Raw genomic sequence first — 72,089 nt, forward strand, 5'->3', positions numbered from 1 at the left:
TTGCCATTTAACTATTTGTTTTGTCATTGTTTCTAGTATTTTCTCTGAACTTTTTTTGGTTTGCCACTTTTGGTCACTCCTTTGTACTCAGAGTCCCTTTTACTATTTTTTTGCAGAGCTGGTTTAATGGTCATGAGTTTGTTTAGTTTTTGTTTGTCTGGGAAACTCTTCATCTCTTTTTCTATTCTGAATGATAGCCTTGCTGGATATTGTATTTTTGACTTCAGATTTTTCCCATTCAACACATTGAATATATCATGCCACTCCCTTCTGGCTTGCCAACTTTCTGTTGAAAAATCTCTTGCTAGACTTATGGGTCTCCCCTTGTAAATTGCTGGCTTTCATGTTTCTGCTTAAGACTTTTTCCTTTATCACTATATTTTACAAATATAATTATGATCATTAATTACAAGTTTTTAGCTATTGTTTCTTCAGATAAATTTTCTGTCTACTTCTCTCTCTCTTCTTTTGAAACTCCTATAATACTAACGTTACTATGTTTGATGGAGTCACTGAGGTCCCTTTTGTATAATCCTTCTTTCTCTCTTTTGTTCAGTTTCACTATTTTCCATTATTTTGTCTTCTGGGTCATGAATTTATTCCCCTGCTTCCTCCAGTGTGCTGTTCATTGCATCAAGCCTGTTTCCAATCTTATTTATTGCATTCTTCATCTCTGATTGATTCTAATTCTTTTATCCATGTAGTAAGTGCCTCACTGATATCTTCTTTTCTCAAGCCCAGTAACTATCCGTATGATTGCTGCTTTAAATTCTCCTTCAGGTATGTTATTTAAATCTGTCTCACTTAGATTTCTGTCAGTGATCTTATTTTATTCTTTCATTTAGGGTAGATTCCTCTGTCTTGGCATTTTGTCTAAGTGTCTGCCTTCCTTTCTCTGGTGTGTGCTGCATTTGCTCTGCTGTTGTGGCTTCTCTGTCATTCAGGCCAGTCATCTGCAGAGGCTCTACTTGCCTGCCCTGGGCAGTGTTTTGTCCATGGCCTGAATGTGGTGAGTTTTCACTAGGTGTGCTCCAGTCTGCTTGTAAAATGAGACCTGACACCAACTTCAGCAGAGCAGAGGCCCTGCAGAACGCTAGTCAGGAAACATTGTGTGGGCAGGGGTTTGTGCTGGTCTTCTGGGGGAGGGGCCCACCATGCTGGGACAGAGGCAGGCTTGACTAAGAAGGGCAGTCCTGCCAGAGTGCAGGGGGTGTGGGGTTTGTCGTAAGCAAGTTAAGCAGCCAGTGTCCAAGCTGCAGTGTTTTCCACAGGTGGCTCTGTTTATCCTAAAGTGTGGGAGCATATTAAATATAGTCTAATTGTGTCCTTTGATACATATGTAGTATAGAGAAGAAGAGAATAGACTGTGAAGACTAGTTAACAATCTCTGATATATAGACTGTTACTTGCCTAAGATACACAACTAGAGTGTATCCAGTTGTAGATAAGAATTCAAATCTACCTGATTCTTTATGCTGTGCTATTAACTATACAAATGTATGAAAAATGAACCAAGAATTTGTGTTTAAGTTATAACTTGTGACAATGTATCTTGTAGATGCTTTTCTAATAAGTGCTTTTCCTGTGAAAAGTTTTCAACTTAGTGTGTATTTCTAGGACTTAGAAGTTAACTATATTCCCATCAAGGTAGAGAATATTTAACAAGATACTTAACCTTATTTTAAGGATTTTTAATATAAAAAATAATTTATTAGCTGGAAATTTATAGACAGTAAAGATGATTATATTGTAACACTTCAGATACATTATTCATAAAATAATTACTTAATACTCATGAAATATATTTAATTCAAAATAAGTGTGATGGTTGATTGCTAAACATATGAGAAAAAATGGATGATAATCAGTGAAACCTTATAGGTGGTATAAATTTTCTTCTATATTAAGGTCACAAACACTTGATTTTTCCAAAATTATACTGAATGTGCTAACATTTGTACACTTGTCTTTGAATCAGGTTGGCTGTATCTTTACCAGAATATCTAAGCTTCATCTATAATTTCTAGCTCTCATTCACTCATTTTTTTGGGTATGGGCAAGAGAATATTACCAATATTTTCATTTTATTTCAGCTCAATGTCTAGCATCTTCTCAGTTGTCTTCCACAGATCTATCTTCCTAAAGTTCATATTCATTGCTGGTCTGGGTACCCCTGAGCTCAAATAGTGAGGGTTTGAATGGAGTTCACTCATGTGGGCTTTGTCTACATACATGGATATGAGATTTCTGTGGGGGCAGGGTAAAATTCAGTATGGGTCATGTTAGTAACTGGCTCTTCCTTCCCTGCTTCCATGAAAAAAGAGGGGTCCATGGGGCGCCTGGGTGGCTCAGTGGATTAAGCCGCTGCCTTCGTCTCAGGTCATGATCTCAGGGTCCTGGGATTGAGCCCCGCATCGGGCTCTCTGCTCTGCAGGGAGCCCGCTTCCTCCTCTCTCTCTGCCTGCCTCTCTGCCTACTTGTGATCTCTCTCTCTGTCAAATAAATAAATAAAAAATCTTTAAAAAAAAAAAAAAAGAGGGGTCCAGTAAGTAAATCTATCTAACACATTGTTACATAAAGTATCAGGTAAATTTATTAAGGGATAAGAATAGAGAATATTTAACAGTATATACATTTGTCTACCTAAAACTTTTATACATTTTGTATCTGGATATATGATATGCAAATCTTTTTGTAATCTCATGCAAAACCCTGAAAAGGTCAGGGTTAGGCCTGCTTAATTAGGCTCATATTTTTCCAAGATTGAGGAAACTAATTTCTTTTGTTAATAGAGCACTTCTTATATCTCTGTCTCTGTGAAATTATTTCTCCTAAAATATCACTTTTGTTTACCATCACCATATTCTTCGCTGTCATTTCCTCACATATCTGCAATTCCTTGAGCTACCTGTCACTGTTGGTATAGAAAACATATCTCTGAGGTAAGCCTCCAACCCACCCTTGCCTTATCATCTTCCTTGAACACACAGAGGTCCACCACTAAGTTCTTCCTAAAGAAAATTCTAGAGCTGCTAAGGATGTAAGGGAGACTATCTTTCTCTACAGTTTTTTTTTCTTTTTTTTTGTATTATGCCATAGTTCTTTTATTTCAGATGTTGCTCTTTAACTTGTATAATGGTTATCTGCATAATTATTTTAAACCACCATCTTTAATGTAAGCTGCTTTAATGAAGCTCCTAATGTAATAGGTGAGACTCTGTTTCACTTATGTAAGATCTCCCACATACACCCAATTCTTTCTAATATCCCTCTTTCCATAGTATATACACACTGGGTTTATCATAATCTCGTGTTTACAGATTTCATCAGTGTTAAACCATTAGATGGATGTATAAATTATTTCAGTGGTTACTACCCAAAATATATTATATTTCATGTGAATTTTGTCTTTTAGATTTATCCTTTAGAAAATAAAGACTTACTGTAAACTACTAAAATTGATTTAGTAGATATGATACTCTAAGATTAGGTCTTGCTTCAAATAAGTTTAATGGAAGTAAATGAAATCTAAAAGCTCTGCTTTGAATTTTTAGAGATGTTATATCCTTTTTTCCTTATTTTTAGCACAGAACCCTAAATTAGATTTAACTATGGGTTTTTAAATGTAGTTTATCCCTTGGATAAGTAAATTAGTATAATTCATTGGCTTGAGCCAAAAGTATCTGCATTGCACACTTCCAGAATTGCTAGTTGTGAAATTATTACATGGTTAATTAAAAGATCATTGGTATGAGGCAGTCATGAATATCTGGAAGAGGTTTTTGTTTTTGTTTTTAAGAGCATTTTCTTACTGGGAGTCAGAACTTTATAATATTTTTCAGAGTATTTGTGTTTGTGCCTGAGCTAAGTGTAGGACAGATTTTCTGTAAGCTTGAATGGTAATCGTTAGAATCCTTTTCTTCCACTAAATTCATTAGAAGGAAGATTTAGTCATCATGGTTTTGTATTTGTAAATCAAACCTATAATTATGGTTTTGTTTTACTTTTAATATGACACAGACTATTTATATTTAGCATCAATTCCTCATGCAATCTACAGAAATTGCCAAAATATTTTAATAATTCAAAATATTTATAATTAGAATGTGAACTAGTTATTTAAAAGTAACACTATGCTAGGATTCTGAAAACCCAGTTTCTAATTCTTCCACTATATTAATGTATAGTTCTTTTTTTAATAAAGTAATTACTTCAAGGATTATTCTATATATAAAATAATATAAGCTAAGTGTGTAATTGTGTTATGTGCTTAACAAACACTAGTTTTCAGTAGTATTTTTTGTTAATATTATTAGAATTTTACCTTTCTATTTTTCATATTCCTTACCAGTAACTTGAGTGTTTGTACTGGTTAATGTTATTTTTTTGTCTTGAAATTCTATTGTACTGTGATCTATATAAATATTGGCTTATTAGCTGTGTAAGGGAGAATGAGAGATAAATCTCTAGGTCTTTTATTTTCTGGCTGACAGCACAGGTCACTTTTACCTATTTCTAAATATTCTCATGTATCACGGGATAACATTTTATAACCAATGGCTTTATGAATATTTTACCAGAATGAAATTTAAATTTATGAAATCCCATTGACTTAGTATTTAATCAGGAAATAACATTTAGTTTAAGAGACAGTTTTATTCTGCTGTTCTAGAAAACTGTATTACAATTTAAAATTCCTAGTCTCAAAAAATAAAATAAAAATGTCTGGTCTTATTTGCCTAATATGAAAATGATGGTGAATATGTGGGAGATTTGAGATTACTACTTGCTTCATTTCTACCTATTTAGATAAAAATCCTCTAAAACGGGAATGTATTAAACAGCCACTCCAGAAGCTACTATATTCAAGATATTATGAATGATATTTGTTGAGACAAATGTAAGAATATTATAGTGAACCTAAAGAAAAGTGATAGAGATTAGGCATGTCACTGGAGAGGTTTTCTAACCCAGATTGGAAATGTTTTTGTTTTGTTTTTTTTTCCCTCTCAAAAAATTGATAAAGGGGAAAGAACTAAATAAAACAACCTAAGAAAGATGACAAAAATGGGGTACCCCATCGCACTGAAAAATCAATAAGGGTTTATTTCTATAAAACTATAAGCAGTGAAGTCCTGAATGCAGTCTAGGAAGACATCAAGTATAACAAATACATTAAGAAGGACAATCAAAACTAAATTAGACTTTATCTTTTAAGCTAAAAATGTAAGGCCATTATAGTGAACCTAAAGAAAGATCAGGAATTATGACCCATATGAAAAAAACACACAACTATTTAATGATATAAGTAGTATGGTAGAAAGTCTGGGAGTCAAGACAATGAGGTTATTACTCTAGAATAAGTAACTTATCCTCTTTGATCTTTATTATAAAACTTATAAAATTGAACAAAAAGACTTAAAATGTCCCTGAACCATAAAACATTGATTCTGTGGAGACAGAGATCAAATTGAAATTAGCATCTCTGCATCATCTTCAGTACTTTTCATTACACCCCTCTAAAATTAGAGTATAATCAAATTTTATTATCAATGTCAAGTAATTTTAAATAATGTACTTATGCTCTCACTGTATGACCTATGGGCAAAAGTAACTGTTTTTTTTGTGTGTTCATATATTCATTAATGTGGCTTGATTTTTAACCGTTCAAGTATATTTAGAGCATATACTAAAAATAAGCTAAATGACAAAGGACAAGTTTAAACTAACACATTCTGAAGAGATATAGTTATGATTTCTCTCTCATACAAAATATGTATGGAAGGAGTCACAGAGCAAATGGGAGAAACAGGGACTATTTCTATCCTAGGGAATTGTAGAATGTGGAGTAGAGTGTCTATTTGTCAAGGTTCTGAAGTGAAAATGTACCTAGCAGTTACTCTGCCACCTCTAGAAGCTTTGGACTGTCTCCATGGCTACTACCTTCTCATCAGGGATTCCTTATGAATGGATAATGTAACTTGTATCAAATAATTTTACTACAACTTAATGTATTAGATTAGCAAACATTGTTGGACTGCAAAACGGCTGTCTCTTACTCTGACCAGCAACCTACATAATCACCCTGTAGTTGCCTTCCCTTGTAGGATAGTTACTAACTAAATTAATTAAATATTTTGGGAGGAGAATTTAGCATATACTTGCACTATGATGTTTTCACATCATAAGGTTGGCTGTTTACACTCAGAACACTAACAACAAAAACAAAAATTCCATCTTTGTGAATATTCGAAGAATCAAGGGACTTCCCAAGGTAGGGTTCACCTAGCCTTTCATATAAACTAGATAAACACACAGAGAAAGAGTAAACTTAAAGCAGAAAGCAACATGATGAATCAGAAAATATATGGAATGATATGATGCAATAGGGAAATTTATCAGGAAACATTGATGTTAAGACAAATAACATGGGTGAGAAAGAAGAAATAGTAAGGAAAATAGAACTAAAAAGTCAGGATGGAATATTCTCAAAAGTAATCTTAACATATGGTCTTTCTCACCCACGTAGACATTCTTTCCCTAGTAGGACTCCTGCAATGCCTGTGCCTGCCAGTCTTATCTAACAGTTTTGGACTGAATTATTTGGGGAATGAGACTAAAGGAAAACTTAGATACTATTTGAAAACCTTTGGTTTTTATTCCTTTGAACCTTTGTTTAACTAATTTGCTTGCTGAAGACTTTCTTCTTTCTTTCAGTCTTCTAAATCCCATGTATCCTCCAATGGCAAGAATCAATGCCAGGGTCAAAAGAAGTATCATTACAAACTTAAGTAGAAACTTAAAATTTCTTATGTTTGTCTGATTTAGTTGTATAAAGTTTGATTAACATATTAGAAGGTAGAATACTTTTATAATTGTGGGATCTAAATATTTTCACCTATTGCAGTTGGTTAAATTCTATGCATATATGTGATAACATATATTAATAAAAAATGTTATGTGATAACAATAATTAATAAAAAAAGTTACAGTCTTATTTCTCCATAGACAGAGTATGTTCATCTCCATATGCATCTTCCCATCCTTGAATTTGCTCTAAATCACGTGAGCTTAATTTGGACAATGGGATGTTAGTAGGTATAATACAAATAGATGCTCAAAATGTGTGTCTGCATTTAGTGTGCATGCCTGTTAGAAATATGGCCTCTTAGGTCACTTGACATTGCAAAGAAAAATTGCTCCAGTTAGCTTCCAGGTTATTTCTCCAACAAGGGCCACAGAATTAAAACTCACAGTAGACCAGAACATAAGTGGCAACCAAAAAGCAAGAAAACCAACTTAGGGCTGACCACAGACACATGAAAAATAAAACTTGATTGTTAAGATGCCACTGAGATTTGGTGATTATTTAGTAAGAAGTCATTAATAAGTAACATTCCTTTTGCTAAGTAAATAAAAGGCCTTGAGATAATCTATCCTACAGAGAAAAATAAAATAGTGATAAAGGTTAGGAATGAAGATGGTAAGGTAAAATTAAAACTTTAAGTAACGGAATCAAGAATGGTTTCATATTGATGCTGATATTAGAGGCTGTTAAGGAAATGAGTCATGTACATATTCGTGGAGATAAAATTCCAAGCCAAAGTTGAGTTAGTGCAAACATCCTGAAGCTAGAATGTGCCAACCATTTAAGGAATAACAAAGCGCTAAGTAGGGTAGGAAGACAGACTCTAATGGCTTTAGATTCACTCTGAATTACACGGGAAATCCCTAGAGGATTTTGAAAATACATTAATGAATTAAAATATGAGATTCACGTTTTAAAAGAATTACTCTATCTGCTTTGCAGAGAATTGGCTGATGGACGGAAATCTAGAGTTTCAGCAACCGTGCTGGTTAGGAGGCTATTCCAGTAATTCAGAACAGAGTTAAAGATAGCTTAAACCAGTGTACGACAGATATTCCATGTTGGAAATCTTCAGTTTCTGGACACTGTCAAGGTACAGCTGAGAATATCTGCTTATTACTTTTGACATGCAGTATAAGAAAATTGGAAGTGTTGATAATTCTACACTGGCCAGAAAAACTGTAAAGTGATGTTACCACTCACCAAGGCAGGGAAGACAGCATAGGGATCAATAACAACAGAAGTTACACATTTAAAAAACGTTTAACCTAGCATAAATTGAAGGGATATGTGTGTGACAGGACATTGAGTGGAGAATTTTCCTGATGCCGTGTAAAATAGCACTAAAGTCCATAGTCATAAGCGATGAATAATCAATGCCACATAATTTTTAAAAATCCACTCAAAAAAGGAGCTAGACACTGTCTCCCAGAGCTTACAAAACTAGACTAAACCCTGTCTTTCACAGTGAACTCCTTTTCTCCTCATTCTCCTAATCCATCCCACTCTTACTGAGGTATGTAATCAAAAGAGTAGGGAGGGGGAGAAAAGAGAGAAAGTCCTAAATAACCACTGATGAGAAATAAAATGGTTTTATTTACACTGCCTACTTGGGAAAGAAGTGAGATTCTTTCCTCGCCAAGCAGAGTAAGAACGTATAGGTAGGGATTTACCTTAGAGACACAGAAATTGGAGGTTTCTATAAGGTAGGAGACTGGTATCTCATTTTCTTACTGGAAGATAAGTGAGCATTGGATTTCAGAATCTTACTTATGCTACTATAAGGGAGATTTTTGGGTAACCTGACACTACATGTTCCTGGACTCCATCTTTTGTGCCTTTTTTTTTTTTTTTTTTTTAAAGGCAGTGTAGCTTTAGATAGAAACCTAAAGCAGAGGAACAAGAAGAATCTATGGCATCTCTGGGAAGAAGGCTGTGAGAACTACTTAGTGGTCCTCTGGCTCCATTTTTGGGTCTGGGGTTAGAGATGGCTCATGGGAATGTTGTACCAGTAAAAGTAGCACACAACCCAGAGATGGTTTATAATGGACTACTCCTGAAGCCATATTTAGACAGAACTTCTCCATTACAAAAAGCTTCCCACAGAGAGAAGAAACAGAGTAAAGCTAAAATGGTTCCTCGAAATTCACGAATATTGTGGGCTGAAGCCACTAGAAGGAGACATAAGCAAAACAAGCAGGAGTGAAAACAGATACCTTGTTAGCAAAGCAAAATGAACAGATTTTAAATGAAGTTACCTGCCTCTTACATTACTCTTCTCAACCTCAATCCCAGAGTGGTAAGAATCTTCAAAACAGAGAGGAAGATATATCTCAGAATTAGACCATAAAACCCACCCTCTTCCTATGCTATGTGCTGGGGTAGCAAGAAGAGAAGTGAAAGAGTAACCAATGCTATTTTTGTACTCCAGCTACTGTAAGAAACCACCTGGGTATGCCTGAGGGGAGTGATTGCATAGGATTAAATCAACAGTGAGACTGGTGTTTTAAACAATTGTTTTTTAATATTTAATATGAGAGAGTAACTAATCTATGAGATCATCCAGATATATATTTTGTAGATCAGGAAATAGAGATCTAATGATCATAGATGAAAGTAATGATGAGAGAAAAAATTTCTAGACTTTACTTGGGTCAGAACTTTGTAAATCATTATATGTATGTATGTATGTATGTGTGTATATATACATATTTATATATAATATATATATAAATATATATATATATTTCTGCCATCTTGAATAACATTTTTTGGTAATAGTCTCCTCTTACATTCTTACTTGCCATAATGTAGTTGTAAGAATGAACATAAAAATTTTGTATCTTAGCCTTTCCAAGATATCTGTGGTAATAACAAATTGAGTACTTTCCTAAAATGTGAATGTAAATTGTACATTGTATGTTTAATGAAGAATCTCCTCCTGTGAATTTATACAATTTTTGATTGACTCACTGACAAAAAATCCATTCCCTGTGAAAGAAAATATTTATTTCAATCCCACCTTAACGGGAATGAGGAACTATACACAACAAAAGCCAGTTCACTACAATGTTTTAGAGTATGTCACTGATTCTCCATATGTCTAAGACATGTAACTTAAAAACAAAAAACATGCAAAGATTTTAGATTTTTTTAAATTGTAGAAGCATCCTGCATGATGTCAGCTCTTAATTAGAAATGCAGTTCTTTTCTTTTCTTTTATAGCTCCACTTTTCTTTTCCTCTCTTCTTTGATCTCTTCCTCCCCCAAACATTCTCAAGACCTTCATGTTTTTCCCTTTAGATTCTTTTTAGAAAACTTTAACCAGTAGATGTCATATTTCATATTGAACTACTAGTAATGTCCCAAGACAATGGAAAACAGTAATCTCTACAAAGCTCTTCCCTACTTTTTGAAAGTTCATGTTATGCCACTTCATGTTCGCAAAAGGCTTACATTAGTACCTTTTTTTTATTTTTATTTTTGCCAACCAAAGAAATCCAAAGAGGAATTTGCTTTTATGAAAAAAGAGGAAATGCAAAAATAGTGGTCAGTGTTTGTTTTTCAGTGAGCTATTATAGAGGCAGTGTGTGCCCTGAGCAGTGAGTGTGGCCCTCCCGAGCTCTTTCTCTAGGAACTGCGCTCAGTATCTCGGCATCAAGCTACCATAGCTTTGAACTGTGTCTATGAGCACCTGTGCCTTATCTCAATGTATTTTGTGTATCCATTAGTAAGATGTGTCCTAACGTATCAGAAAAGCCTAGGAGAGATTATTTTTGGAGATCTGAAGATGTTCAGGTTTTTCCCGTATAAATTAGTGGTAACTGCTTCTTTGCTTTATGCCATTTTTGCTTATGGAAATTTTCATAGGAGTTCCCGCCCTTTGATAGGGAAGGAAACCTGTTAACAGCAAGCTAACATAAAACTGAAAAGGTAGGGGCACTTGGATGGCTCAGCTTGTTTCGCATCCAACTCAGGTCATGATCTTAAGCTTCCGAGATCAAGGCCTATGTGGAGCCCTGTGTCCAGCTCTGTGCTGTCTGGAGCCTGCTTAAGATTTCGTCTTCTCCTCTACCCTTTCCCCTGCTCTCTCTCTCAAAAAAAGAAAACAAAACAAAACAAGACAAAACAAAAAAACCTGAAAAGGTAAAGGGAAAGATACCCCAAAGATACAGATGTAGTGAAAAGAAGGACCATCTGTACCCCAATGTTTATAACAGCAATGGCCATGGTGGCCAAACTGTGGAAAGAATCAAGATGCCCTTCAACAGACGAATGGATAAGGAAGATGTGGTACATATACACGATGGAGTATTATGCCTCCATCAGAAAGGATGAATACCCAACTTTTGTAACAACATGGACGGGACTGGAAGAGATTATGCTGAGTGAAATAAGTCAAGCAGAGAGAGTCAGTTATCATATGGTTTCACTTACTTGTGGAGCATAACAAATAACATGGCGGATATAGGGAGATGGAGAGGAGAAGGGAGTTGAGGGAAATTGGAAGGGGGGTTGAACCATGAGAGATTATGGACTCTGAAAAACAATCTGAGGGTTTTGAAGCGGCGGGGATGCGAGGTTGGGGGAGCCAGGTGGTGGGTATTATGGAGGACACGTATTACATGGAGCACTGGGTGTGGTGCATAAACAATGAATTCTGTTAAGCCGAAAAGAAATAAAAAAAAAAGAAAGATGAAATAAAAGCAATCAACAATTTCAAAGTTTAGGCTTCAGCAACTTCAGTCATTTATTGCAATTTGTTCTATGATAATCATAGGAATTTAACTATTTACACTACCTGTCAGTCTTTAATATACTGGAGAATTCATCTCCTTTTATTTTATACACAGCACATTTGTCTCATCGTTTTCTCTTGTGTTTCTCTTGTATCTTATCATTTTATTTGGAAAATGTTACCTTTAAATATTTATAAATAAACTGAAAGGATATACTTTGATCAATCACTGTTCAATACAGTTAGAGACAGAACTTCCAAAATGTACTATTCTGCAAAATGACATTGAAGAGCAAAGCATTTAACTCCGAGAGGCTAGAGATTCCTCTCTTTCCATGAGCCTGTGGCAAACAAGTATGCAAACATATTCCATTCATTTGGAAATATCAGGAGGCATCTAGATGCCCAGACAACTTTGTGGTTAAAGCCAACTAGCTGGATACTTCAGAAATTCTGAACAGAAGTTGAGTTTTTGCTTCAAATTGCACAGGAAAAAAATCAACAAAAACTTATTCAAACATAATTTGTTGGGTGTAGTTAAATAAGCATCTTCTCCCCCAGATCAGTTTCAGTGATTGCACTAGAATAGTGGTTTTAATCTAGAACTTAAGATGATCCTCCCCAAGGTATAACTTTTCATGCCAGCTTTTTAGCTGGTAGCATTTCTACTCACAAATCAACTGAGATTATTGCCAAGTCTGGCTAAAAAGAAGCATTATGTAGTAATGATGTTATCAGTCTCTGATTTCCTTGGTTCTATTGCAAAAATAGCTATGAGATTTGTGCAAAATGCTACATTGCCCAAACTGTCAATGAACCATTCCTAATCATGCCTGAAAGATTTGTTGCTGTTGCTGTTGCTGTTGTTGTTGCTGTTGCTGTTGCTGTTGTTGTTGTTGCTTTTCCCCATCCCCTCTGCTGGTGGTTTGAAAAGTAGTGAGCATTCCTCATTCATCTATTTATTTGTTTGATTCATGTTAGTAGAGCCTCTAGGGTATGCTAACTACTGGGATGATTTTTTTAGTTCTGGTCCGATTGAAACAGAAACTCTATACACACACACACACACACACACACACACACACACACAAAGAGAGAATTGTGTGTGTGTGTATAGATATACATACATAAATAGAATATATACAATATATATGTATATAGAACTGTTAGTATTAACAGGGAACTAGAGTAATAATGAATTGACTAGGAAAAAGTTAAGAATAGCTAAAGGATACAGAAACAGCATTCTGTACATTTAAAGAGCATTCACTACATTAGGGCTTGGAGAATGCCCAAGGAAGAGCTCCCTATCCCATGCTGAGATCTAGACAGCAATGCTGAAGGTACAACCATGACTCACCGAAAGAGAAGTCACTGTGGTGCCATACCAGTGCAAACTGATGCGAGTTCACATTTATGTTGTGACAGAAAGTGGTTTAAGGGTATATAACTTATTAGAGGTTCTCCAAAAGAGTTGTTGATGAAAGCTGACAGTGGTGGGTGCTACTGGCTACCAGGTACTACAAGAGCTAGAGAGAAGTTGTCCAAACTGTAGGAGCCTAGCAATGGGAAATTCTCCCATGCAGTAGGAAGATTGCACTGGTTTCCTATCAATCTTATTCTTCTAAACTGCTTGATGACTTTCTAAAGCATGTTATGCCATCCATTATTTTTCAGTGATTCTACATTTTGGTATGAACCCATGAAGTATTATTATGCAAGACATTATGCAATGATAAAGTTTCATTTTTTCCCCCACCAGCTGCAATGTCCTATAGTGATTAAATAAAGGTATAAGTGAAGTTCTTGGGTATGAGCCTTAAACATGGCATACACAGTCATCCATTTTTATCTGGAATCGTTCCAAAAGCTCCTTATGAGGTTCTCAGTATATTATATACATACCATATGCATAAGCATCTGCAAAAAGCCCACAATGACCTATTTTGGTAGTAGGAAGGCTCAGTGGATTTTGGCTAGAGGATTTGCCAAAATGGAATTATGTACTCCATCCTCTGATACATTGATTTTTAGAACAAGGAATCTTACTATTGTTTTTATTTTCTAAAACATAGGAAATTTGGAAATTAAAGCTCTTAAAAAGAACATACGATTTTCCTAACAAAACTCTTAAATAAAATATCCTATCCTATATGGGACCTAATAAATCATGGGAATTTTTATATAGCGACGATTCTGAGTGCAGTGAGGTACTATGTCAGGTTTACTAGAGAAATTTTCTGTAACATGGGAATGTGGGAATGAATGGATAGTAACTCTGTACAACTTTACTTTTATTGCTGTAACAAATTGTCACAGATTTGGTGGCTTAAAACAAATGTTCATCTCACAGTTCTACAAGTGAAAAACTGGCATGGGTCTTGAGGGCCTAAAATCAAGGTTCTGGCAGAACTATACTAGCATAATTGTTACTGAAAAGTGTACTGCTTAATTTCTATATACTGGTGACTTTGCCAGTTTTCCTTCTGTTATTAATGTCTCATTTCTTTCTTTTCTTTTCTTCTCTTTTCTTTTGCTTATTTGATCTGATTTGATTTATTTCTTTGTCAGAGAGAGAGAAAGAGAAAGCACAAGTAGGCGGAGTGACAGGCAGAGGGAGAGGCAAACTCCCTGCTGAGCAAGGAGCCCCATGCTGGGCTAGATCCCAGAACCCTGGGATCATGACCCAAGCCAAAGGCAGACGCTTAGCTGACTGAGCCACCCAGGCATCCCTGATATATAGTTTCGTTCTATTGTGGTCAGAACAGATGCTTGATGTTTCAATCATCATAAATTTTTTTCAACTTATTTTGTAGTGTAACGTCTGATCTGTCAGAGAACGTTCCATAGGCATTTGAGAAGAATGTGTATCCTGGGCTGCCTGGGTGGCTCAGTGGGTTAAGTCTCTGCCTTCGGCTCAGGTCATGATCTCAGGGTCCTGGGATCGAGCCCCGCATCGGGCTCTCTGCTCAGTGGGGAGCCTGTTTCTCCCTCTCTCTGCCTGCCTCTTTGCCTACTTGTGACCTCTCTCTCTGTCAAATAAATAAATAAAATATTAAAAAAAAAAAAAGAATGTGTATCCTGCTGCTGTTGGGTAGAATAATCTGTATATATCTATCAGGTCTATTTGGCTGTGAGGTTGTTCAGGTTCGCTATTTTATATTTATTTTCTTTCTTTTTTTTTATATTTTTAAAGATTTTATTTATTCATTTATTTATTTGACACAGAGAGAGAGAGAGAGATCACAAGTAGGCAGAGAGGCAGGGAGAGAGAGAGGAAAGCAGGCTCCCCACTGAGCAGAGAGCCCAATGCAGGGCTCAATCCAAGGACCCTGAAATCATGACCCAAGCCGAAGGCAGAGGCTTAACCCACTGAGCCACCCAGGCGGCCCTCTATATTTATTTTCTATCTGAAAGTGCTATCTACTATTGAAAATAAGGTAATAGTCTCTTACTATTACTGTATTGCTATCTATTTCTCCCTCCAGATATGTGAATGTTTGCTTATAAACTTGTTGCTTGGATGCTGGTGTGTACATATATATATGTATATCATATATATATGTATATCATATGTATATATATATATGATATATTCTGGGTGAATTGGCTCTTTCATAGTTATATAACAGTCTTCTTTGTTGTTTGTGAGAAATTTTAACTTAAAGTCTGTTTTGTCTGATAAATACAGTCACCCTTGTTCTCTTTTGGTTATCATTTCATAAAAGATAAAAAAGAATTTCTGCTTGGTTCTTTTTAATTGTTTCTTTTTATCAATAATCTCATTTTGTTTATATATCGTTTTCTTCATTTTATTTGGTATTTTAATCACTGTTCCCCTGTAAATCACTGAGCTTGATACATATTTTGAATTCTTTGTCAATAACTCCTAGATATCTAATTTTTTAGGCTTGGTAAATAGAGACTTATTTAATCCATTTTATTGTGTTTTCCAAATTTTCATGTTCATTGTCAATGTGTGTTTGTGTCTGTACATTTGAAAAAATAGTCACCTCTCCTTGGCTTTGATTGGGAAAGACCTTCACCAGTCAGGCATGAGATTCTGAGCTTTTGTTTCTAGTTGCTTCAGCTGTCCTGTCTTTTATTTCTTTTTCTTTCAGGAGCTCACAATCTTTTTTTTTTGTTTTTCTTTATGATTTTATTTATTTATTTGAGAGAAAGAATGAGGGAGAAACAGAATACAAGGAGGGTGGAGGGGCATGGGGAGAGAGAGAAGCAGACTGCCTCCTGAGCAGGGAGCCTGATGGAGGGCTCCATCCAAGGACCCTGCGATTATGACCTGAGCCAAAGGCAGAGGCTTAACCCACTGAGTCACCCAGGCTCCTCAAGGAGCTCACCATCTTTTATGTCATTCTTCCCTTTTGATTTTTAAGTCTTTGTAAGATCACCTCATTAAGTAGCCTTTAAAACACAAAAAGTGCTAAAAAGCTAGCATGTTAGTTGCAATGAATGTAACACTATGAGTGAAAGTAAATTTCTACTTGCTTAGAACAAGGCTCTCTTATTGCTCGTTGTGATGAACATTTCAAATAGCCATATAGATGGACCAGTGAAAGAAATTAAGTTTATTTGGAAATTCATAAATTTGCTTGTTCATCATTCCAGTAAACCAAAATAAAGAACCTCCTTGAGAGCATGAACAATACCCCTCTGTGTGGATAAAAAAGATGGACTGTTGTTTTAGACTTTAAAATTAAAACTTTTCCTTTGGGGTATTTCAGGTAGGAGATAATAGTTGTTATAGCATCCTTTAATGGAGGCAGAAGTAAATGACTTTGCACAATCTGTTTGTCTCCTAGGAGAACTGTTGTGTTATTATTAGCACTACCAAGGGAAATAGATTTTATGTTGGTGAATAAGTTGACAATCTGAATGACTGACTCCATTTTACAAAGTCACATTATAACGAAAAAGTTATATAATAATGCATGGAGCCTGTCTCTGTGAATAATTGGCTTCTGTACAAAGCTCCAGATGATAAATAAATAAATGTAAGCACCATCAGCGATAAATTATTATGTTTACAAACTTAAATTCTAATATAAATAATAAATTACATGGTTCCAAAACACTCAATTTTTGTCTTGTCTTACTGGCTCTATTATCACATTTAAACAGATTTGGCACTTCAGTCAAATGCCTTATTTTAGGTTTTTTTTTCCCCCCCAAAATGACTGGCATAGAATGGGATCTAGTTTATTTATTTTCCTCATCTTTCCTTATTACCTGTTTTCTGAGATAACTGCTTAGCAACTTCTTTTCTCTCTCCAAATTTCCGGTGTTTCGCGTGCCTGGATGGCTTAGTCATTTAAGCATCTGCCTTCAGCTCAGGCCATGATCCTGTGGTCCTGTGGTCGAGTCCCACATTGAATTCCCTGCTCAGTGGGGAGTCTGCTTTACCCCTCTACCTCTCCCCCTGGCTTGTGCTCTCTCTCTGTCTCTCTCTCTCTCAGTCACTCTCTCTCAAATAAATAAATAAAATCTTAAAAAAAAAAACTTACAATGTATCACGTTCTCCAAGTTTTTCTTCTATATGGTCCTCTGCTTTTCATGGTTTTGTTTTTGTTTTTGTTTTCCTAACTCCTCAACCTGTAGAAACTCTGTATGGAATAATGCACAAGAGTTCTGACTACATCATTATTCTTATTCCTTAGATGATTTTCTCTAGATGTTTAGGTTGAAATCACATTTATGCACAAATGCTTCAAATTAATACTTTATCCCAACCTCACTCAATAGATCTCTACTGTATCTCTACTTTACAGTCTTATGAGCATGTCAAACTCCTATGTCAAAATCCAAGTATTGATTGATTCCTTTTTCAAATCTGTGCATGGTTCAATATTTCATAAATTTGCAAAAACACTAACATTAACCCTATTTCTCAGGGGCAGAAACCTATAGTTACCTTTCTCTAAACTCTTTCTCCACATCTTACTGGCCAACCTTGAAACTCTGCCCTTAAAGTAGGTCATGAATGTCATTGTATGCAACACTGCCACCTTCATTAGGCTGTCCAAATGAGTGTTTTCTCTCCCATATATGGTAATCATCAAACTTGTTATCCTGCCTCTAGTCTTTCACATTTTGTAATATTTGATAAAACAGTATATGGGTATACAAGTGTGGGTGTTTATGTATATTGTATAGGAGTTTTGAAAATAAAAATACATCCATGAACCCATCATCAAATAACTATTATTAGATCGGTTACATAAAACTCCTCTCTTCACCTTACTTTTCCTTCAGAGGAAATAATCATTGTAAAAATTTAGTTTTCTCTACTACCGGAAACAGTTGGAAAACTGTAGGAAGAATGTGAAACAAATGTTTTTTGGGCATTGGTCTGTGAAGTACTGTGATCTGAAAAGGAAAGATGTCAGTTGAGGTAGGTCCAGTGACTGCCCTGGTTTTCTTCATAGGAGCAACTCCAGACTACAGTGGAGGGAAATTCCAGGTGGTGGTGCTGTTGAGGTGAGAAAACCTGAGATCACAGCCAAAGTTGGCTCAGGGGGCTGGATGTTGTCAGACAGTATTCCCCGAAAGAGGATGCTATGCAGGAAAAGAGCTTCAGAAATGTGCGTAGAGTCTCCTTGAGTATCTTTGGGGATAATAAACTCTGGGTGCAAAGGTGATGCATGGCAAAAATTTCTCCTAGAGTAAAGCTACTCCAGATCTGTCCCTGCCCTAGCTTTACTTCTGTGGTAGTATATCTCTGCTTACTAATGTTTGATATATGTGTGCCCTTGCTCTATGGAATGTGATCAATAAGAATCTTCACTCCCATCTTTGCCTGGCTGGAGCTTAAATATCTCTGTGACCTATCTGAGCTCTGGAAATTGTTTAGATTACATTGCCTGGGTTGATATTTTGTATTATAATTTTGTCATTAAAATGTTATATTTTCTTATAAACACTAAAAAATTATCTTCCATATTTACTTCTCTATCCATCTAAAGTTGTATGACAAAATATACAGAGATTGAAATTACTTCTTTTCCTTATGGATAACCAATTCACCCAGAAAAGTTTATTGAATAATTCATCCTTTCCTTCTGATCTACAATGGATTCTCTATTAAATCAAATTTACATATATGAAATAGTTTGGTTTTAGGCCATTTATTATTGTATTGCTTTGTGCCAATACCACGTTTTCCTGCTGGATCTTTATCATATCATTATATCCTATAAGGAGACGCTCTACCAGCACCTTGCTCATCTTGAGTGACTTATGTAGTTCTTAGGTCTCTTCTCTTCTTATTCTTGATCCTTATAAAAACATCAGAATCATCTTGATAGTTTCATGAATATCATATTGTGCTTTGATTGAAATTATATTGTGTACACAGATCACTATGAAATACGATCAAAAAGTATTTTTAGGAATAAAATCTAAAATTGAGTTACACATGGATTATAATTCTTGGCAGTAATACCATTTAATAAAACTATGATTACACACTTGAATGTGTACATATTTTTAAATAAGATTCAAAAAACATGAAAATATTAGTTCATGTATATTGATCTCATGTTGAGTATAGAGTTATTTAGAGGAGTTTAATGCCTACTCAGACAAGAAAAAAATAGGAAAATAGCCATTTATTAGGGAGGCAATCCACTAGATGAATGCATGTCCATGAGTATTAATAACACTGAAGTCATGCTACTCCTCAATTATTTTCACTAAGTTTCTTCCATAGGATGTGCATTTCTGATGTTTGAAATGTAGTAGTATAAAATTATAGTTTGCATACACATTATTTTATATATTTTTGAAATGTACACTTTCTGGACTACAATGTTTTTTAATTTTTATTCCTAAAAACATTTTCAGAATAAATGGTTGAAAAATTTCCATGTGATTTTGACTATATATGTTCCCCTTACTCACCACCCTGGGATTCTAACCATATGTGTAAGTTATCTTTTGGTCATAGCAATGCTGCATAACAAGCAACCTAGAAAATAAGTGATTTAAAGGCACAGCCACTTCTTTTGGGTTTATAGATCAGCTGCATCTTGGCTTGACTCTGCTAAGCTGTAGTGGTTCAGTTAGGTTTGCCTCCAAGACGTGAGTTAGCTCTAAACTGATATTTAGATCCAAACTGAAAGATCATACCTTATTGAGGAAGTGAAATTCTCATGTCTGTGGGTGGGAGCATAAGAGAGAAGAAACCTATCCTTCAAGGACAGATGTATCCATATGCTTGGATGTATCCATATGTCATAGCCCCTAGCATTCTTTTGGCCAAAGTGAATCAGTAGCCAAATGCAACATCCATGGGGTGGAGAAATAAAATATTCCCATAGAAGGGGCCACGGAGGGTGAATATTTTCTGAATCATAATGTAATTTACCACACAATGTTAGTATAACTCTGTAGTAGCTAAATTTTCCTTGTGGAAAATACCACAATTTTCAGGCATGACTACTGTTAAGATCATGTTATTCATTAAAAAGAAAAGAAAGGAAAATATTATATTTCAGAAACATTTGTTTGTATTTCTCTCAAACCTAGACTCTTTTGATTTCAGGATTTTAATGAGATTTTATACAGCTTTTTATAACTTTTTGCATTGCTTTAGTTTGTGACAAAGAATATTAAACAAGTTGTTTGTTAGCTATTTCAAAACATACCATGAGTTAGTCTACTAATTAGCATTACAGAAACAGAAGTGCTGAAGTTCCAAAGAAGTGTTATTTATAGAGAATCTAAATTCCATCAGAGTAAACTTGTTTACTATTAACTGTTCTTTCAAAAAAAATATTGTTATAGCTATATTTAATGAGAAGCATAAATCACATCTAATGGACCATGCCTCAGATTACCATCAATTTATGATGCTAAAGTATGGACTTAGGAATCTATCTTTCTATGACTAGTTCAGTTTGGGTTGGAATATTTATAGATGGGAAGAAAAACTTTATTCTTTTTTAAGCAGCAGTAGAACACTGTATTTTTTGTTCTTTTTAGTTTGTAAATATTGAAGTAATAAATACTGCTGATTAAAACTTGAAAATGCAAATATACAGACAGGCAAGCTTGTTAACCTAAAAATCCCAGCTAGCCAAAAAATAATAATAATAATAATAATTTTGGGGTAAGGAAGATGGAAGTTGAGAGAAAAAGAAGTATATTTATCAGTGTTTAATTAGTGGTATTAGTTTGTTCAGTAGCTTGTGACACTGTGTCTTTGTTCAGTATACTATGGACCAGACCATATTGACTCCCAGATTCTTCCGAGATATTTTTGATGTTTGCCATCTTGAGAGCTAAAATTTAATGGAAAATAGCACACTTTAAAAATGCAATGAGTATGAGAATATCATTAATGTTTTTTAATATCTTAGTGTAGTCTCCTAATTTTAGTGTTTTTCTATCATCATAACAAAAAGGTAAGATCAGCTGCTGCAGATGCCTGGGTGGCTCAATCAGGTAAGCATCTGCCTTGGGCTCAGGTCATGATGACAGGGTCCTGGGATAGAGCCCAGGCTCCCTCTCAGTGGGCTCCTTGCTCAGTAGGGAATCTGCTTCTTCCTCTCTCTTTGCCCCTCCTCCTTCCCCTGCTCCTGCTCACTCACTCTCTCAAATAACTAAAGTCTTAAAAAAAGGGGGGGAGGGTGCACCTGGGGCACTGCCTTCAGCTCAGGTCATGATCCCAGTGTCCTAGGATCAAGCCCTGCATTGGGCTCTTTGCTCAGCAGGGGGCCTGCTTCCTCCTCTCTCTCTGCCTGCCTCTCTGCCTACTCTCTCTCTGTCAAATAAATAAAATCTTTAAAAAAAGAAAAAATAAAATATATTTTTTTAAAGATTTTTATTTATTTATTTGACAGAGAGAGATCACAAGTAGACAGAGAGGCAGGCAGAGAGAGAGAGGGGGAAGCAGGCTCGCTGCTGAGCAGAGAGCCTGATGTGGGACTCGATCCCAGGACCCTGAGATCATGACCTGAGCCGAAGGCAGCGGCTTAACCCACTGAGCCACCCAGGCGCCCCAATAAAATATTTTTTTTAAAAAAAGGTCAGCTATTGAGCTATTGCAAAGCTTCACCCAATATCTAAAGTATGTGATTAAGCAGCTTCTCCTACTTTTCCTTCTCCTTTCTTCTCTGTATATGGCCATATGATCATTGATCTCCTGTCATTAATGACGGAGATGTTTTTCTAGCTTTTTCTTATCCTATAGATAGCACAGGGCTAGCTATTTTACATATGTATTCTGGCATTGATTGTGAGAGCCTGGTAGACAGTATCAGCTGGGAGCTGAAAGCCAGGTCAAGTGCTGCATTTAGAGTAACTCGTGTCTAAACACAGACCATGTAAATCTATGAGAGGCTACTTTGAAATATAGCTTACTCTCTGAAAGAAGTGACAGGTGTGAAAAGACAGTGTAATGCTGCTGTCCTTTTCCCTTCCTCCTCTCTGGAAACCAGACTTGGTACTTGCAGCTGAGTTTGGCATATTGAAATCATAAAGAAACAAGTAGAGAGAGAAAGACACAAGATGCTAATGGTATCAGAAAAGAATGATAGAGCCTCAGAACTAGGTAGATTGTGAAACTGCTTCACCAACAGCAAACATTGCCCATGTCTGATTATATGTGGAAAACACAAACCTCTGTTTTTAAGGCGCAGTTTATCAAGTTTTCAGTTCTTTGCTGCCAAAGGCATTCTTACATAGTGTAGAATATTTATGTAGAATAAAATTATAAACAGAGAATTTCCTGGTTAAAGAGCACACACATTTCCAATTATAAACATTAATGTAAAACTTTCCTTTACAAAGTTATGCAAATGTACACCCAACCAACAACAAATGAGAATGCTTTTTTCCTACATTGCTGCAATATTAAATACCAGTTTATATATCACTAACATTTATTAAGTGCTTAATAAATGTTCCCAGCACTGTGCTAATTATAAGGATAGGAAGTTAGACAAAAGTAATATGGTGTCTGCCCTCCATGTTTCCAGTTATGTTCTTACGACCACTTTATTTTTTCTTGATGAATCCTGAAAAGTTCTTAAGTTTGGCTTTGGTATTGCATATTTTGTGTTGCCTCTGTGGTTGAGATGAAGGGACAGTATAGGAAGTTTAGGAAATAGATTCTAGAGTCAGTCAGCTTGGGTTCAGGGTCTTGTTGCCACCTGAATAGCTATGTGAAGATGGCCCATTTAATTCTCTGAGCCTCAGTCTCTTCACCTGCAAATTGAGGATAATAAGAATATTTATTATAAGACCTATGAGTTATACAAAGCATTTAAAACAGAGCGTATCTAATGTCACCTAATATTACCTTGAGATTTTTAATATATTTTATAATTAGTTTGTATTTATATATATAAATGTTAGAAAATTTGGTACAGTAATTTGTATGCAGCTGCCTTACTGAATTTTGTGCTAATTACAATAGTTGATTTGTTGGTTCTCTAATGTTTCTAAATATTTTATCATATTATCTGAAAATCACAATTTCTATTCCTTTCTAATGTTTATGTTCTTATTTTTTTATCTGATATGGAGTCCATTAGAATTTCCAGAAGAATATTACCATGGTTATGTTAGAAGGCTTTATAACTGAAAATCTACAACTATTTTAATATCCCTTCTGTTATTAGTCCCAATGTTAAAGGCACTCATAAAATAATGCCATATCTTTTTAAAATTCTTTTTGAGTATAGTTGGCACACAATATTAGATTAGATTTAAGTGTACAACATAGTGATTCAACCAGTCTATATTTTATGCTCTGCTCACCACAAGTGTAGCTACCCTTTGCCACGTGGAACACTATTACAGTATCATTGACCATATTCCCTATGCTGTGCCTTTTATTCCCATGACTTAATCATTCCATAACTGAAGGCCTGTATCTCCCACTACCTTTCACCCATTTTGCCCATCCTCCTCTTCCCTCCCCTCTGGCAAAATGTAACTGATATAGAGGGGATTTTTCCACTGACCTGGTAATAAGAAAAAGTCCTTGTTAACTAGGGGTTGAAAGGAAAAAGGCATCTCCCACACTATTCCTGTGCATTTAGAAGGACTGGATATACAATGAACAACTTAATTTGAGCTGATAATTCTAGTAATAAATTGAATTACAGATTAAATAATGAATTAACTTTATATAACAGATTGTTGAAAGGTGTGGGAAGCATGCAAAAAAACTACAACACAATGGAGGCATTGAGAAAGAAAAATAGATGCAGAAGCTAAGATGGATAAAATGGATGAAGAATGTATTCTGCAAGAAAAATTCCTACTTACAGTAGTTAGGAAACATATTTTAAAGTCTATATAGTCATATAAAGGAAAATTGGCAACTTACAGAAAATGTGATCAAAGATGAGCTTATTTGATGATAAAAAAAAATTTATAAAACAGGTTGCCATAATATTGTCAGTTTGTTCTCTGTATTTATTGGTCTGGTTCTAAATTTTGTTTATCAATTTGTTTTTTAGACTCCATTTACAAGAGAAATCATATGGTATTTATCTTTCTCAGTCTACTTTTCTTAGTATAATACCCTAAGTTCCATCCATGTTGTCACAAATGATATAATCTCATTCTTTTTTATGGCTGCATAATATTACCAGGTCAGTGGAAAAATCCCCTTTATATCAGATACCTATTGCCATTGATAATAAGTATATAATAAACTGAGCAAAAATTGAATGGAATAAAGTAAAGAAATTTTATCATACTATTCCATAGATTGGCAATTTGTGTTTGGCTCAGCCAGGCCATTGTGATCTCAGCTGTGCTCCCTCATGCTTCTTTGGTCAGCTATTAGGTTAGTTGGGGTTGGCTGAGATAAGAAGACCTCAGGATTGACAACTAATTTCTCCTCCAAGAATTTCTCTTTACTCAGTAGGCTAGCCAGAACTTGTTCAGTTGGTAGTCAGTGTTTTGAGAGAGAAAACTGAAGCCCAACTTCAAGGGGTCAGGAAACAGACAATACTTTTTCGTGGGAAGAACTGCAAATGGAGGTACATGGATACAAAAATAATTACAGCTAATTTTCACAAACGATTTATATTACACCATCTCTCACTCTTAAGGAGCTACCTATAATAGATCACATTTTGCAATGAGTTTTTTTTTAATTCATTTCCTCATTTGTGAACTAAAGTATTTGAATCCTATGAAGTTTAATTATAAAATAACGAACTAGATGAAACCAATAACAATTTGGCAGTTCTTATTTAAACACTACTATTTGTTTGATATGTAAATGCTGATTTGAATTTTGTCATATGCTTGAAACTCATTACTACAGCGCTAGTTCTTGGATAGTTCAAGGCCTGAATACCTATGTAACTTTAATTTGGTTAATCAGTATGGCGGATTATTACCTTACCACCCACCCTGTAGAAATTTGTAAGACTGCAACCAAGTGGTTCCAAAAAGGGTGCCAATTGTTTGGTTTTTTTCATATACTGTAACTAGCTGAAGGAGCACTTTTACTTCTCTAAACAACCAGGAAACAGCCATGCATTCGTCAGAGTTCTTTAGAAAACAAAGACAAAAAAACAAAACAGAACCAACAAGAGATATGTATACCACATTTTTGTGATGATACATAGATGGTAAGAATGACTGTTCCTACCTTTACATCACTAAATCCTTCTAGGGATGGTGAGAAGCCATATTACTTAGCAGTCCCTTTTCCTATTCACTTTTCTTGCCTCCCTCTACACCCAAACAAATTCCCTATTCCTCTTCACCATTATTTGGAAGATGATTGGCAGCATAATGTTGAAGTTTGAATTTGAAGTTTACTTACATTCAAGAAATTTAATTTGTCTCTTTAAGTCATAAGCATCTAGAGAAAAAAAATAACCAATTTTAACTCCATCTTTAAATAAAATAAGATCATTCTTAAATGCAAGAGTACTTTTATTTTTAACACTCCCAATTATGATTTTTTTTAAAGATTTTATTTGTTTATTTGTCAGAGAGAGAGAGAGAGAGAGAGAGAGAACACAGGCAGACAGAGTGGCAGGCAGACTCAGGGAGAAAAGCAGGCTCCCTGCCAAGCAAGGAGCCTGATGTGGGACTCGATCCCAGGACACTGGGATCATGTCCTGAGCCGAAGGCAGCCGCTTAACCAACTGAGCCACCCAGGTGTCCCCCAACTGCAATTTTAAAATGAAAACTTTACCAAAAGGCATTTTCGGGAATTAAGGAAAGCAGATATGAGTGGCAAATTCTTGGGAGCAAACTATATCCTTCACCAGGGCCAACCTGAAACAGAAATGCTGATTATAAAAATAAAAAACAAGGGGATAAGCTTCTAAATGTCAAGTAACAAGTTTCCTGGATTATGAAATGTAGTTCTGAACCGGATGTGATGGAGGTGTGTCTGCACACGTGCATGCATGCACATGTATGCTTGTGTGAGCGCACAGGAGGGGGAGTTCAGACACAAAATCTCCGAAGAAACATTAGAAATATGAAAGACATGTATTGTCATCAGAAAACAAAACAAACAAAAACCTTTCTCAATAGTAAATATAATCACTTAATTAGCATCATTAAAAGAGGGAATCCCCATGAATCAGATTTTCTTTTCAAGACTTCTTTTATTATTACTTTTCTCTTACCTTAAACACTAATGGAATGCAAAAGGAGAAAAAAAAGGCTACAAATAAAAATGCTGGTGTCTAATTTTACTTTAAGCCCTATGTAACAAATCAGTGTGCAGATCAGGTGGTTTCCAGTGCATTTTTTTTTCAATAAAATTGAAGAAGACTTAATCTAGTTGTCAGTGGAGAGATCGTTAAAATGATTTTTAATGATAAATAACCTTGTTGGGTTTCTTTTTTTCTTTCTTTTCTTTTTTTTTCTTGGCATATAAATCAGAAGTTTAAAGTATTAAGTGACTTTGCTGTGGAAAAATTATTTTATTTGCATTTAATTATTTATGTTCAAAAGTTTCTTACTTTTACTCATTTCAGCATTTAGAAATTATCATCTAAATATAAATTGATGAGAAAAATACCCAACATCCATTTTCATTAAGTGAGTCACTTCAAATTAATCTGAACTTTAGACATTTACAAATTATCTCAATGTATTAAATGTAAATTGTTTTGATCAATTCTTTCTACTTATAATTATTAAAATGATTACTGAAGTCAGAAAATTTTTAAAAATTAGACTTATGAGCACAACAATATAAACACATAAAATGTTCATTTGTATTCATGGGTTTGTTGTTTTTTTTTTTTATTTTTTTTTTTTTTTAAGATTTTATTTATTTATTTGACAGAGAGAGATCACAAGTAGACAGAGAGGCAGGCAGAGAGAGAGAGAGGGAAGCAGGCTTGCCGCCGAGCAGAGAGCCCGATGCGGGACTGGATCCCAGGACCCTGAGATCATGACCTGAGCCAAAGGCAGCAGCTTAACCCACTGAGCCACCCAGGCGCCCTCATGGGTTTGTTGTGGAGAAATATGGGGACATAGTCCTACCTTCAGAAATATATATCACATGGAAACAGATCTTGTGTTCCAAGTAAATAGAATTGTAAGACCAAGGAGAAAAACTGGATCTTCTAACACTGGTCCAGCTAAATGATTTTCAAGCTCCAGTTTAGCCATAATCTTGTTCTTTACATAGTACATGATAGAAGGCCTGGGGGCAGGAGGAGTTTAAATAGAGTTATACTAATTGAAAGGGAATAGGACAAATATCTATAGATCTGATCTTTCCCAGTCTCCACCAGAATTCTTAAAACTACGAATCATTTTTCTGAAAACATTGTATATCATGAGCTCTATATTCGTGAATTAAAATATTGTCTTTAAGTTGGGAGATTCACACGTTTCCTCTTCAGTGTGCTTATAGTCTGATTTTATAAAACTGTATGCCTGCATTGATTATATTTAAAATTTGTTAAAATTTCAATAAGTATTCCTGTTTATAAACAGTTTAAATAATGTAGAAGTGGAACATCTCAGATACAGTCACCATCTCATGTTTATCTTCAAATTTTCTCCTGGATAATCCATGCTCAAACAGGTTTATGTGTATCTTTCTCTGTTTTAGTGAACATATAAATGCATAATTTGTATAAATACATATAAAATTTTATATATATATACTTTATAAAAAGATTAAACATCTCTGTTTCAAAAAGCTGGAAATACATGTTTAAAATGATGTTCTGGACTTACAAGGAAAATAAGAGAAGACTCTGTGCTAGTAACAAAGAAATTGCTGAGAACTCAAGTGCTGAGCTTGTAAGCCAATGCCGCAGCAGTCCCAAGGAAGGAAGGAGTTAACCAAAAGATTAACCAAAAGTTAACCAAACGATTCTAAAACATATGCAGAGATAGGAGAAAAGACTGTCCACTTGAGGCAAGAAGTTGAAACTGAGACCCTCACACAAGTACAACCCCTGCATAGAAGGCTCCATGCTTTCTAGTTCAACTGTCTCCATTTAGTCTTGTCTAAAGGCCCATGATTATTCATTTTTTAGCAAAATTGTGAAGTCCCAAGACCTCGAAAACATGACTAACCAATCATGATAAAAATGTTAATAGTTAAATGAGAATAAATAAATGTATATAAATATATGTATATATTTATATATATGGCAATATAATATATGTAGATATATTTTTATATATGGCAAACTTATCAAAATATAGGCAAAAAGATAAATTTTAATGCTCATATAAAGACAGTAAATCACTAAAGGCCCTGTAATGATTATCTAGGCAGCTTTTAAAAAAAATTTTTTACTGTCATATAAGGGAGCATTTATTTGAAGTTTAATATGAGATCACACAAATAAAATTTGTATAAACACAAATCCAAATCGAGTCATAACACAGATAACAAAAGACAAAAAAAAGGAAACTAATTGGCAGCATATAGAGTTAGACAGAGTTGTGTCTTGTACACTAGGAAGTCTTTTACAAAATGATCATCTTAAATCAACAGAAGACCAATCTTCAATGTTGTCTTGCAAGCTGGGTCAACTTTAGCAGTCTCCTCCTATTTTTCTCCAGTGTCCTCCTTTAATATGGCTGGTAAATGTTTTGGTGATTGTGACCCCTTCCAAGTGCCTTGCCATAAGTGCTCTTTGGCCACAGTAGTCTGCATATCCTTGTCCATATCCATAGTTCCCATAGTTATACCTAGTATAGTCATAACCTCTATAGCCACTATAGTTTTGATCACCACCTTAGGCACTATTGTAATTTCCATATCTTTGATCATAATTGTTGTTAAATCCCTGTTCCAGTTTTGGCCCTGACCTCACCCATGACCACTAGTACCACCTGGTCCACCAGCTGCAGCACCTCTTCCACCTTTTTGTTTTTGCTGTTGCTGCCTATATACCTCTTTGTGTTGTGCAATTATGATTTCACACTTCTTAGAACCAACCTGATGATATCTGCTTTCTAACAATTTCTTTACTGGCTCTTCATTTGTGTATGGGATAAAACAACATCCTCTCAATATTTTCAATCTCTCCAAAGTATTCCTTAATTTGTTCTTCAGAAGTATGTGGGCTCAGTCCAGCCATCAAAACCTTTTTCGAGAGTTCTTTCCCTTTGAAATCTTGGTCCTTTTGAGGTTTATCAATTTGCCATCGAGTTTGTGTTCTTTCAGTTCCAAAACCTCATTAGCATTAGCAGCATCTTTGGAAACCACAAATCCAAATCCTCTTGATCTTCCAGTCACTACATCTGTTCCAGTTGTATAATCTATAAATTCCCTAAATCGAGACAAATATTCAGTCAGATGTTTCTTGCTTTATTGGAGGCTCAAGCCTCCAATAAACATTTTGCTGTCATTCTGCTTATTCTTGCTGGGTTGATCTTGGATTCCTCTGTGAATTCCTCTATTTCCATGTTGCTGTGTTCCTTCATGTCTTCTATGATGGCGGAGTTGTCATGGGGGTGGGGGAATTGAAGGAAGGCCTTGGAACTCAGTCCTGGTCATGCAGCAGCAGCCCCAGAGTGTTGTAAGGAGTTTTCTAGGTCTCTAGGCATCATTTAAATAAAGAATTTAGAATAATCTTGCGATTAACTTCTACGGAACTGAAAAACAAGCAACTCTTTCTCAAATTGTACTATGTAATAAAAAATGTAGTGGTAGTAAAAATGATAAATTATTTATAAAATGGGAAAACTATAGCCCAATCTCCCTCATTTATGGAAAAGTTGGCTAAAATTTTGTCCTTTGAAGAGCTCCATACCCCGATTATGGGAGGGATTTTTAATCTGAAGGCATACATAATTATTAAAAAAAAAAAAAAGGAACTCAATGTACTGTAAACCTTGTATTGTGGTAGACAGCTGTGAGATTGCAACCTTGAACTTCATGTGAACAGAAACGTGGTTATTGGAGAAATTCAGTACCTTCAGCCCCAGAGAAATTTCCACTAGTTACCTAGCTCAAGCAGTAAGTAACTGGATAGCTCAAGCAGTAACTGGATATAAACATGTTGCTTAAAAAGGAGACAACTGAAAAAGTCTATACTGAAAATTTCTAGTTTAATCATCTTAAAAGAATTTTCTTTTGTGGGGCGCCTGGGTGGCTCAGTGGATTAGGCCGCTGCCTTCGGCTCAGGTCATAATCTTAGGGTCCTGGGATCGAGCCCTGCATCAGGCTCTCTGCTCCACAGGGAGCCGGCTTCCTCCTCTCTCTCTGCCTGCCTCTCTGCCTACTTGTGATCTCTCTCTCTGTCAAATAAATAAATGAAATCTTTAAAAAAAAAAAATTTCTTTTGTGAGGTATTTTAAGAACATAGAGAAAACAACCCTTATTTTCTTAACAGAATTAGTTTATTTAAAACATGATTTCTAAGGATCAAGATTTCAATACATTTTTTTAGAATCTTAGAGTGCTAGAAGTGGGGGGAGTTTTTGGGATATTCTAGTCTAGGTGTTATATGTTGCAAATTTGGGATGAGAAGGGTTAAGTGATCTTCCCTAAGGTTACATTAATTGACAGACAGGTTGTAACTGAAACCAAGTTTCCATAGTTTTAGTCTCTCCCCTTTTAAGTGCCAATTCTAAAAACTACTTGGTCTAAGAGGATATTGTACCCCTAAAAATTTCCTGTAGTGTTCAGTCAAATGAAAGAAACCAGGGCTGTGAAAGAGAGACTGCCATTAAGAAGGAAAGAAGTCAGGCAGTATACTCTATCTGCCCCGGTAAGAATTCACACAGCAGTATATTCCCATAAAGTTCGTAAAGTGAAAATACTAGAAACAATCAGAATTCAGAGAGGACAGAGATCATGGCTTGTCTCTGAAAGTGGTATCCTGGGATATTTTAAAGACCTATTTGGATCATTTTTTGGCTGAGAAAGTTCTTTTTCAACCAGCTATCACTTACAAGAACATAGGTTTGTTTTGTATGACATAACAACAAAATATGTTTTATTTTTTTAGTCAATGTTTGTCAAATTTAATATGCTTAGGAATCAGCAAGAAGGTAAAAAAAAAAAAGTTCAGGGGTCCCATACACAAAAACTGCTTTAGTAGGCTTGTTGAGGAGCCTAAGTATTTGCACTGAGAACAGGTAACTGAGGTGATCCCAGTGTATTGGTCTTAAGTTCACCTTTTGAGAAAAATTGTTTCAGGGGATCTAAACATCTATAGGGTCATTTTCTTACCTTTGTTTTTGACTGTTAATTACATTTATTTGCCATTGAGAAACTTCGCTATAATCACACACCGTATGATACCAAGTTCTGACATTGATAAGTATATTTTATTCATTTTTTTCTATCAGCCAAATCATAGTACAGTATAAATGCATATATACTTAAAATGGCCATATTTATTATTATAGTTGAAATATGCATCATAAACTGAGTTTAATCGTGTATACATATGTACCGTGTGAAGTCCCTATAAGAGAAATTGGATTATTAGGACATCACCTAAATAAATTGAAGTTATGTAGATTTGACTTTCAGTCAGAGATAGATATTCATTCCAAAATGACTCCAAAAATACCTTGCTAATTAGTTGTGCTATGATAGAGGTTCAGTTAAACTGTGTATCAAATTATGTATCCTAAAATGCATTTTTTTTCCAGAACAGTGTCTCTCTCCAGATTTAACATAAGAACCTCTTGCAAATCTGCATTCATAAACTTTATTTTATGAGTGCACATTCTGGTCCTATAGGTTTGGAGCATGGCATAAGTATCTGCGTTTCTACCATGCTCCCAAGTGATACCACATTTTGAACAACAATGCTTTGGAAGATTTCTTTCACAAAGATGTGACATCCCTGTATTGTGAATTTATTTGAAATGTTATTCTGAGAGTAGTGCTCTAGCAGAGTCTTGTTCAGGCTATCTGTGGGAGATCATTAAAGGTATATGTTAGAGATTTCTTTTGTTGCTGAAAAGTAAAAAAAAAAAAAAAAAAGATAGTAAAATTTTTCACTTTTTTTTTCTGTATTTACATACATAGAATGCCCTTGTCTATTTGTGTTTTCTGCAAGCTAATTGATCTAAAATGAGAATCACTCAACTTTTCAGCTTGCACTGGGCAAAAAGTGAACTTGTCAGGCTTCACTATCTGAACCCAGTAAGTCCTTGTTGAGAAATAAGACAAGATCAACATCTTTCTGTTGAACTAAATGCTTCATCAGGTGAAGAAATAACAATATTCATACTTCCAGAAACTTCTGGTTGAAAAGATCAAAAACAGAAGTTTCACATTTTTTTAATATTATAGTAGAATAGTTGAAACATGTTCAGAAAGATATTTTGATTTTTCCAGTTGAAAGGGTAAAAGAAAACACCTCTCGGGAAGTCTTGAAATAGCTATCACAGACCATTCCATCTTTAAGAAAGTCTTCATACAGATTAGGTCTTGGGAAATAAATAGGTACCACCCCAGTGCTGAAATCAGTGCTATTCTCCTAATTTAATATTCCATTTTTTAAATTTTACATTCTGCCTCTTGCTTTTTCTGCCTTTTGGTATATTTCATGTGACTTAAAGAGCAAAGCGAGGTTTATTTCCTTTTCAGTTATTTCCCATCCCCAAGCAAAATATCTCAGAGAAGATAGTCTAAATTGATACTCACCTTCCTCAGGAGAAAAATATGACACTAAAGTCTCCATCCTATATTTTGTGGATTCCTAGAACCCAGGGCTTGGCTCCACAGTTTAAAAAGTAAATAAAAAGTAGCTGCCATTGTATTTCAATTAGAGTTCTGCATCCTTTTGTCCATTCTAAAAATTCTAGTCAGAATTACTATGATTTTTGTACTGTTAGTGGTTTTCAGCTTGCTTCCCATTAAAGACTATCATGAGAAATATATTGATTCTTTCCCAGTTGAAGTTGGTAAGCATTTATGTACTCTGTTGTGCCTTGCATATCTTTCAGTATACTTTGAAAGAAGGAAAAAAGTTCCTGATCTATGAATAATATAAACATATGGAATATAAACATATAAACATATGGAATCATAGTTATAGAGGCATGAGCGTTCATATTGATATAACACATTTATAGTATTAAGAAACAGAAATTAATCTATCTTTCTAGCTTCGTTTTTCTTTTCAGTTAAATGAGGCCATTTTTACCTGTCTTATCTTTCCTCAGATGTTATGAGGATGAAATTAGACAATATATAAAGTAAGTTGATAAAGTAAAAACTTATGTATTTTTTAAAAATTTGTTCCATAGCATTACGTAGTATAAAGCTGAACAAACAGGTCTGGAAAGTAGCTCTAGTGTTTCCTAATTCTCTCCTTTAATCTATCATAGTATCTCAATGTACTCCCACACATGGAACCAAAAAAGCAAAGGTAGAACTGGTTCTACAGAAAGACAGAGCAAGTGACTAATAAATGAGGAAATAGAGAAGATAAACTTGTTACTAGAAAGTTAAAAAGAAAATTGTTTCAAACTGTTGAAAAAGTGTTTCACAGATCATTAACCCATCATACCTATAAATTTGTCAAAACTCTTGTGTAGGGAACTATGCCTGGGAGGGTCAGGTGGGGGGGGCAAGAACAAATGCCTTCTACTGCAGGTTTTCCTAATGGGTACAATATGCATGAGTTGCCAAGCTTTGTTTAAAATATAATAAATGTCATTATGCTGAGAAGTTCTCAACTTGGTGAAATTTTCAGATTTCATTTCATCTAGTAATTGACTTACATTAAATGATAGCTTTTTTCATGTCCTGAAATTTATTATTTCTAATTCTCAGAAAACACTATTTTTAGTTTGGCAGTTTGGCAGTGATTTTTAGGGAAAACATCATTTTTAATTAGAATTTTTATTTACATGGAGTTGCGTTATACTCATAGAAAAGTTTGTAACTTTTCTCTAACACTTTTAAACTGTTTTTCTGCACTGCTCTGGTTCATATGTAAGAAAAAACTGCAGAATTTTATGAATATAGTTCTGGAGAGATCATTAAATTTACTGAGACTAAAAGTTTCAGTGTTCCATAAAATATACTGCAATTTATTTAGAAACATAGCAAACCCTTTTTTGCTTAAGTTGTAGTCTGCTAATCTTCATTAGAAATATTTAAGCTGATTTTTAAAAGTAGATTTCTGTTTCCACCTTATTCTCCACCTATTCTCTTATATCAGATCCCTTTGAATAGCACTTTTTTTTTTTTTAAGATTTTATTTGACAGATAGAGATCAGAAGGAGGCAGAGAGGCAGGCAGAGAGAGAAGGGGAAGCAGGCCCCCCGCCTAGCAGGACCCTGGGAACACGACCTGAGCCGAAGGCAGAGACTTTAACCCACTGAGCCACCCAGGCGCCCCTGAATAGCACTCTTGAATCTCTTTTTACAAGCATCACAGTGACTCTTTAAACATGGAAGCTTGAGAAAGCTCTGAAAATGCCTTCCCAGCTTTACCCCAAATAACTTAATTCTTCACAAGAAAGATTGCCCTGTAGAAAATATAAAGCAAAGTTTAAAATATGGTAAGAGAGGGGCACCTGGGTGGCTCAGTAGGTTAAAGCCTCTTCCTTCGGCTCAGGTCATCCCAGGGTCCTGGGATCAAGCCCCACATCAGGCTCTCTGCTCAGCAGGGAGCTTCTTCCCTTTCTCTGTGCCTGCCTCTCTTCCTACTTGGATCTCTGTCTGTCAAATAAATAAATAAAATTTAAAAAATAAATAAATAAAATACGGCAAGAGAGATTATCACTCAATGAAATTCAAAGAGTCTGCAAAGTAAGAGCAAGTGAAATACACCTTTTTTTTCCCCCTTGTCCCTCCCTGTCTAGTGCTGACTCATGAAGCAAATGCAGTGTTGATCTTTACAAACCCTTAGAATTATAACGACAGAATGCATTACATTTTGGATCCAGGTAGATTGAATTGCCAAGTCAGAAATTGACTAGTTTTCACAGAATTGACTAGTATAGCCCACAACTAGAGAAAAACAAACTGTTAGAGTCCTACCTTCTGAGTTCAGAGAACAGCAAACCATGAGACCTGAGCCTAATGAAAGGCACAATTTTAAGAAAATTGTCCTTGCAATCCTCTCTCACTTGCCTTCCCCTATTTAGGAGAACTGGAGTTAAGATACAGGAGCACAGGTGGTCTTTTAAGGAAGGACAGATCGTGAAAAGGAGTTAACTCTCAAGGAAGCAGTACTGGCTGGTTCTCATTACCATCACGGCATGTAGTAGGCATTGGAGAATTGCTTGTATTATCTGTGGCTATCTGAAAGGAGGCATGAATATCTACTTCCCAAGTAAGATAACTGTTTGGCCATTGGCCTCAGTGATTTACACACACAATTTTGAATTGATGCAGAATCAGGGTAATAAATAGGTGGGTTGAAGAGAAGGTCTTATGGCCAACAAGATTAGGAAAGGGAAATCCTAAATGTTCATTTTCCAAGAAGTGCCGAAAATGGACATTACCCTTGCCTGTAACAACAGGCCCATAACCTCCAGTGTTAGAGTTTTGGAAGTCAGATTACACACCTACTTGGCAATTACACATTTGCTAGGACTGCTGGAGTGTGATTCAGTGTTTCAGGCATATTAGGAATTTGCTACCAGGCCTCCACTTTAGATGTCATATTGAGTAAGTTGACTCTTTTTAGTGTCCTCTGATGTGCTGATGTTTGAGGCATATGGTTGAGCTTGAATCAACAAAGCCTGCCATGCCCTGTACTTATCCAAGGTAATACTAAAGACAATAACTTAGATCAGTTATGATGACCAGTTTAAGAGAGGGATGGACAGCAATTAAATATCTTTTATTTTTGTATGATTCCTTTTATAACTTATGAAAAAGTTGATGGCCAATTGATAAGGCTCAGATACTCATTCAAAGCATATCTTTTATTTAAACCTCCCCTTTTTCCCTAGACTTTTCACCAAGGAAATAAATTGGTGAATAAGATAAGTGAGTGTGAAAGACTATCACATGCCCCAAACCCCTCCTCTTTCTCTCAGACCATTGGAGACACACATCTGAACTTTATTAGTGAGAGAAGAGCTTTGAATTGAGTATGAATCCTGGGCTTTATATTAAATTGCCTGAAATTTCGAAAGCCACAACAATAGAATTTAACAACCCAAACCAACTGAAAATGTTAAGATTTCGTCTGAGGTATCATTAAAGGAGCCCATGATTCAGTTGGAAGAGTGGGGGTGGGGGATAACTTGAAAAGGCATAGAGGTGACAGGAAAGAAAGGGAGAGAGAAGGCGGAAGATGGAGGGAGGGAGAGAGGGATAGAAAGAAGAGAGGGAGGAGGGAAGAGAGCAGGGAAGGAGGAAGGAAAGAAAGGAGGAGAGGAAGGAATTATTTAATGTTTATGGTTCAAAGAACTGAAATTAAACTATTCACGCTCTCCTGATTTTTACTATTTTATCCCTTATTCAACATTTTGCTTCTTTAAGAGAAGTACTAGACTACAGTCCTCTGTGGAAACAACATATTGGAGAAACTAAGTGATTTAGATATGTAACATACCATCTTCAAACATTATTTCCCTCATTCTTTTCTTTTTATGTTTTTTTCACTTTTTTTTTTGTTTGTTTTTGGCTATATATACCATGAGGGGTGGAGCAAGTTTGACAATGCCCTTGCCCACAAGAGGCCTACATTATTGCTAATAGTCTGGAGAAATTACAAACACAAGGCTGTAATAATTTTCGACCTATTTCCTCTCACCTGCAAATCCAGCCTTCTTTGTCCTGCTTTGTTCTCTTTGCCAGATGGTACAGTGTTAGGATTTGTCAGTAGAAGGTGCTAGAGGTACATGGAAGGACAAAGGTATACATCTTCTGAATTTTTGTTCATTTATTGCTTGGCACACACAGTGGCTAGTGACCAGTACAACCTCTAAAGGTCCTCAGTCTTCAGTGACTTTTAGAGTACCCTAAGTAGCTTACCAGTGACAGTGTCATTCCCACAGGCAGCTTCCCTACAAATTGTGGCTTCCTTCTATACCTGCTATCCCCATATTCTTTTGATGATCTTTTACCCCTTAGTAGTTAATCTTCAGGTATTAGTTAATAATTCCTTAAATCCCCCCACCACTTATTTCTCTCATTCTTAATATGGTAATAGTTCTGCTTACCTCGCAAGATATATAATAATGCTTGGTATAGAATATTTTGTGAATAGAGGACCAAGTAAGACATTTCTGACTGATCTTCCTAAGTGTCTTAGTCTGTTTGGGTTGATATAACAAAAATACCCCAAACTGGGTAGCTTATGAAACAGTGAAAATTTATGACTCACAGTTCTGGAGTCTAGAAGTCCAAGATCAAGGTGCTATCATGGTGGGTGAAGCCCTCTTCCCAGTGGCAGACCTCTTATTGTACCCTCCCATGGTGGAGGGGGCTAAGACGCTTAGTGGCATCTCTTTTATAGGGCATTATGTCAAACATTTGAAATCTCACCCTTATAACCCCTTCCCAAAGACTCCACCTACTCATGCTAGCACCTTTGGGGTTTAGGGTCTCAACATGACTTTGAGGAATACAAATATACAGAAATAGAAATAGGAAACAGCTTGGTTGACCCTTTATAAGAATGTGAATCATTTTAAATATAAGGTAATATTCATTGTATTCCAAAATTTTCATATAAACTTAATGGTCAAATGCTTATTCTGATGCTATATCCTATTATTAGGCATAATACCCTCTTGCAGATCTGGATTTAAAAAGGTCTATTATATTATGTCATGTTATATGGGATCAAAAGCTACCAGCTTCCAATTATAAAATTAGTCATGGGGATGTAATGGATAGCATGGTGACTATAGTTAATAATACCATATCGCATATTTGAAAGTTGCTAAGAATAAATATTCCAAGTTCTCATTACAAGAAAAAAATGTCACAACCTTGAATGGTGATGGATATTAACTAGACTCTTATTGTGATCATTTGCATTATATACAAATATTGAATCAGTATATTATACACCTGAAGCTAATATATCAATTATACCTCAGAATTTTTTTTAAAAGATGAAAAGACAAATTCAGGGCCTCGTCTATTTTGAAAGAGAGATTACTTTTATCCTGAAAAAGTGAAAAAAAAAAAAGAAAGAAAGAAAGAAAGAAAAAGAAAAAAAGAACTTGAAAAGTCCTGGCATGTACAGGGCTAATCAAATTACAATTAAATAAAATTACTCAGAAAAAGTACACAAATTAAGGTGGTGGCCTCCCCAGACACTGTTCCAGATCACCTCAAAATAATCACCTTTAAATTTAGAGAGTGACCTATGTACTAAAAAGCTTAAAAATTAGCTGGCTAAACGATATCAATTGTTTAGTTGGGTGATTCATTTTTATACTGCCTACTTCAGAAGTAAATTCCCGTCTATGAGCACATATAGTTAATTTTCCCTTCCATTTTTTGGTCTGATTCCTATTAATAGTAATTTATTCCTTCAGCTGACATTTTATAAATTACAGAATTAGCTCATGATGGGTCACGGCAACTCCTGAAACCTCAGGTCGGCTCATAATAAACCCCAAAGGATCCTATGTTGTAGGAGGAATCAGGCTTAACTTTGATTCCCACTTTACCCTTTCCTGTTGCTATCTGGAACACACTCACACACACACACACACACACACACATATACTCAGGAGCTTATTTGGACTCTCCATCCTATGATTAGATATCATACACCATACCAGATCCAGATTACAAAAGGTCTGTGTTGCTGCATTATATTACCTAGCCTTTTTAAGGCATTTTCGGTAAACTATTATGATGTCAAGTAGTTGCAAATATTTCTCCCAAGATCATAATTCTATAAAAATTAAAAATTTTTTTCTAACCAGGCATGTCAATCGTCTTCTAAAATAATTCTTACACTGTAAGAAGTGATTATGAATGTTGTTTCTCAGGGACCATCAGCCACTAATCACTTAAATCCAATTTCATATAATTTATTTTATATAGTTATAAATTAACTGTACTTATTGTCTTAATTTTGAAATTTTGTGGTTATTATATGCATCAATAATTGGTAAGACTCAATGAGGCTTTATAGCATACCATACATCATATTATATACTACATGCTATACAAAATGAAGAAAACTATCCACTTCCTATGAATATTTCATAATCCACAGATGTTTCATCTTCAAGATTCTCCAGTTGGTTAGAGTAAACTTAATGCTTTTATGTTCCATATAACATAAGAACTATAATTTCTTAACCTGTTTAGCAAATCTTATATTGAATACTTAGTATCTAGTTAGAATACTTTGACAACTAGAATAAAAATCCTAGTTAAATGCTTTAACATGAGTAGTTCATTGGCATTTTAAAAATTTTAAATAAATAATAAAAAGAAATTAAAAATTAAAATTACATCAAAAACATAATGGATTAGATGCCTTCATTATTTCTCAGAATATATGTAGAAGGAAGTTATATGAGAACAATTCCTGGGGCGCCTGGGTGGCTCAGTGGGTTAAGCCTCTGCCTTCGGCTTGGGTCATGATCTCAGGGTCCTGGGATCAAGCCCCACATCAACCCCGCATTGAGCTCTTTACTCAGCAGGGAGCCTGCTTCCCTCTCTCTGCCTACTTTTGATCTCTCTGTCAAATAAATGAATAAAATCTTTAAAAAATTGCTGAATACTCCTGGTAATTAATTTCAATTTATAAATTCCTGGGTTTTTTTTCTTCCATATTATTTCTAGGGCACTGAGATACTCAATATACCTCATTTTTCTGAGCTAAGCAAAGTTCTATTATAACCACCTTTTATTTTTGTTTTATTATTTCAAAATTCTCATTGGTACTTAACTGTTCTGTCATTTCAAGGATTAGGTGACTGGTTATTAAAAATTTTAAAACATTACTCTAAGTTATAGTGTAAAAACTCTTCAGATCTTCAGTGTATTTTAAATATTTTTTAAAATGCCATGCCAGTGAGAATTATGATGAAAAAATGCTTGGCTTCCATCTCAATCTCACATCCTAATGGATATGAGAATTTAATGGAGATGGTGGAGCTTATACAGTTTCAACTGGCACTAGGGGAAAAATTGCAAAAAGTTATAGTGGATTGAAATTGCTTGGCAGAAACATTCACTTATATGGTCCAAAAGTATAATGTTTACCATTATACTGGCTACATTTTGGAAACGTGCTTAACTGATACTTACATGGAATATTTCAGATATTACAACAGATGAACACTTTATGAATGATAATCTGTTTAGAATCAAGTGTTGACAAGTGTCTTGCCTAGAAGAGCCTTGCTCTTCATTTCTGTATGCTACACCAACTTTAAAACACATTGTTACTGGCATGCCTGCAAAAGCAATTGAAAAGAATGGAAGCACTTAAAAAAATCACCTGGCAGGAAACATTATATCGCATTTTTACAATCCGGCACTTAAAATCCACATTATGAATAAGGAGATAAATCCAATGTTAATTGATTTTGCTATTTCTCTATGTACTAAGGCCAGGGATGGAACCAGTACATTTAGCAGGTTTTTTTAAATACACAAATTGAGAATGTTTTAAAAAGTACAAATTCTTTTTTTTAAAGATTTTGTTTATTTATTTGAGTGAGAGAAAGTATGAGTGGGGTGAGTGTCAGAGGGAGAAACAGACTCCCTGCTGAGCGGGGACCCAATGTGGAGCTCAATCCCAGGACTCCGGAATTATGATCTGAGCTGAAGGCAGGTGCTTAATGGACTAAGCCACCCAGACACCCCCAAGAAGTACAAATTCTTACTTAAAGTGATGAATATCATGATTTGGAAAGGGTGCATTAACCTTTTATATACATGTAATATTTGCATAGTATGTATTTTAGGGTGCTACTTGCCTCCCCACACACCTCCATCATGAGAAGGCAAATAATTTTCTGCCAGTATACTTAATGTGATCTATACTGGCTTGTTAGAAATCCTGGTATATAAACATCGTACAGTTTAACACATGTTATTAGCCTCAGATAAATCCTTAAAGTTAACTTGGTGGTCGGGATAATAAAGTTCCCTGTGGCTGGTATTTGTAAAATGTAGATATTGGATTCCTTCCTTCCTTCCTTCCTTCCTTCCTTCCTTCCTTCCTTCCTTCCTTCTTTCTTCCTTTCTTCTATTTGTGTTACAGAAATCTGTAAGTGATAGCAAGTAAGTACTACACCTCACATATTGAACTATATATGTCATTTATGTGTAGCTTCATTAATATTTACAAAATTCTTGGGAAGTAGGATATAGTCTCAGATTACATCCGAGGAAACTGAAGCTTAAAGGTTAGTAATTTTTCTTTCTTTTTTTTTTTTTTTTTTTTTTTTTTTGTAGAAGATCTTGTACTAGAATCACAAAACTTTTAACTCGAAAACTGGCTTTAAGTATATTATAACAACTTACTGCTATAGTCAAAATCCGCCTCTCTTAAAGAAATTTTGATATTTGGAAAAAGAAAAATCAGCATTAAAAACAAGATCACGGGACTGGAGGTGATTGTGCTGAGTGAAATAAGTCAAGCAGAGAGAGTCAAGTATCATATGGTTTCACTTATTTGTGGAGCATAACAAATGACATGGAGGACATTGGGAGATGGAGAGGAGAAGGAAGTTGGGGGAAATTGGAAGGAGAGGCGAACCATGAGAGACTATGGACTCTGAGAAACAACCTGGGGGTTTTGAAGGGGTGGGGTGGGAGGTTGGGGGAGCCAGGTGGTGGGTAATAGGGGGGGCATGTGTTGCATGGAGCACTGGGTGTTGTGCAAAAACAATGAATACTGTTACACTAAAAAAATAAATAAAATTTTTTTTAAAAAAAGCAAGATTAAAAAAAAATAATAAAATAAAATAAAATAAAAAAAGCAAGATTACCAGTGAATAACAAACAAAGCTTTTCTGCCTAAATACATATAATTACACAGAATAGTTTGAGATGAACAGGCCCGAATTAAAAATCAAATGGCACTGTGGATGGCCTATATATATTACTCTATATTACTCTCTCTTTTGAATGTCAGTTTCTTCCTCTCTAAGTTGAAGAAAATAATAGTTGGCATACTGATCTTTCTGTGATTTAAATGATAGAGTATATATAAAGCATAATACCCACAGAAACATATACTACAGTATTATAATCTTCAAATTTTCATTCGTTCTTCCTTTTTTCCCCTCTTAGGATGAAGGTGGTTATAAGTAATACAGTAGCACAGGTATGAGAATGACTATTTTATCCAAGTTAAAAACTGTACTTGCATGACTAAGGTAGTCATAAATTGTCAAAATTAAATAATAAACTACGCAAATGCCCAGTAATAAAAGGAGGGATTTAATAAATATCTCTCAAGAAATGTGAAAACAAAAACAAATAATCGGTAAGATTATATTGTTAGGAGACCATCCTCCGTGGGTCTCTTGTATTTCTGAATATTTTGTGAGGAAATACACTGGATAATTTCTGCACTAATTTTTCAAGGGTATTTGTATAGCAAACGGCTTTGAAAGACATAATGTATCCAAGGATAAAAGAGAGATGTGCGGGGCGCCTGGGTGGCTCAGTGGGTTAAACCCTCTGCCTTCGACTCAGGTCATGATCTCAGGGTCCTGGGATCAAGCCCAGCACCTGGCTCTCTGCTCCTCGGAGAGCCTGCTTCCTCCTCTCTCTGTCCGCCTCCCTGCCTACCTGTGATCTGTCTCTCTCTGTGTCAAATAAATAAATAAAATCTTAAAATAAAAGAGAGAGAGAGATGTGCATTTAGCCTTGAAAGAAATAGTGTTTCCTTCTGAAAACATAGACATGTAATGTTTGTTAAGGAACAATGGCACCAAATGTGTTGTTTTAAGGTTGAATTCATCATTCTAACCTTGGATCAGTTTGGAGATGGCAGTGCAAAGTCTCATCTTCGTTGGTGTAAGGGGCTTTCTTCACCCTCTGACGGAGTTTTCCTTGAGACCGATCAACTCACACAGGAAAACAAAGGATTGACTAGAATTTAGGCTGTTACTACTCTGGATTGTGCTTACTTTGCTAATAAAAGAAACCCACTAGAGAGTATGAAAGAAGGGCAAAAGAATCTAAATAATTCTATTGCTCCTTATGTTGAAAGTAGCTAAAAACTTCAGAGATACAGTCTTGAGAATGGAGCAGCAGATGCTCCATATTAAAAAGACTCTTTAAAAAATTGTTGCCATTCTGTGAGTCAAGCAGAAGTCAGCCAAATGGAACAAGCCCCGTGGCTCCAGTCTGAAAGCATGTGGCAATGGCTTCTTAGTAAAGGCGTTCCCAAAGCCAAATAAATGTTGTTAGTAATGACAATCATGCCACGTGATATAAAGCTTTGGGTAGACAAAAATACTACAAGCTCATTTAGATGAGCTACAAGCAGTTGCCATAATACTGGAAACCAGAAGTCAATGTATCTTATTAAATGGAAAGGAGTCAATTTCTCCTATGTACTCTAATCTTTCCCTCACTCCTAATGAACTTAACTGCTTTAAGAAGGTGGAGAAAAGGAGCAAGCATGAATGCATTCAGGACAGGTGGTGCTGAGGTTTCACTGTCCGCAAAGGGATATGAACCCACCCATATGAGTAAGCTGGGGAACTTCAGAAAGGGAAGGGATTCAAATTTTTATGAATCTGTTGGCTGCAGGTGTCTAAATCACCAACCTATTCAGTCTCGAGGAAGGGTGAGTCCAGATTACCTGCTGAAGAGGCAAAGGTAGCCAGTATGACCTTGTGGGGGTTACCCTTTGGGACAACTCAATTTATAGTTTTAACCACCTCTACTGCTGAATGTGTAGTGGTACTGATGTTTTTCTTGCCTTCTCTCTTAAAGTATTAAATGATAGAAAGGAATCTTTTGATCAGAAAGAACTCACACATGAAAGTGCTAATGGGACACACAAATAGCTCCACAATTTGCCTCCCACCTCACTCTCAGGCAGTCCAACAAAAGCAGTATGGAATCCCAGGAGGGAGAAAGGAAAGTCACAGCTTTGAGTTAGAACTTAAATTTTACAGATGTGGTAAAATAACATGGTATCTCAATGCAAAAGCCCTATATCCCTGGCAAGAAGTCAGATGGAGGTAAAGGTTTATAGGGGATTATCAGCAGTGAATTTCAATTTTGGTCCTTTAGTCCCTGTTTTTTGAAGTATTACTGCTGTAACTGGATACACTGCACACACTGATTATACTTGATATGCTATCTTGGACATTCCCAACTCCTTCCTTTCTAACCTACTGGTACCTAAAGACTATGATTTACTTACATTGATATGGCAAGGTCTCCAATATACATTTGCTGTACTCTCCCAAGAATATTTAAGCCCCTGCCATTTGCCTCCAGTACCTAGGTCAAGATTTAGTGTAAGCACCTCTATCCTCAGATTTTGCAAGCTTTCACTAAATAAATGGTGCCTTATTGCTTGGTAAGGCAGAAAAACCCATATCAAACACCCTGACTGCACTATTTCACCTCCCTTAGCAGAGATAGCTGAAAATTCCTTACAAACTTCAGGAGGTTGCTCACCAGCTAAAGTTTATTGGGACTATGCAGGCTTATTACAGTGTTAATCCTTTTGGTATCAGAAAAAAAAAATGTTGTCTCTTCAGACCCCATCTCTCAAAAAACACCTTCTTTTTTTTTTTATCTTTTTTTTTTCCATTTTATTTATTTTTTCAGCGTAACAGTATTCATTCTTTTTGCACAACACCCAGTGCTCCATGCAAAATGTGCCCTCCCCATTACCCACCACCTGTTCCCCCAACCTCCCACCCCTGACCCTTCAAAATCCTCAGGTTGTTTTTCAGAGTCCATAGTCTCTTATGGTTCGCCTCCCCTCCCCAATGTCCATAGCCCGCTCCCCCTCTCCCAATCCCACCTCCCCCCAGCAACCCCCAGTTTGTTTTGTGAGATTAAGAGTCATTTATGGTTTGTCTCCCTCCCAATCCCATCTTGTTTCATTTACTAAGAATCTATACACAGAAAATTATAAAGTACTCATGAAAGAAATTGAGGAAGACACAAAAAAATGGAAAAATGTTCCATGCTCCTGGATTGGAAGAATAAATATTGTGAAAATGTCTATGCTACCTAAAACAATCTACACATTTAATGCAATCCCTATCAAAATACCATCCATTTTTTTCAAAGAAATGGAACAAATAATCCTAAAATTTATATGGAACCAGAAAAGACCTCGAATAGCCAAAGGAATATTGAAGAACAAAGCCAAAGTTGGTGGCATCACAATTCCGGACTTCAAGCTCTATTACAAAGCTGTCATCATCAAGACAGCATGGTACTGGCACAAAAACAGACACATAGATCAGTGGAACAGAATAGAGAGCCCAGAAATCGACCCTCAACTCTATGGCCAACTCATCTTCGACAAAGCAGGAAAGAATGTCCAATGGAAAAAAGACAGCCTCTTCAATAAATGGTGCTGGGAAAATTGGACAGCCACATGCAGAAAAATGAAATTGGACCACTTCCTTACACCACACACGAAAATAGACTCCAAATGGATGAAGGACCTCAATGTGAGAAAGGAATCCATCCAAATCCTTGAGGAGAATGCAGGCAGCAACCTCTTCGACCTCAGCCGCAGCAACATCTTCCTAGGAACAACGGCAAAGGCAAGGGAAGCAAGGGCAAAAATGAACTATTGGGATTTCATCAAGATCAAAAGCTTTTGCACAGCAAAGGAAACAGTTAACAAAACCAAAAGACAGCTGACAGAATGGGAGAAGATATTTGCAAACGACATATCAGATAAAGGGCTAGTATCCAAAATCTATAAGGAACTTAGCAAACTCAACACCCAAAGAACAAACAATCCACTCAAGAAATGGGCAGAGGACATGAACAGACATTTCTGCAAAGAAGACATCCAGATGGCCAACAGACACATGAAAAAGTGGTCCACGTCACTCGGCATCAGGGAAATACAAATCAAAACCACAATGAGATATCACCTCACACCAGTCAGAATGGCTAAAATTAACAAGTCAGGAAATGACAGATGCTGGAGAGGATGTGGAGAAAGGGGAACCCTCCTCCACTGTTGGTGGGAATGCAAGCTGGTCCAACCACTCTGGAAAACAGCATGGAGGTTCCTCAAAATGTTGAAAATAGAACTACCCTATGACCCAGCAATTGCACTACTGGGTATTTACCCTAAAGATACAAACATAGTGATCCGAAGGGGCACGTGTACCCGAATGTTTATAGCAGCAATGTCTACAATAGCCAGACTATGGAAAGAACCTAGATGTCCATCAACAGATGAATGGATCAAGAAGATGTGGTATATATACACAATGGAATACTATGCAGCCATCAAAAGAAATGAAATCTTGCCATTTGCGACGACGTGGATGGAACTAGAGCGTATCATGCTTAGTGAAATAAGTCAATCGGAGAAAGACAACTATCATATTATCTCCCTGATATGAGGACATGGAGACAACATGGGGGGGTAGGGGGATAGGAGAAGAGTAAACACCTTCTTTTTTGAGACAGTATGTGTTTACTTGAGATACCTGAGACAATATGTGTTTACTTAGACATTCCACCTGGTCCTCTACATCATTGAAATCCCGAATCAGTATCTGTTGAATGAAGCTGAAATCAAGGCTGTGCTGTAATCAGTTCAGCAAGATATGACAAATTCTATTTTGAGAGATCCACAAACCCAATATAACCTCGCACATGTAAAATTCAAAAAAAAATCAAAATTTAATTATAGTTTTAGATTTGTATATATATAAATGGTAAAATTATAAGGAAATGTGAGGAAATAATTTATGAAAGTCACCTTTACCATAGTAAATATATTTTTTACATTTTAATTACTTGAATGATTTCTATATGAACTGATCTCAGATAAGTAAAAGTTACGTGTCCAAAGGAGTGTAAAGGGGTTTCATAGAACCTGTCATGTCCTGGTTCTTTTCTTTTGCAATTTTGGTTACATGCCATTTTCAATTTGCTTACATTCTAACTTGGGAAATGTTTTGAAGTCTGGGAAACCTGAGAACAAGCGAAGTTTTTGGCCAAAATTGCTGCTAACATTATTATTTTTCTTTTATTCCAGGAAAATCTGCAATGATGGTTTCCTAGTTGAGATAATATTTCTCATCATGATGATACTACTAACTTTTGTAGGACAAAATATACGCCTTAGGAGCAATACTTAGTGTTCATATTCTCAACAATATTTTTGGTCAGGGATCCCCAAATGAGTGCTTTAAAAGTGCTGGCTGGCAAAAGGGAAAAATTCATGGTGTTTTCTGACCTATTTCCTATATATGATAAATAACTGAATATCAGCAAGAGAGATACCTGCTCTGTGACTAACACGTGGAAGAGACTTGAAAAGGAATTTCAAACTGAAATTCACACACACACACACACACACACACACACACATATGTATGTATATAACATTTGGTGTTACATTAGTTTCAGGTATACAATACAATGATTCAACAATTCTTTATAGTACGCCATACCAATCAAGATAAATGTACTTTTAATCCCTTTCACCTGTTTCACCCATCACCCCCTCACTCATCTTCACTCTGGCAACCACTACTTTGTTCTCTGTATTTAAGAATCTTTTGTTGTTGTTATTGTTTGTCTCTTTTCTTCTTTGTTTATTTGTTTCTTAAATTGCACATATAAATAAAATTGAAGGGTCAGGGGTGGGAGGTTGGGGGAATAGGTGGTTGGTAATGGGGAGGGCACGTTTTGCATGGAGCACTGGGTGTTGTGCAAAAAGAATGAATACTGTTACACTGAAAAAATAAATAAAATGAAAAGAAAAGGAAAAAGGAAAAAAAAATAAAATAAAATCTTTAAAAAACAAAAAAAAAAATCATATGTTATTTATCTTTCTCTACGTGACTTACTTCACTTAGCATTATACCCTCTAGGTCCATCCATGTTGTTCCAAATGGCAAGATCTCATTCTTTTTTATGGCTGACTAATATTTCATTTCCTATATTCATATATCCCTAATGCATCCATTCATCTATAGATGGGCACTTGAGTTGCTTCCATCTTGGCTGTTGTGAGTGGAAATGCAATACACATAGAAGTGCATATATCTTTTCAAGTTGCTGTTTTTATTTTCTAGGGTAAATACCCAGTAGTGGAATTACTGGATCATATGATAAATCTATTTTTAATTTTTTGAGGTCTCTCCATGCTCTTTTCCACAGTTATATTCCCACAAGGTAATTCCATGAGGGCTCCTTTTTCTCTCTATCCTCACTAACACTTGTCTGTTTAATACTAGCCATTCTGACAGGTGTTAGGTGACATCTGATTGTGGTTTTGACTTGCATTTCCCTGAGGATAAGTGATTTTGAGCATCTTTTCGTGTGTCGGTTGGCCATCTTCTTTAGATAAATATCTGTCCAGGTCCTCTGACCATTTTTCAATTGGATTATTTGTTTTTTGGCTATTGAGTTAAATAAGTTCTTTACATATTTTAGATGTTAACCCTTCATTAAATATGTCATTTGCAAAATCTTCTCCCATTCAGTAGGTTGCTTTTTTGTTTTGTTGATAATTTCATTGGTTATGCAAAAGCCATTTTTGTTGGTGTAGTTCCAATAGTTTAATTTTGCTCTTATTTCTCTTGCTTTAGGAGACATCTAGAAAACCGTTTCTCGGGCCAATGTCAAAGAAAAATCCTGCCTATTATTTCTTTTAGGATTTTCATGCTTTCAGCTTTCACATTTAGGTTTTTAACGTATGCTGATTTATTTTTTGTGAATGGTATAAGAAAGTGATGCAGTTTCATTCTTTGACATGTAGCTGTCCAGTTTTCCCAGAACCATTTGTAGAAGAGACTGTCTTTTCCCCAATGCATATTCTTGCCTCCTTTGCTGGAGATTAACTGACCATATATTACTGGGTTTATTTCTGGGATCACTATTCTTTTGACCTTTGTGTCTATTTTTGTGCCAGTGCTGTTTTGATTACTACAGCTTTGTAATATTACTTGAACTCTGGGATTGTGATACCTCCAGCTTTGTTCTTCTTTCTCAAGATTGCTTTGGTTATTTGGGGTCTTTGGGATTCCATCCAAATTTTAAGATTCTTCTAGTTCTGTGAAAAATGTTTGTATGTTGATAGGAATTGCAACTCATTTTAAATGCATATGTCTTTAAAAAGCTATTCTCAGATATTCTTCCGTGCTTATTTTCATGAATATAATGTCCTTCAAAACTAAATAGGGGAGGGCATTGTGTGGCTCGGTCAATTAAGCATCTGCTTTGGTGCTCAGGTCATGATCCCAGGTTCCTGGGCTGGAGCCCCATATTGGACTTTGCCTTTCCCTCTGCTTCTCCCTCTGCCTCTTTCTCTCTCTGTCTTTCATGAATAAATAAATAGAATCTTTAAAAAAACTAAATGGAGGCAATAAAATTAAGAATAATAACAATTGAGTGGAAGGAAAGAACTTGTCCCTTCACAAATTACTTGAGAAGAGACAAAATAAATGGACTAGGTTAGAGATCAGATTATTTTCTGATTTCTTAAGCTATTTGTGTTTTTCAAAAAATTTTCTTTATTAATATGTAAATGGAAAAGTTTATACTACTCAGAATCTGCACCAAAATATCCATTCTTTTAAATGAACTCTATTTCCTCCAAAAGATCCTTCCTTACGATAGAAAAAAATATGATAAATTCTTATTACAAATTATTATAAATTGCAAAATTAGGCAACTAAATTTGTTTAATAGCACCAATTTCTCAAAAAAGTGCCTTTCTTTTTTTAATATCAGGATTTTACAGATTTTCACAACTCTACCAAAATATTGCTGTCCTAGGTACTTAAGCCTACTACCTACTTTGTTGTTGGGAAGACAAAAGGGAAATTCATGATAAGGACCATTTTACACTGCTGCTGAAAGTAGTCACTGATGTCAATTGAAGTAGGTGAAGATATTGAGCCAATAAAGAACACAGAATTCTAAAGTGCAGTGCTTTTCAGATATTACTGTGTGTATGGCTCATCTGCCAACCTTAAAAAAAAAATGGAGATTCTAATTTAGGGTCTGATATTTTACATTCTAACTAGCTGTTAAGTAATGTCAGTACTGCTGGTCAATACATACATACATACATACACACACACACACACACACACAAAGAAACACACACACCCCCACAGAAACACACACACATCTCTTACATTTTCTAGGAAATGACAAAACCGGTGAAAAATACATTGAGTGATTTTCTCAAAATGAAGGTACACCTGGCATCAGCACATGTTCACTGGAGTTCACAGCATCAGCCCTCTCCAGATGAGGTGATTTGTTAGCCAGACTGTGAAAGCCCCTAAACAGAAGACTCTAGGACCTCCAATGAACGATTCTTATCCCAAATTCTGATCCACTTTAAGTTTTAAAGCAGTGTGTTTTGTTTTGTTTTTAAAGCTCGATCTACTGCAGCAAATTGCCATTAGCCCAAAGCTGCAATTAATTTCAGCAGTGGTGCTTCATATCAATGGTAGAGTTATTATAAATGAAACAAGATGGGATTGGGAGGGAGACAAACCATAAATGACTCTTAATCTCACAAAACAAACTGGGGGTTGCTGGGGGGAGGTGGGATTGGGAGAGGGGGAGGGGGCTATGGACATTGGGGAGGGTATGTGCTATCGTGAGTGCTGTGAAGTGTGTAAACCTGGCGATTCACAGACCTGTACCCCTGGGGATAAAAATACATTATATGTTTATTAAAAAAAAATTGGAAGGGGAGGCGAACCATAAGAGACTATGAACTCTGGAAAACAAGCTGAGGGTTTTGAAGGGTCAGGGGTGGGAGGTTGGGGGAACAGGTGGTGGGTAATGGGGAGGGCACGTTTTGCATGGAGCACTGGGTGTTGTGCAAAAACAATGAATACTGTTACGCTAAAAAAATAAAATGGGAAAAAAAAGCTACATGGTTTTTAAAAAGAGGAACAAAAATGTAAAGAAATAAGGATTAAAACTGTAGAGATTAGTTGTTTTAGCAGTTTACATTTTTTAAAATGAGCTATGGCTGTAATTGTCAATTAACATTAATACCATGTCTTCCTCAACACTTCCCTAAAGGCTGGTTTTCTATTCAACTATCAAAGAGATGAATTTTGTAGGGCTGAGATTTGATTTTTGGAAACCCAGTAGTCTTAAAATTATTTTCTTGAAAGGTGAAATGCTAGAATAATGAAAGCTATTTAAAAATGGTTTGTACTTCCATTCATGATTTTTTGTTGTTCAAATAATGCAAAGCTCAAATATAAATGATCTTAAATTTTCTAGTGCATACGTTCTATTTTGAAGTATAGCAATTCAGTTTGTCCTTTTTGCTTGTTTGTTTTTCTGATGGCACTTCGTATATTGCTATAGACATTGTGGGTGCTCAGTAAATGATTATGGACATACTGAGAGTTTATGTACAAATTTTATGACTGATCTATTATAAATCTGGAATTCTGCTGCTTGGTTTTCACATGGTTTTAATGCCTAAGGGAGTATGAAAAGAAACAGCTGCATCTCTGTTATGACACAACCAGTTGCTGAAATGATTGGACAGGTGGTTGATGGACCCAGTGGCAATTCTGGAACAAGTGTTAAGGCTTAAATTATGTTAGGTCACTTTTCCAAGCTTGATGTTCCCCATTTGGTACAAGCATCTGAGAATGTTATTTTGTCATAAAGTATATTATGTTCTAAAGTCATTCTCTATAGATGGATTTCATGTTAATGTATTTTAGTTGAGTGAGTAACTCAGTTTGCATGCCCTATCCATTTTTCATTTTTCTTATTGTCCACTATTCCTTACCTCCAATTTTTTATGCTCTAAATGCAAACTTTTATCCCATTCTACTTTATATAGCTGCTATACACATGTACTGTGTATATTCTACATAGTTTATATACTCTATGTAGAATACTGTATAAACTATTTCTTATACCCTTTATCTCTCTGTACATACACTGTAAATAAGATACTGTAAATAAGTGACACAAGTTTTCAGTCCTAATTTATGCCCATTTCATTTTACATGTTTATTTTTTGTCATAATTGAAAAGTTGAAAATATGCAATCATTGTAAATACCATCCAAACTGGACCACATAGTCAAATTTATTTTTGAAGTTTTGTAATTGCATTTTCAAGATAATATAGATGCTATTTTTTGTAAAAATATATTTATGATGGAAAACTTTAAAAATTTGAAATAATTATGTGAAGAACACAAAATCTGCATTTCTATTGCCTTTTGATGGGTTTTGTTAGGGGTTTATTTTCTATCCTTTTGTGCCTCCATCTCAGATGGATAAACATAGATACTAAAAATTCAGTTTTATTTTGGGCTTGCTTTCTATATAAATTTTTGAATCACAATATCCATTATAGTATGGCATGGGGATTATTTATAATATTGTCTACATGACATTTTCTCAAGTGAATGAGGCATGGGTAAGTATTATTTGTACTTGAACATTTCAGTTATTCAGTTATATGTTATTACTCCTTAACTTATATATTAGATATTTTAGATATTTAGAATTTTGAAATTTGTTGGCATAATAATACTTATGAATTTATTCCAGGAAAGTTGAGTCTTTTCATAATCACATTAACATTTAATTAGAAACCTTTTTCAACTCGATAATAATATTGTCAGCTTGATTTTTTTTAATTTTACTTATTTCTAAGTATGTGATAATTCTTTAGTTATATTTCTCTATTGGATTATTTAGAATATCTTACACCATTAATACTGCCTAATATTTGACATGTCTACCAACATTGTTATGAAAAATATTATACATTAACAACATTTTTCATAACAACATTGTTATGAAAAATATTATAATATTTTTATTAATTTTATGGAATGTTAGAATATCTTGAATAGTTCATACAATAGCTTTGCCCACAATTTTGTATTCCATATATGTGTGTGTGTTTTAATTTGATGAATAGCAGTTTTAATGCTTATTTGCTGAAGTCTCGTGAGCTTTGTGTTTTTCATTTCTTTTGTTGTTTTTTAAAGGTTTTATTTATTTGAGAGTGTGCGTGAGAGAGAGAGAACATGAGCAGGGGCAGAGGGAAAGGGAGAAGCAGACTCCATTCTGAGCAGGGAGCTGGATGAGGGGCTCAATCATAGAACCCTGAGATCATGACCTGAGCCAAAGGCGGAAGTTTAATGGACTGAGCCACCCAGGAGCCCCTCTTTTGTTGTTTATATGCTTAGAAACACATTTCCCAGATAAGAACAGGAAACTATTCACTACTGATTAATTCTGATTTGGTTTTTTATATTTAGTCATTAACTTTATCTAGAATTTAGAGGAGGTAAGGATCTTTCTTTTTTTCTGAAATAGCCACAATAATCACACTTATTGAATGATCCATTAATTATTATCCAAATGCACTTCTTTCTGTTTATTTTTCATTAAATATAGTTGACATACAATATTATATTAGCTTCAGGTGTACAACACAATGATTTGACATTTATGTACATGACAAAATAATCACCAAAAGTGTAGTTACCATCTGTCTTCATAAAAAGCTATTACAATATTATTTATTGACTATATTCCCTATGCGTACTTTACATCCCCATGACTTATTCATTGTATAAGTGGAAATGTAGTCCTCTTAATTCCCTTCACTTATTTAGTCCATCCCTTTATCCCCCTGCCTTCTGGCAATACCAGTTTGTTCTCTGTATTATGCATCTGTTTTGGTTTTTTTTAGATTCCATAAAAGTAAAAATCATGATATTATCTTTCTCTATCTGATTTATTTCATGTATTATACCCCCTAGGTCTATCCATGTTGTCACAGATGGCAAGATTTCATACTATTTTATGACTCAGTAATCTTCCATTGTATATGTGTGTGTGCGCGTGTGTATGTGTATATATGTTTGTGTGTGTGTGTGTATATCACACATCTTCTTTCTCCATTCATCTATAAATGGATGTTTAAGTCACTTACATATCTTGACTCTTGTAAATAATGCTTCAATAGATGTGGGGGTGTATATTTCTTCTCAAATTAATATTTTTTGTTTTCTTCCATTAAATACCAAGAAGTAGTATTACTGGATCATATAGTATGTCTACTTTTTTTTTTTTTTTTTGAGAAACTTCCATGCTGTTCTTCACAGTGACACAATTTACATTCCCTCTAACAGTGCACAAGAGTTCCTTTTTTCCACATCCTCACCAACACTTGACATTTCTTGTCTTCTTGATACTAGCCATTCTGAAAGGTGTGAGTTGATATCTCATTGTGGTTTTGATTTGAATTTCCCTGATGATGAATGATGTTGAGCATTTTTTCATTTGTCAATTTGCCATCTGGCTATCCTCTATAGAAAAATGTCTATCCAGATCCTCTGCCCACTTTTTATTTGGATTGATTTTTTTAAGGCATTGAGCTATAAGTTATTTATATATTTTGAATATTAACACCTTATCAGATGTATGATTTGCAAGTATCTTTTGCCATTTAGTAGTCTGCCTTTTAATTTTGTTGATGGTTTCCTTTACTGTGGAAAATTTTTATTTTTGTATAGTCCTGATAGTTTATTTTCACTTTTGTTTCCCTTGCCTCAGGAGACAAAGCCATAAAAATATTGTAAGACTGATGTTCGTGAGTTTACTGCCTGTTTTTGTTTAGGTATATTATAGTTTCAGGTCCTGTACTTAGGTCTTAATCCATTTTGAGTTTACTTTTATCTATGGTATAAGAAAGTAGTGTAGTTTCATTCTTTTGCTTGCAGCTGTCCAATTCTTTTAAAAATTCATTCATGTACTTTTCCAGTTATGATGAAGTAGCTCAATATAATAAACAAATACAAAAACCAAAGAATTACATACAAAGATTCTTTTGGGACATTCCATGTAATGTCATACAATCCTTGAGAGAAGGATAAGCACAGGAGTTTAACTCCATATTCAACACTGCTCTCTCTTGCAGAGTATTATCAAAATCTTACAGCAGAGAAATAGAGTCCAAAAAAAAAGAAAAAAATCCATAATATATGTAATCAACAGAAATGGAATTATATAGCCTGAAGACACTTTTGGAAACCCACTGCAGCCCTGAGTCAGGAACAGGAAAAAACAACAACAAAAAACAATACTCTAACCTGTGGAAGGCCAGGAAGATACATTAGTTCCAACATTGCATCTGGAGGAAGAGCAGCATAGTAGGGCTGTATAATGGCCTCAAAATTGTCTGCATCCTAATCCCAGAAACCTTGTTATGTTACCTTACATGGTGCAAGGAACTTTGACAATGTGATTAAGTTAGTCTTAAAATGGGGAGATTATCTTGTACTATCTGGGTAGGGCACATATAGCAAAGATATAATTGTTCAGAGTCAGACAAAGAGACCTAATGATATGCCTAAAGAAAAAAAAATAGTGTACTATGAATATAGAGTAAGGATCTACAAGCTAATGAATGCGGGAGAACTTTAGTACCTACAAAAGGCAAAGATTCTCCTCCATAGTATTCAAAAGGAATATAGCACTCTTGACACCTTGATTTGTGTCCATAGCATCCATTCTGGAATATGATCCCCAGAACTTTAACATCATAAATTATGCTGTTTTAAGCCATTAAATTTGTGATAATTTTTATAGTAGCAATAGGAAACTAATACAGAGTTACCAACCATTTATTTCTAAAATGCAATTTTGTTGACAGTTTCTCTAGAGAATCCAGCTTACCATATGATTGCAATACATGTTTCATTGAATTGTTCGAGTACAAAAGGCACAATAAGGAGCTGATAACACAACCAGAAGTTAGAATGATGAATATTGAAGATGGGATAAGCAACTATTAGCCAAAGAATTCCTCTAGAAAAAGGAAAATCAAAAAACTGAATTTTCCCTTTCCCCTAGAAAGAATAAAAACTCATCAATGAGTTGCAGGTTTCTGACGTTCAGAATGTTAAGAAATAATTGAAGTTTATGGTGCTTTAAGCCACTGATTTTGTGGTAGTTTGCTTTAGTTGCTATGGTAAACTTTTATAGACAGGATCCCTTGTGAAGGCTGCACTCTCAGGAAACACAGGCTTAGAGTACCCACTTAAGACTGAGCCTTTGTCAAAATACCATAGAATTCTCCATCTACCAATCGCTATCATTACGCCAACAAGCATCAGATAAAAACAAGGAGAACTGCAAGAACAAGATTTTCTCTGGAGAATAGGCAAAAGGGAGAAAAGAAAAAAGAAAAAAAGGGAGTTAACCATGTGTGGAGAAAATTTTAAACAGGGCCCAATGACTGAAAGATATAAAAACAGAAATGAAAGTTTAAAGACTAAAAAGGCAAAAAGACTAAAAAGTAGAAAGAGCGATAAATATATCATGAATATTAGCAATGGTATAAGATCATTTCTATAGAACTACAGACACCACAGCTATTAAAAGAACAATAAGGTAATGGTATGTACAACTGTTCACTCATAAATTCAACAATTGAGAAGTAATGGATCAGTTCCTTCAAAACTACAAGCTAATGTAAATAAAATGAAACAGATAATACAAAGTCTTATACCTCATTAAATAAAATTTTTAATTAAATTTTTCTATAAAACAAATCTCAGATAACTTCACTATATTCACTAACTTCCAAACTTTAAGAATTAACAGCAATTTGGTATAATCTCCTTCAAAATATAGAAGAAAATAAAAAGCTTCACAACTCATTTTTGATTCCAGCATTACCGTGGTATCAAAATCAGACCAAAACATGACAATAAAAGAATAAAATTAAACACAAAAGTTTTATTTTATATAAATAATAATTATATTTTTATATTTTTATATAAATATTATTTTATTAAAAATAAAAGAATAAAATTAAACACAAAAGTTTTCAGGAAAACATTAGCAATAGAATCCACAATTATATAAAATTATATATAATGATTAAATAAAATTTATTCCAGGTATAAAAGGCTGATTCAATATTTGAAAACCAATCAAGTAATCTACCATATCAACAGGCTAAGGAAAAAAAAAATCATGTGATCCTATCATGCAGAAAAATCCCACCATCAATTTATATTAAAAGCTATCAGCAAATTTGAAATAGAGGGATAAAATTTTTCAAAAATAAAATAGAAATAAAGAAACGTTTCCTCGACTTGATAAGATCACCTATTCTTTTTTAAAGCAATTACCAACTAACATTGTACTTAATGGTGAAGGACTGAATGTTTGCCTTCTAAGTTTGAGAATAAATATCTGTTGTTGCCATTCTTAAATCAATTTGCACTGGTTGCTCTAGTCAGTACATTAAGGCAAGAAAAATAAACAAAATGCCCATAGATTGAAAAGGAAGACACAAAACTCTGTGTGTGCGTGTGTGTGTGTGTGTGTGTGTGTGTGTTCATTTGTACATTACATTATGGTTTACCTAGAATATTATAAAGAATCTCTAAAAGTCTCTGAGAAATAACAAATTTGTTCAGGAAGTTCAAAGGATACAAGATCAACTTGTAAAAATCAATCATATTTTTCTCTACCCTAACATATATTTCATTTTTTTTTAGATTTTGTTTAAATTCAAGTTAGTTAACAGATAATGTATTATTAGTTTCAGGGATAAAATTTAGTGATTCCTCAGCTGCACTTAATACCCAGTCCTCATTATATCAAGTGTCCTTCTTAGTGCTCATCACCCAATTACCCCATCCCACTGCTCCCCAGCAACCCTCAGTTTGTTCCCTATAGTTAAGAGTCTCTTATGGTTTGCCTTTGTCTCTGTTCTTATTTTTCTTTCCCATCCCCTATGTTCTTCTGTTTTGCTTCTTAAATTCCATGTATGAGTTAAATGGTATTTGTCTTTCTCTGACTGCTTTATTTTGCTTACTGTAATACAGTCTAATTCCATCCATGTCACTGCAACTGGCAAGATTTCATTCTTTTACATGGCTGAGGAATATTCCATTGTATATATATACCACCTCTTCTTAATCCATTCATCTGCTGATGGACATCTGGGCTCTTTCCATATTTTGGCTATTGTGGAAATTTTTGCTATAAACATTGGGGTGCATGTGTCCCTTCAAGTCACTATTTTTGTATCTTTTGGACAAATACCTAGTAGTGCAATTGCTGGATCATAGAGTAGCTGTGCTTTTAACTTTTTGAGGAAACTCCATACTATTTTCCAGAATGGCTATACCAGTTTTCATTCCTACCAACAGTGTAGTAGTGTTCCCCTTCCTCTGCATCCTCACCAAATCTATTGTATCCTGAGTTTTAATTTTAGCCATTCTGACTGATGTGTGATGGTATCTCGTTGTGGTTTTGATTTGTATTTCTCGAATGATGAGGGATGTTGAACATTTTTTCATGTGTCTGTTAGCCATTTGTATGTCTTCTTTAGAGAAATATCTCTTCATGTCCTCTGCCCATTTCTTGACTTGAATTTTTGGTTTTTGGGTGTTGGGTTTGATAAGTTCTTTATAGATTTTGGATATTAGCCTATTTGTGACTATCTTCTCCCATACTGTAAGTTGCCCTTTGATTTTGTTAGATTGCTTCCTTTTCTGTGTACAAGTTTTTTTTATCTTGATGAAGTTCCAATAGTTCATTTTTGCTTTTGTTTCCCTTACGTCTGGAGGCATGTCTAGTACAAAGTTGCCATGGCTGAGGTCTAAGAGGTTGTTGCCTGTGTTCTCCTCTAGGGTTTTGGTGGTTTCAGGTCTCAAGTTTAGGTCTTTCATCGATTTTGAATTTATTTTTTGTGTGTGGTATAAGAAAGTAGTTCAGTTTCATTCTTCGGCATGTTGCTGTCCAGTTTTCCCAACACCATTTGTTGCTGTCTTTTTTCCGTTGGATATTCCTTCTTGTTTTGTCAAAGTTACAGATGTAGCAGCACTATTTCCAATCAATTATGAAAATAAAATGCTTTTGTATAAATATAACAAACTTGTTTAGGATTTTTAAACTGACCACTAAAAAAAAATAAATGAAATAAATTTTTATAATATCTAAATGAAGATAGTATATCTTCATGAAGATAGCATATGTTCATGGATTGGAAAATTTGACATAATAGAGATGTCATTTTTTCCTAAATGTATGTACAGTTCACAATAATTCTTAAAAAAAATTCCAGAAAGGGGCGCCTGCGTGGCTCAGTGGGCTAAAGCCTCTACCTTCGGCTCAGGTCATGATCCCAGGGTCATGATCCCAGGATCAAGCCCCACATCGGGCTCTCTGCTCCGCAGGGAGCCTGCTTCCTCCTCTCTCTCTGCCTGCCTCTCTGCCTCGTTGTGATTTCTCTCTGTCAAATGAATAAAATATTAAAAAAAAATTCCAGAAAATAATTTATATCTATAGATGGACTTACTGTAAAATTTGTATGGAAAGAAAATGGACTCAGAATAAGTACAATTTTATAAAAGAATAATAACATAGGAAGAATCACTCTATTAATGTTAATATCTACTCTATAGCTGTGGTAATTAGACAGTATTGTTCTGTTGGAAGATAGACATGCAGATTAAAGGAATAGAATGGAATCTCAGAAAAGATCCACACAAATATGCCCAATTGATCACTGACATTGATACGGAATAACACAGCGGAGAGAGAATACTCTGTTAAGTAAATAATGTGAAGCAGTGTGGCTTTCACAGGAAGAAAAAAGAATGTGGAACTAAATTTCAAACCTTACATAAAATTAATTACTTTAAGAGAACTTTTAGGAAAAAATCTTAAAAAATCTGAAGTTTTAAAAAAATAGGATATACTTGGGAATCAAGGCAAGACAAATAATTTTTAGACTTGATATCAAGAGCACAATCCACAAAAAGAAACCTTCATAAATTGGACTTCAAAATTTAAAATATTTCCCTCAAAAGACCCAGTGGGAAAAAAAGAGACTCACTACAGATTGGAAAAATAATGTTTGCAAAATACATATCCTACAAAAGCCTTGTATCTAGAAGATATAGAGAATTCTCAGAGCTCAATAGCGAACAGAAAACAAAGCAATAATGACAAAAAACACAAAAACATTCCAGTTGGAAAACTGACCAGAGAAACAAACATACATTTTCCATAAGAGGACACACAAATGCCAAATAGCACTTGAATAAGATCATTAGGCATTAGGGAGATACAAATTAAACCTCAATGAAATACCACGACATGCCTGTCAGAATGACTAAAATGTGCTAGACTGTCAACACCAAATGCTGACAAGAATGCAGAGATCCTGAATCACTCATACATTAGTGGTGTGGATCTAGAATAATATAGCTACACAGGGAAAAATACGGTAGCCTTTTAACAAAACTAAGCATTACTTACCATATACCTCAGCAAATGTATTTTTTAGGCATATATTCCAGAGAAATGAAAAATTATATTCACAAAAAATTCACACTCACATGTTCACAGTAGCTTTATTTCTAATGGTCAACAACTAGAAATAACGTGAAATGTCTTTCATTGACTGAATGGTTAAACAAACTATGATATATGTATATCATGGAATATAATTCAGCACTAAAAGGATTGGATTATTGATTAATGCAACAACTTGGATGTACACTAGTTGCATTATGCTAAATTAAAACACCAATCTCAGAAAGTCACATATTATTTAATTCCATTTGTATAAGTCTTGAAATGAAAATATTATAGAAAGGGGTTTTGAGGAGTGGGTACCAGATGCTAGAAATAACGAGAAGCAGGGTGTTTTGGGGAAACTATAAATGAGTAGTCTGAAAGAGATCCTTGATAATTTTTTTTTAATCTCAACTGCAGTGGCACATTACATGAATCTCTACATACTATAAAATGACATAGAATTATACACTCACAGTTTGCCAATGTTAATTCTTTGGTTTTGATATTGAACTATACTTTTAATAGCTGTAACCTTGGTAACAGTGGGTGAAAGGTTCATGTGAGTACTATCTTTACAGCTTCCCATGTATCTATCATTATTTCAAAGTAAAGTTTTTGAAATGTTTTGGAAAGGGCAAAAGATCTGAGCAGACCTTTTACCAAAGAAGATAAGTGGATGGCAAATAAACACATGAACTATACTTAATATTATTTGTCATTATAGTAATAGCAATAATATCATGAGGTACAAGTTCACACTCACTAGATGGGCTATAATCAAATAAGTAGACAGTAGCAAGTGTAGATCGGGATGTGGAGTAACTGGAACATGTAAGTATTGCTACTGGTAATGTAAAATGACACAGTCACTTGAAAAAACTCCAACAACTTTTTATAAAGTTAAAAATTCTCTTACTGTCCAACCTACAATCTGACTAGGTATTTTCACAAGTGCACTACAAACTGTTGTTTACATAACGTATATGAATGTTTATAACAGCTATTATCATAATCACCAAGAACTGGAAATAAACACGTACTTTAATGGGTGAAGTACTAAATAAACTGTGGTACATACATACAAGGAAATGTTGCTCAACAATTTAGAAAATCAGCTATTACAAAAATATCAGTGACTTATATATGTAGTTTGTTAAATAAGTCAGTTCCAAAAATCTACGTATTGCATCGTTTCATTTATATGGCAATCTGGGAAATACAAAATCACAGGGATAGAAAACAGGTTGATTGCCAGGAGATGGGGGAGAGAGTAGCTGCAAGAAAGGAACTGCACTTGTCTATTTTTTGGATGATGGAGCTGTTCTGTATAGCATTATGGCGGGCATATGTGATTCTGCATATGTCAAAACCATAGGGTCATACAACAAAAAGTTATTTTTATCATATGTAATTAAAAAATCAACTAGGGTATTAGGGGGATAAAGTATGGAATACAGACTGTAGAAAGGAATCAAACCATATTACAAATATACAATGTAACCTTGCTGAAAAGGATTAGCAAAAGAGCTATGTAAGCAATTTTGGAGAGCCATATTTTTAGTGTATACTCTAAATATAAAGTCAAAATAGAACTGTCTGTAAAAACTATACACACACACACACACACACACACACATAATGGGAATGAGGTTTCTCACTGTCAAAAACAGTTATAAGAAAGGGTATAAGAAATAAGGGTATAAGAATGAACTTTATGGAACTGAATTATAGTTGGAATATCAACATGAAATCACTTTAAATTATATATAAGCATATACACATACATACACACACACAGATAGACTGTAATTATGATAGGTGTATATGTGAGTTCATATACATATATGTTTTCTAACTGCATTCACTGAAAGGATCAAAAGTGGTGACAAGCAATAGCAATGAGCATACTAAGACCCACATTTTATATTGTAAAAAAGGAGCCAGTTTTCCCTAGAGAAATGACTGATTCGGAGTTGATTGTAGCATATATATGAGATAAACCTAGAGCATCTTGTGATGCTAAAAAAGACAAGAGCAACAAAAGAAAGGATAAGGGCATGTGAAAAAGACACAGTAAATGAGTGAAAGAGCTCTCAGTGGAGAAACTGGCACATTTTGAACAAATAAATATCTATAGTATGGTATAATAACCCAGAGAATAAAATATGCATATATATGTGAATCCATATGGCATAAGTAAATATTTGGATATGTAAAATAAGTGGGATAGAAGGAACGAATCTTCCTGTTGAATAAGTCCAAATGTTGAAAGAAAGGATGAGGGGAAACAGAAAACGAACATTAGAACATAGTCATTGCTCTTAGGCAAGATTCACTGATATATTCCAAAATCAATGTGTCAGACTTTGAGAAACGGGACATTTTAAAAACTTTACACTATTTCTTATATTAATTTACCATGATAGCTTTAAAATAAGTCTACAAATTCTTTGATATTCTTCTTTCCAGAGATGGAACTTAATTTCTCATTCTTCTTCTTGAGGATGGACTAGACAGGATCTCTTTCTTTTAATGAGAGTCTGTAAAGAGAAAGAATGACTTCATAGTGATAAAACTTGGCAGTGAAGTTCCCTTAACTCTAAGGGAAGGTTCATATCACCAGTGAAAATCATATTGCTGTTATGTACCCACTTGCATGATACAAAGAGAAATACATTTACGTGTGTGATTCTTTGCTTCAAATCCATAACCCTAGTCTAATGAAAAAATATCAGGCAGTCCTCAAGTGAGGGACATTCTAAAATTACCTGATCAGTATATTTCTAATATATAAAGATCCATGAAAAACAAAGAAACACTGACAAATTTTTATCCTAATTATATCCTGGAATAGAAAAAAGTGTATGAGTGGAAAGGAAAGTGGCTAAATTATGAACTATATAGATATATATAGAGAGATATAGATATATAGATATATAAATAGTGCTATATCGATATTAGAATCCCAACTTTAATAAATGTACAGTGGTTATATAAGCTGTTGACATTAGGGAAGCTGTTTGAAAAATATAAAGGAACTGTCTTGGCTATCCTTATAACTCTCCTATAAATCTAAAATTATTTTAAAGTAATTTTTTAAGAAAATTATGTTTCTCTTATTTTTTCTTTCCATTTCATGTATTGGTAATAATACATACTTTCCCCCACTTCCCCAAACTTAAGATACAAAGTCAACTTTCTTTCTTTGATTTATTGCCCTCTTTCTTTTCTTAATTTAATTTAAAATTCTGAGCCAGGTGAAACAATAGCCTGTGTGGGAAGTCAACATACTTTTTAATATCCATAATTATTTTATTTCTTTTTTTTTTTTTTTTTTTTTTTCTTCTCATTTTATTTTTTTCAGCGTAACAGTATTCATTCTTTTTGCACAACACCCAGTGCTCCATGCAAAACGTGCCCTCTCCATTACCCACCACCTGTTCCCCCAACCTCCCACCCCTGACCCTTCAAAACCCTCAGGTTGCCCCAACCTCCCACCCCTGACCCTTCAAAACCCTCAGGTTGTTTTTCAGAGTCCATAGTCTCTTATGGTTCGCTTCCCCTCCCCAATGTCCATAGCCCGCTCCCCCTCCCCCAATCCCACCTCCCCGCAGCAACCCCCAGTTTGTTTTGTGAGATTAAGAGTCATTTATGGTTTGTCTCCCTCCCAATCCCATCTTGTTTCATTTATTCTTCTCCTATCTCCTACCCCCCCATGTTGCTTCTCCATGTCCTCATATCAGGGAGATCATATGATAGTTGTCTTTCTCCGATTGACTTATTTCACTAAGCATGATACGCTCTAGTTCCATCCACGTCGTCGCAAATGGCAAGATTTCATTTCTTTTGATGGCTGCATAGTATTCCATTGTGTATATATACCACATCTTCTTTATCCATTCATCTGATGATGGACATCTAGGTTCTTTCCATAGTCTGGCTATTGTAGACATTGCTGCTATAAACATTCGGGTACACGTGCCCCTTCGGATCACTATGTTTGTATCTTTAGGGTAAATACCCAGTAGTGCAATTGCTGGGTCATAGGGTAGTTCTATTTTCAACATTTTGAGGAACCTCCATGCTGTTTTCCAGAGTGGTTGGACCAGCTTGCATTCCCACCAACAGTGGAGGAGGGTTCCCCTTTCTCCACATCCTCGCCAGCATCTGTCATTTCCTGACTTGTTAATTTTAGCCATTCTGACTGGTGTGAGGTGATATCTCATTGTGGTTTTGATTTGTATTTCCCTGATGGCGAGTGACGTGGAGCACTTTTTCATGTGTCTGTTGGCCATCTGGATGTCTTCTTTGCAGAAATGTCTGTTCATGTCCTCTGCCCATTTCTTGATTGGATTGTTTGTTCTTTGGGTGTTGAGTTTGCTAAGTTCCTTATAGATTTTGGATACTAGCCCTTTATCTGATATGTCGTTTGCAAATATCTTCTCCCATTCTGTCAGTTGTCTTTTGGTTTTGTTAACTGTTTCCTTTGCTGTGCAAAAGCTTTTGATCTTGATGAAATCCCAACAGTTCATTTTTGCCCTTGCTTCCCTTGCCTTTGCCGTTGTTCCTAGGAAGATGTTGCTACGGCTGAGGTCGAAGAGGTTGCTGCCTGCATTCTCCTCAAGGATTTGGATGGATTCCTTTCTCACATTGAGGTCCTTCATCCATTTGGAGTCTATTTTCGTGTGTGGTGTAAGGAAGTGGTCCAATTTCATTTTTCTGCATGTGGCTGTCCAATTTTCCCAGCACCATTTATTGAAGAGGCTGTCTTTTTTCCATTGGACATTCTTTCCTGCTTTGTCGAAGATTAGTTGACCATAGAGTTGAGGGTCGATTTCTGGGCTCTCTATTCTGTTCCACTGATCTATGTGTCTGTTTTTGTGCCAGTACCATGCTGTCTTGATGATGACAGCTTTGTAATAGAGCTTGAAGTCCGGAATTGTAATGCCACCAACTTTGGCTTTGTTCTTCAATATTCCTTTGGCTATTCGAGGTCTTTTCTGGTTCCATATAAATTTTAGGATTATTTGTTCCATTTCTTTGAAAAAAATGGATGGTATTTTGATAGGGATTGCATTAAATGTGTAGATTGCTTTAGGTAGCATAGACATTTTCACAATATTTATTCTTCCAATCCAGGAGCATGGAACATTTTTCCATTTTTTTGTGTCTTCCTCAATTTCTTTCATGAGTACTTTATAATTTTCTGTGTATAGATTCTTAGTCTCTTTGGTTAGGTTTATTCCTAGGTATCTTATAGTTTTGGGTGCAATTGTAAATGGGATTGACTCCTTAATTTCTCTTTCTTCTGTCTTGTTGTTGGTGTACAGAAATGCAACTGATTTCTGTGCATTGATTTTATATCCTGACACTTTACTGAATTCCTGAACAAGTTCTAGCAGTTTTGGAAGTCAACATACTTAATCAGAACTTTGCTCAAGGCCAAATCCCCTTGTTTTCATGGAACTTGTAATAGATTGTCTTTGTTCATAACTTTTTTCATCATATTTTCTGTTGTATAGATCCAGAAGATGTTTGCTTTTCCCACTCTGAAGTCTTACACTTATAGATGTAACTTATTTTTATCTCTACTTGAAAACAGGCTAATTCTTGCCTGAGCTAATCTTTCTTATGATGTCTTGCTAAACACGGTAAACAATAGTCATTGTTTAATAATATACCAACTTTTTCCAAACTTCTCTCCCAGAACTACAATCTAAGTAGTCACTTGATTTGCCTTTCAAATTAATGTAGATAGTAGATGTTCTAAATATTTTGTTACTGATTATTATGGTCTCCTCTTCAGCCTCCAAAATCAGTCTGCTTTCTAAAAGTAGATACTATTTTCTGTTGAATAACATGAAATTACTAAATATTCATACTTTAAAAAATATTTTGTGTTTTTTTGGTAAAATCCATATTTCAGTACAAAACTATACAATAATCTTTGTAGGCTACATCATACTAAGAAATATACCCAGAACATTAGGTGGCTTAAAATGAAATGAATAGTTGTTGCTCATATAACAATTTGAAGCAGGACTCTTTCATTGCCAGAGCCATTTGGCCACAGAGGGGGCTCCACTTTCTTTGACATAGGATTCAATTGAATGTTAATATCCATTTCTAGCTCCCAGACAATGGAAAAGAGGGGAAGAGCATTTAGGAATATATATATGCAAAGTGCATATTACATATTATATATAATAAAGAGCATGGAGGAATGTGTACTATACATGTATGTTATAATAAAACATATTTCTACCTTACATCATGTGTATTAATATATATTACACAAATATATAAATAATATATATTTGTGTGATTATATATACACACACACACACACACACACACATACATGGAGAGAGAGCGTTCATACCCCTAGAAATGTGTTCATCAGAAATACCAACTGTTCTCACTGCATTGCTTAGGACTTAATACATGACCATATCTAACTGAAAGTAAAAAAGTGAGGATGGGAAACATGATCCAGCTCTGTGATGACAAGTGTTGTTCATGTAAAAGTTATATTTTTTATTTTGATTCACAGGGTAAAACTATTTGGCTGATAATTTTTTTTAAACATCCCTGTTGATATTTGATGTCTTGAAACAAATTTTTATAGAGTAAAGTAGTTTGTAGACTGCAAGTCAATATTCAGTGTTTTCATTGGGGTTCTTCAACCATGTGATCAATAATGAATACAACACAGGTACATATAGAAATGCTCTTTTAAATATACCTCAGAGCAATCATTTAATGTTGAAATAATTCCAGTGAAAGTTTTCAAATTAAAGCTATTTTTTCAGAAGTCTAAATTACTTGTAAGTAATCCACTATTTCTGTATATTGTAGCAATTTAAATTAAAAAAATATGTTTAATGGTAGTTATAAAAATATCCATCTGACTATCCCCTGAATAATAGAGTACATGTTACCTAAGCAAATTGCTTTATTTAAATGAACTCTTTGGCTAGATTTAAACAGTAAACTTAAAAATAATAATATACTTTTAAATATAAAAGATATCCCAAAAGTTAGATAATATATACTTGAATGTTCTTTATGGTATGTACTGCATTTATTTTTAAGGGTAGATACATAGGAAAATAATTTAGATTAACTATTTCACATATAAATTAAAATATAATACAGACATATATATGTAGATATTGTCCATCTAAATTTGATTTCCTATAAATATTAGTAGTTTTTTTTTTTTTTCCCCTTTTTATTTATTTATTTCTTTTTCAGCGTAACAGTATTCATTCTTTTTGCACAACACCCAGTGCTCCATGCAAAACGTGCCCTCCCCATCACCCACCACGTGTTCCCCCAACCTCCCACCCCTGACCCTTCAAAACCCTCAGGTTGTTTTTCAGAGTCCATAGTCTCTTATGGTTCGCCTCCCCTCCCCAATGTCCATAGCCCGCACCCCCTCTCCCAATCCCACCTCCCCCCAGCAACCCCCAGTTTGTTTTGTGAGATTAAGAGTCATTTATGGTTTGTCTCCCTCCCAATCCCATCTTGTTTCATTTATTCTTCTCCTATCCCCCTAACCCCCCATGTTGCTTCTCCATGTCCTCATATCAGGGAGATCATATGATAGTTGTCTTTCTCCGATTGACTTATTTCACTAAGCATGATACGCTCTAGTTCCATCCACGTCGTCGCAAATGGCAAGATTTCATTTCTTTTGATGGCTGCATAGTATTCCATTGTGTATATATACCACATCTTCTTGATCCATTCATCTGTTGATGGACATCTAGGTTCTTTCCATAGTCTGGCTATTGTAGACATTGCTGCTATAAACATTCGGGTACACGTGCCCCTTCGGATCACTATGTTTGTATCTTTAGGGTAAATACCCAGTAGTGCAATTGCTGGGTCATAGGGTAGTTCTATTTTCAACATTTTGAGGAACCTCCATGCTGTTTTCCAGAGTGGTTGCACCAGCTTGCATTCCCACCAACAGTGGAGGAGGGTTCCCCTTTCTCCACATCCTCTCCAGCATCTGTCATTTCCTGACTTGTTAATTTTAGCCATTCTGATTTGACAAAGTACAGCATCCCTTCCTGATCAAAACTCTTCAAAGTGTAGGGATAGAGGGCACATACCTCAATATTATCAAAGCCATCTATGAAAAACCCACCGCAAATATCATTCTCAATGGAGAAAAACTGAAAGCTTTTCCATTAAGGTCAGGAACACGGCAGGGATGTCCATTATCACCACTGCTATTCAACATAGTATTAGAAGTCCTAGCCTCAGCAATCAGACAACAAAAAGAAATTAAAGGCATCCAAATTGGTAAAGAAGAAGTCAAACTATCACTCTTCGCAGATGATATGATACTATATGTGGAAAACCCAAAAGATTCCACTCCAAAACTGCTAGAACTTGTACAGGAATTCAGTAAAGTGTCAGGATATAAAATCAATGCACAGAAATCAGTTGCATTTCTGTACACCAACAACAAGACTGAAGAAAGAGAAATTAAGGAGTCAATCCCATTCACAATTGTACCCAAAACTATAAGATACCTAGGAATAAACCTAACCAAAGAGACTAAGAATCTATACACAGAAAATTATAAAGTACTCATGAAAGAAATTGAGGAAGACACAAAAAAATGGAAAAATGTTCCATGCTCCTGGATTGGAAGAATAAATATTGTGAAAATGTCTATGCTACCTAAAGCAATCTACACATTTAATGCAATCCCTATCAAAATACCATCCATTTTTTTCAAAGAAATGGAACAAATAATCCTAAAATTTATATGGAACCAGAAAAGACCTCGAATAGCCAAAGGAATATTGAAGAACAAAGTCAAAGTTGGTGGCATCACAATTCCGGACTTCAAACTCTATTACAAAGCTGTCATCATCAAGACAGCATGGTACTGGCACAAAAACAGACACATAGACCAGTGGAACAGAATAGAGAGCCCAGAAATCGACCCTCAACTCTATGGTCAACTAATCTTCGACAAAGCAGGAAAGAATGTCCAATGGAAAAAAGACAGCCTCTTCAATAAATGGTGCTGGGAAAATTGGACAGCCACATGCAGAAAAATGAAATTGGACTACTTCCTTACACCACACACGAAAATAGACTCCAAATGGATGAAGGACCTCAATGTGAGAAAGGAATCCATCCAAATCCTTGAGGAGAACGCAGGCAGCAACCTCTTCGACCTCAGCCGCAGCAACATCTTCCTAGGAACAACGGCAAAGGCAAGGGAAGCAAGGGCGAAAATGAACTATTGGGATTTCATCAAGATCAAAAGCTTTTGCACAGCAAAGGAAACAGTTAACAAAACCAAAAGACAGCTGACAGAATGGGAGAAGATATTTGCAAACGACATATCAGATAAAGGGCTAGTATCCAAAATCTATAAGGAACTTAGCAAACTCAACACCCAAAGAACAAACAATCCAATCAAGAAATGGGCAGAGGACATGAACAGACATTTCTGCAAAGAAGACATCCAGATGGCTAAATATTAGTAGTTGATGCTCATTTGAATCTCTAGAAACATGTTATATCCAGATTGTATTCTTTTTTTCATAATCTTAAGTATGTCAACCAGTCTGAATTACTTAACATATATTTAGATTTTCTAGTTTTTTATTTTATCACTGGAGATATGGTCTTAAAAAGGAATTATTTTTTTCTGCTTTCTAATCTGGGACATTCATGTCAGAATTCTCTCTTATACCATTCTAATTAGTATGGCACTTCCATGTGACTTTTTCTTTCTTTCTTTTTTTTTTTTTTAAAGAGTTTATTTATTTATTTGACAGACATACCACAAGTAGGTAGAGAGACAGGCAAGGGGGAGAGGGAAGCAGGCTCCCTGCTGAGCAGAGAGCACAATGCGGGGCTTGATCCCAGGACCCTGAGATCATGACCGGAGCCGAAGGCAGGAGCTTAACCCATGAACCACCCAGGTGCCCCTCCACGTCACTTTTTCATTTGATCTTACCAAGTATGTTAGTTGCTAACAAAACAGTTACTCATTTTTCATATTTCATAATTGGGAACAAGCAAGTAAGTCATTCTGGCAGTGACAGTAGAATGAGCTGTGATAGAACATTACCTCAGGTTGTAAGGTACCCAACTTGTCTAAGGTTTCTTTTAACTCTGAGGTAGTTAGAGACCTTAACAATTTCTATGGGTCTTTATTGATTATTTAAAATATATCCTTCATTTTCCTGTAAAATTGTGTTAACACTGCAACACGGAATGGTGGGGAAGACATTACATTTGCTATATTTTGGTTCTTGGCTTTGTGAGGTAGAAGTTATATGACCTATAGTAAATCACTTATATGCTATATTTTTTTAACTTTCTCAACTGAAAAAAAAAAAGCGATTCAGTTGCATTATTTCTAATAACTTTTTGTTCTAAATTTCTGTGACTTTTAAAAAAAATTTTATTAATTTATTTGCTTAGAACACACACGAGCAGAGGTAATGGCAGAGGGAGAGGGAGAGAGAATCTCAAGCAGACTCTGGTCTGAGTGCAGAGTGCAACATGGGTCTGATCTCAGGACCCTGAAATCATGACCTTAGCCAAAATCAAGAGTTAGATGCTAGGCCAATTGAGCCATCCAACTGCCACTAAAAATCTGTGATTTTTAAATATATTTTACATGGTTGGTCATTTTTAAACCTTTTGAAATATATATTCCCCACATGCCTTCATCTATTTTGAATTAGCTAAAAAGGAAGCACATGCATGGTCATGCATGCTCACACATATACTGGTATACACACACTATTACACATATGGAAATAAGTAAAACAAGAAAGACACTAAACGTATTTTTTTTTAATTTTTAAATTTTTAAAATATTTATTTGACCATTTTGAGTTTATCTTTGTGTACGGTGTAAGAGAATGGTCGAGTTTCATTCTTCTACATATAGCTGTCCAGTTTTCCCAGCACCATTTATTGAAGAGACTGTCTTTTTTCCATTGTATATTTTTTCCTGTTTTGTCGAAGATTATTTGACCATAGAGTTGAGGGTCCATATCTGGGCCCTCCACTCTCTTCCACTGGTCTATGTGTCTGTTTTTATGCCAGTACCACGCTGTCTTGGTGATCACAGCTTTGTAGTAAAACTTGAAATCAGGTAACGTGATGCCTCCAGTTTTGTTTTTGTTTTTCAACATTCCCTTAGGAATTTGGGGTCTCTTCTGATTCCATACAAATTTTAGGATTATTTGCTCCAGCTCTTTGAAAAATACCGGTGGAATTTTGATCGGAATGGCATTAAAAGTATAGATTGCTCTAGGCAGTATAGACATTTTAACAATGTTTATTCTTCCGATCCAAGAGCATGGAACAGTCTGAGACAGGAATCCATCAAAATCCTAGAGGAGAACATAGGCAGTAACTTCTTCGATATCAGCCACAGCAACTTCTTTCAAGATATGTCTCCAAAGGCCAAGGAAACAAAAGCGAAAATGAACTTTTGGGACTTCATCAAGATCAAAAGCTTCTGCACAGCAAAGGAAACAGTCAACAAAACAAAAAGGCAACCCACGGAATGGGAGAAGATATTTGCAAATGACAGTAC

The 72,089-nt window shown here is 35.1% G+C and overlaps 1 pseudogene; it reads right to left on the bottom strand.

Annotated features, from left to right (window-relative positions):
- Positions 1 to 28,661: 28,661 nt before the first annotated feature.
- Positions 28,662 to 29,618, bottom strand: LOC123943157 (annotated as a pseudogene).
- Positions 29,619 to 72,089: the final 42,471 nt, after the last annotated feature.

This window comes from Meles meles, chromosome 6 (assembly GCF_922984935.1).
Source record: "Meles meles chromosome 6, mMelMel3.1 paternal haplotype, whole genome shotgun sequence".
NCBI lineage: Eukaryota > Metazoa > Chordata > Mammalia > Carnivora > Mustelidae > Meles > Meles meles.